The 72,089-nt window shown below is 32.7% G+C and overlaps 4 protein-coding genes across 8 annotated transcripts in view; 2 read left to right on the forward strand and 2 right to left on the reverse strand.

Moving 5' to 3' along the window:
• LOC127737722 (uncharacterized) overlaps positions 1-3,800 on the reverse strand; it is a 14,404-nt gene extending 10,604 nt beyond the window's left edge. The window contains exons 1-3 of one of the 2 annotated variants that reach the window (XM_052248582.1): positions 3,628-3,800; positions 3,114-3,235; positions 254-568 (exon numbers count right to left, since the gene is read on the reverse strand). In XM_052248582.1, coding sequence (XP_052104542.1) covers positions 254-568; positions 3,114-3,213 — 415 coding nt within the window. In that variant the 5' untranslated portion in view covers positions 3,214-3,235; positions 3,628-3,800. The remainder of the gene's footprint in view (positions 1-253; positions 569-3,113; positions 3,236-3,627) is intronic. The other variant, XM_052248583.1, reaches the window with a different exon arrangement.
• Positions 3,801-15,429: 11,629 nt separating this feature from the next.
• LOC127737727 (CAP-Gly domain-containing linker protein 2-like) lies at positions 15,430-30,739 on the forward strand. 2 transcript variants are annotated; one of them, XM_052248590.1, is made up of 7 exons: positions 15,430-15,471; positions 18,689-18,838; positions 20,874-20,894; positions 23,728-23,836; positions 24,801-24,871; positions 25,361-25,429; positions 26,249-30,739. In XM_052248590.1, the coding sequence occupies exons 2-7, from the start codon at positions 18,697-18,699 to the stop codon at positions 26,551-26,553; spliced, it is 717 nt and encodes a 238-aa protein (XP_052104550.1). In that variant the 5' UTR covers positions 15,430-15,471; positions 18,689-18,696; the 3' UTR covers positions 26,554-30,739. The 2 variants fall into 2 exon arrangements, with proteins under 2 accessions (XP_052104550.1, XP_052104551.1); XM_052248591.1 differs by lacking the exon at positions 20,874-20,894.
• Positions 30,740-40,615: 9,876 nt separating this feature from the next.
• On the forward strand, positions 40,616-53,012 carry LOC127737723 (hatching enzyme 1.2-like). The gene is made up of 12 exons (XM_052248584.1): positions 40,616-40,722; positions 41,143-41,161; positions 42,209-42,241; positions 42,660-42,694; positions 43,082-43,166; positions 45,925-46,063; positions 46,345-46,520; positions 47,095-47,319; positions 47,779-47,811; positions 48,744-48,896; positions 49,163-49,407; positions 52,734-53,012. Exons 1-12 carry the CDS (start codon positions 40,651-40,653, stop codon positions 52,818-52,820), a joined length of 1,302 nt encoding a protein of 433 aa, XP_052104544.1. The 5' UTR covers positions 40,616-40,650; the 3' UTR covers positions 52,821-53,012.
• Positions 53,013-68,148: 15,136 nt separating this feature from the next.
• Positions 68,149-72,089, reverse strand: part of LOC127737720 (uncharacterized) — an 18,246-nt gene continuing 14,305 nt past the window's right edge. For 2 of the 3 annotated variants that reach the window (XM_052248578.1, XM_052248579.1), the window contains exons 13-14: positions 72,086-72,089; positions 68,149-69,537 (exon numbers count right to left, since the gene is read on the reverse strand). The exon at positions 72,086-72,089 is cut by the window's right edge and continues 95 nt beyond it. In XM_052248578.1, coding sequence (XP_052104538.1) covers positions 69,316-69,537; positions 72,086-72,089 — 226 coding nt within the window. In that variant the 3' untranslated portion in view covers positions 68,149-69,315. Of the gene's footprint in view, positions 69,538-71,993 lie in introns of all 3 variants that reach the window. The other variant, XR_007999786.1, reaches the window with a different exon arrangement.

A 72,089-nucleotide genomic window follows, 5' to 3' on the forward strand; every position in this document is an offset into this window, starting at 1 on the left:
CGAGACCAAAGGACGAAGATGTGAACAACTAGAGGTCACAGTACGGCATTCAATAATGAGCGAAACCAACGGCTGGATTTATGGTAAAACAATAAACAGAATACAAATATGACAGACAGCAGCCAACGATAATCACTGAATTACAGACTCCTGACTTGGGACAGACTCTGTATAGATTTCGAAAAGATTGTGTTCTCTTTTCTGTTTTAAGATCTATTACATTTGATATAATATTCGCATACAAAACACTTACAAAATACTTCTATAGTTGTGTTGTGTTCCGCTATGCTATTGTTTTCAGACATTGCTATACATCTGTAAATTCCAGAATCTCCATTTCCGGTCTCCATTAGCACTAATGTCTGGTTGTTATCTTCTAATTTTGGTCGGTTATCACAAATACTGCAATATGGTTCCCATGGAAATAGCCGCCATTCTGGATATTGTTTGTTCCAGAAATACCACAATATTCTGCTGACGTTATGTGCACAGCAATCGATTGTCTTTGACTTACCAAATTGGGCATAATCAAAATCTGCTATTTGATTTTCGTCAAATATTTTTAAGTCTACAAAATAAAAATGAATTGGTAATGCTTGAAATATGTAAAAGACTAAAACAAAATGATTAAACACAAATTCCCTGTCTATAAAGCAATGCACTTGTAGCATAATTAGTCACTGACTCTGTATCGGAAACTATGACAACTTATGTTCATGTGTTAGTTTCCAAGTTATGGAAGTTGATTGAACAATATTTGGAATAAAGTTATTAGCATAGAATTAATATTTTTATGTTGTCCTTAACATGGGTACTAGCATATTTAGCATATCGTCATATATAGACGAACTAGCGACCAGCATACAACTTACTCTATGTAAATAAATAACAGTACAACGCTATTCAGTGATAAGCATAGTTGTTGGAGACTATATTCAAAATCAAAATGTTTGTATATTTTTTTTCGGTATAGTAAGGAACGACAATTTATCTTTAAGGGGGTTATGTTTTTTTTTTACATTCTTAAATATTTTTGTGTATCACACAAGCATCAAATTATTTTTTTTAAAGATTTTAACATCAAATTTAATGCCAAAAACTCTCAATCAGGAATTTGTTTTTTTCCTCTTTTCCTTTTCTTGATCAAAATATCTATTTCTTTATGGTTGGAAATCAGAATATTTCTTTTACAGAAAAACCACACCCCCGCTCCCTCTCCGTCCTCCTCCTCTAGAGTAAAATTCTCGTTTCCTAGGCTATAAAAGACCCCATGCAGCGTTGTAAATTGTGAAACAAATGAAAAGAGAAAAACCCATGGCCTGATTTAATCAAAATAAATTAATGTATATCTGAAGTCAATTTCAAATCAATGAAAATAGCAGTTTTCATAATTCTTAAGACATAAAAATATTTATGTTATAAATACATTATAATGTTCTTCACAAACCAGCGAAAAACAATAGTAAATATCGATTCGTTACTTAAAGATATACAAAGTGTCCCTTTTACATATGCAATAAACTCGAAGATGAATTGCGTTTATCATAACCTCGCAATAGAAACTCTCCTGCTCAGCAAGGAGGACCAGGCGAATAGTAGATACTTTTGATTTTCTTTGAACACTTTTTTTCTGGTTTTTTTTATTATTTTTATTTATACCCATCACTTTTTGTGTGGTCATGGTGATCTTTATGTCGATTTATACAATTTGCGCAGCCAAACAGATGCCACTTTAAAATGGTTCTTAAACCGAAAAACAAAAAAGACACACAAAAAACGCTTTCTACAGTTCTGTTAGAATATTGATATCAAATCATGAATATGTAATATCTCAGCACAATACTATGTACTGAGTGAAAAGTCGAGATTTTGAACTGTCACAATTGATTTCGGAAATCATAACAAAAATTTATAAAAATTACATATTCAAAGAAGGCAACAAACAAAAACACTAATAAGAAAGACCAATCTCAGTAGGAATAAATTTTTCACAGCACAGGCCAACTAATGGTTGTATCGCACTTCTCTCTTTTGTTTCCTATAACCATCGTTAGTGTAAGCATAGGTGTAACTACTTTGTGTTTTCTATCGGTTTGAAAGTAGGAAAGCTGTTTTTGGTTTAAAGTCGAAGGTTATGGTTGTGAAATATGGGGCTTCCATAAAGCTCCAAATATTGAAAAAATACAACTAGATTTTTTCAAAAATATTTTGGTATTAAACAGTGTACAACAAATGTTATGGTCTATTTTGAATTGGGTCGATATCCTTTGATATATTTTAGAATGTATAAAATAGTGAAGTGCTGGTTAAAATCATTATACTCAAGCAACTGTATTCTTAAATACTGCTATAGGGAACAGCTGTATAATTTTTGTAATAATAGAAGCAGTTGGATTTATCAACTTCAACAATTATTATTTAATTTAGGTTTAAATGAGATTTGGTATAACCAAGACAATTTGATTATTGATAGTAATTTATTATTGATTGTAAAAACAATATTATATGATCAAGCAAAATAGACTTTAAATGATCAAATAAACATTTCATCTAAGTGTTTTTTATATAAATATATTGTCAATAATGTAAGTTTACAGAATTATCTCACTGAACATATGAATTTTAGAGTGTATTTAACTCGTACGAGATTGTCCTCGCATAATTTGTTTGTTGAAGTAGGATGTTATTATGGAGTAAAATGGTTAGACAGAAAATGTGCTCTTTGTACTTTGAATACCATTGAAGATGAATTCCATTTTGTATTACAATGTGAATGTTATAGTGATTTAAGGAGACAGTTTATTAAACCTTATCATTATTAGGCTTCCATCGTCGTTCAAATTAGTTCAACTTCTCAGCACTGAAATGTCAAAGATTTGCGTAATTTGTGTAAATTCCTATTTAATACACTTAATCATAGGACTGAACTGTTAGTGGTCAATAATTGATGTTTATTTGCTTCTCTGATGTATTACGCCATTTTATGTTATAAATATGTAATTGTTTTTACTCTTGTACTGATGAGCATAATGTGCTTAAAGTAATAAAGAATTGAATTGAATTAAAATATTCATTATAAACATGTTACCCTTTATATTACGGTAATTCCATACCTTCCTGGACTGGGTAATTTCTGTTGATGCAGGTACCACCAATAAAGTCCGGTAAGATTTGTAAAATACCAGCCACTACTACAACAGCTAACAGTTCCATAATCAAACTGCATACAGATATTCTGTTAAAAAGAAGAAGATACATGTAAAAATTGGTCGTAAGAAGTGAACACGCAACAACATTTAGAAATCAATCAATCAACCAATCAATCAATCAAATCAATCAATCAATCAACCAATCAATCAATCAATCAATCAATCAATCGAACATTCAAGTAAATCATTTGTCTAAGAATATTTGTTAAGTTGCAACCTTACAACACGTGCATTTAGAAAATGTACATTGAAATGTTTTTTCAATAATTATTTAGCATTGTATAAATAAAAGTAATCGGAGTCTTTTTTTTTCTTAAAAACCCATGTCACTAGAAAATGAGAAAAAAAAATCTTAATTTTCCATGTAAATGAACACTATGAAATGATTACATTTGATTGAGTATAACTATTTACTTACATTAATAAATGCAGTGGTGAAATATTAAAAAAATCACATTTCAATTACAAGGAAGTTTTGAATGTAAAACACAACTTTAAGAGAACATTTATATCATAGTCATAATTGCAAATCAACTATTTTCCATTGTTACTCATGTAATATCCGTTTAGATTTGTGTTTTCCAAACAAAAAGAACTTCCTTGTTCATATTTATATACGTAACCTACAGGTCAATATACCAACAAATTATTGGAACGCATCCCAAATATATGATTTAATCCGGATTATCTTATTTTACAAAGGTGATATAGTTCTGTGGTTACAATTTTTTGTTGATGCAGTGTATAGTACAATTGGCTTTTCTGAATAGCGGGTCAGATTATATAAGTCAATTGAAACCTTGTGTGAACTCAAGCATATACTATAATATAATAAACTGATTATAAAATACAGAGGAGGGGATGACACACTTTTGGGATGTGGGATATAGGGGTGAAGAAAAGTGGGGATGTGGGATATAGGGGTGAAGAAAAATGGGGATGTGGGATATAGGGGTGAAGAAAAGTGAAGATGTGAGATATAGGGGTGAAGAAAAGTGGGGATGTGGGAGATAGGGCTGAAGAAAAGTGGGGATGTGGGATATAGGGGTGAAGAAAAGTGGGGATGTGGGATATAGGGGTGAAGAAAAGTGGGGATGTGAGATATAGGGGTGAAGAAAAGTGGGGATGTGGGATATAGGGGTGAAGAAAAGTGGGGATGTGGGATATAGGGGTGAAGAAAAGTGAGGATGTGAGATATAGGGGTGAAGAAAAGTGGGGATGTGAGATATAGGGGTGAAGAAAAGTGGGGATGTGGGATATAGGGGTGAAGAAAAGTGGGGATGTGGGATATAGGGGTAAAGAAAAGTGGGAATGTGGGATAGGGGTGAAGAAAAGTCGGGATGTGAGATTTAGGGATAAAAAGGGGTGATCTGGAGAAAAAAAGGCGGAAAATTAGAAAACAATTCAGGATTTGGGAAATAGCATCCCTGTGTCACCTACTCACAAAGCTAAAAAACTGATTTTTTTCAGTTTTTATTGATCTCATCACTACTTGTCGGCTGAAATAAAGTGCGTGTACTGATTTTGATTTCAACTTTAGTTAATTTATCCTGTTACGGTTCGCACCCACGGGAACTTATATCGTCCATTAATTTTGGAATATAAGAAAATTGAAATAAAAAAGACTATACTAGGTATGATCTGTTTAATTGAAAACTGGAGGCAATATTATATCTACCTTTACGATACAGACTGAAATTGTGTCTATAACTTTGGTTACTTTTTGTTTGTTTTCAAAACGTGATGGTCGTGTAACTTTTCTATTCCGTTTTATCATCTATTTTTATTTACACGTACATTCCTTTGATGTATGCCTCTTGTCATCACTGTTGTCACTTAAACGGTCAATACATATTGTTTTATTCAAAATTCAGAGGGTGCATGATTCATACATGAATTATCATCATGCGGACTACTTATAAAGTCTTTAAACTAAATCCGCGAAGTGTATTATTGATATTTTTGTCTTATAGGGGAACATATTATATTGCCTAGTTGAAATAAGGTTTTGAGCTATCTTTCGATAACTGCTTCTATTGTTATATCAGCACTGTGTGTCTTTATTTTTTACTAATTGTTTTTGTGCTTAGTGCAAATCTGATGAGTCAATCCCTTTCGAACTATTTTCTACATCGGTATTATGTAGTGTTTTTACGCCACTGTCCTTATATGTTAAGGTAGGGTTGTGCCGGCGCTTACAGATATGCTTAAACCGGTCTTATTCTGTATGCGCTTGTCCCAAGCCAGGAGCAAGTGGTTGTCGTTGGTTGTTGTCTGTCATAACTGCTTTGCGTTTATTGTTGTAATATATATCAAGTCGTCGGTTTTCTCTTTGAACTGTTTCAAATATTGTCATCCTGAGGACTTTTGTGGGCTGTACGGTGACCTGTGACCTGTTGACAACGTTGTCCTTTGGTCTTTGTCTTAATGAATAGTTGTTTCGTTGACAATTATTCCACATTTCTATCGTGATAGAGTAACTACATTTTCTTTTTATAACTATCATTGAATGCCTATAACAAAACATGCAGATATTTAGACGGAAGTAAAATTTTGTCAATTTTTTATATCTATTTCCATGCTGTAAAAGCTTTTAAGCAATGAAATTTTACGTTTATTGAATCTGCACTGTCACCGCAATCACTCAAATTTCCAAACCAACTGAGAAATGTGCACTCCGTATATAAAGTCAAAGGGAAAGTTAAGAATAGAAAAGGAAAAGAAGCCCATTTATCATAGATTTGGTATGTATATTACCATGAGGAATAGGTATATCAAGGAATAAATAGGACATGGTATGTATGACGTTTAATTGAGTGATTTGTCGATCTGCGTTGGATAAAGAGATAGAGAAAAGTCCCCCCATAATTTATTCACACTATCTAGAGCTATTTTCTAAATTTCTTTAATCTTTACTCAAATTCACAGTATCATAGATTCGTATGTGTTCTTTATGATTTTAACAACATTTTCATGTTTTTCCAAAAAATATTTCCAAATTATAAATGGCTAATTGATATAAAGATGTTCAAAAATTGCAATTTTGATAGATGCTGACAAAATTTGGGTACTTATCCAAAAATGTATAAGGACATTCCTAACCAAACCAAACTTATCTTGGAATAAATTCTTTATGTAAATGTTGTATTTCAGATTCAAATTCTTTCCTTCTGGTTAACGATATTGTTCAACTACAATTTCATAAATACATGTTAAATTTTATTGTCTTAAACAGCATTATGCAGAGGGGAATACAATTAAGATTTTATGGAAGTATGTAAATTATTGACATTAAAGGTAGACATTATACTCTTTTTGAATTCCAGTAATTTCTAATAACTTTCTGGTGACCTAGTGCACTTGAGTGACATAAAAACATATGAATCGAATTCATCTGGAAGATATATACTCCATAAACAGGCGCTTGGAATGTCTCTACACAGAAATGGAAAGGTCACAATGGAAAAATTTAAATCTTCTCTTTTGTCGTAAATTTTAGTTTTCAATCGACCAACCGTTGTTAATTTCTAGATGTCATGATATGGAGCAGACTAAACTGTATCTTTGGTATCTCATTGGGATCGATGCAGTCACCAAACATTGAATTATTAAATGAAATGACATCATCTATAAGCAGAATCTGAAGTCAAAGTGTATGACAGCTTCTTTTGGTTTTTCTTAAGAATCTCCTGTATGAAGTCTGTCTCTTAGGAATACAGGAACAAATCAGCAAGCAGAAGGGGCACAGTTGGTTCCTATAGGAATGCAGATTGATTTTTAAAATACACGTCCTCCAAACGTAGCAAATATACAGTCCCTAAAACAAATCAAAGCAATTTGATGATGTCAGTTTCAGTAATCTTTTTATTTAAATCAGAGTGTTTTTTTTTTACAAAGACCATTGGTGAACCTATATTTCAAAGTTCACTGCTTTTCCTGTACTGGTTTTTGTTTTATGTTCTTGTATGTGTGTTTTTTAATCCACTGATCGAGATTGAAAAACGGAAGATTAAGATTTCATAAAAATCTGGTTAAACCCAACCACATTTTCAAGTGCATGTCCCAAGTCAGTATCCTCTACAATAGTTGTCGCAGGCATTTCATACCAGGGACCAATAGATAAACAAATAAAAGTCCGAAGGACTTTTATGATATGTTTGTGAGTGACTTGGTCCAGTTTATACACCAATAAATTCCTTTAAAAAGGCGTTTAATCCTTATAATTCTTTAAAATTGGAGATAAGGAATATATTTTTCCACACTCGTAACCTTTATCACACGTAAATTGTATATTTGTGTCCTTGAATAGGCCTGGCGTATGAATATATTTGTTGGTTAACGCAAAAATATGTACTCCATGAAATTTGCTATCTGATAAAAAATAAACTACAAAAACTCTTATTATCATTCCAACGAATGATTTTGTGTTTATTATTTAATTCAACGATTAACGTGCAGTGAGAATAATTTTGTTAATGTCGGTGTTATTATCGCCGCCATCTTGTTTACATTGGTTACGAAAAGAAGTTCGGTCAACGTCGTCTATCGAAAAATAAACAACGTCAAGATCAACTACCGGTAGTCCTCTCGACCAATCATATCAACGTATTCCCTAATATGCAAATCATATAAGAATTATTCCAATGTAATATTAGTTTATTTTTTTTCAGATTATTGGAAGAGATCGGTGTTGATGGCATATCTTTGATCATTCATTCACATATTTAATGAGCTGGCTCGGGGCGATTTAGAGCTTGACACATTGTAAGATACCTGTCTATCGTTAAAGACTGTATGTTGCTCTCTCAGATGTCTTTTGGTTATTTTTGTCGTTGGGTAACTGTCTCCTACTGACGTAAACTCCACATCACATTTTATTTAGATTGAACATTAACGTATGTTTAGATAAAGTCTAAATCGCTCCACAAGTGGTCAACTTTGTCTGGGGAAGTTAAATCATAGAATTGTCCGTTTATAAATTTAAAAATTATCAAGAAACTAAGGTTTCAATTCCCTCAGGCAAAGTTGACCTTAGATGGATTTTGCTATTATTTTAGGTCTTTTTTGTTCATATAGCTCTTCAGCTGTTTCGGTTCATTGACTTTCAAATATTCGGCTTTGAGCGTTCCTGATCAAGGTTAATCCAGAAAAGCGCATGAAATTTATTAAGTGTTGTTTTCATTTTTACAGCACTGTGTCGATACCGCTGCTGGCGAACTATCAGTCCCCGAGGGTAACATCAGCTCAGAAGTCAGTACTTCGATACTGAAATGATTTATAACAAACCTTTGTTAAATTGTCCGTTTATAAATTTAAAAATTATCAAGAGACGAAAGTTTCAACTCCCTGAGGCAAAGTTGACCTTAGATGGATTTTGATATTTGAATTTTTTTACCATACCTGGGCGGATCATCGGATCCCTCGTGAACTAATCGCCTGCAGTTATGTCGAACGAAACGGGGACAAAATTAAGATTTATTATCACTGTTTTGTTTTTCTACTGTACAGTTTAAGATAACCTTCGTGTAGAAGGCTTGGGATCAAAGTTGATGCAAGCCAACGAGGAACACGCGAGTATACTTTAGAAAAGAAACAAGAGGCATACTTTAAATAAGTGTAATTTATAAACTATATTGCAACATATATAAAAATAAATAAATGTGGTATGATTTCCAATGAGACAACTCTCCACAACAGACCAAATGACACAGAAATTAACAACTATAGGTCATCGTACGGCCTTCAACCATGAGTAAAACCAATACCGCATAGTCAGCTATAATAGGACCCTAAATGACAAATGTAAAACAATTCAAACGAGAAAACTAACGGCCTGATTTATGTACAAAATAATGAACGAAAAACAAATATGATATAAAGCAACAAACGACAACCACTGAATTACAGGCTCCTGGCCTGGGACAGGCACATACAGAATGTGGCGGGGTCAAACAAGTTTAAAGGCGCGCCAACCCTCCCCCTAACCTGGGACAGTGTTGTAACAGTACAAAATAAGAACAAACTATATAAAGCCTACTATATATGACCCTACAATGCATCTTTAAATATTTTCTATAGAAAAACAAAGATGTACGATACTTATATTTCAATTATCACTATCTAAACGAAAGTCCCGTATCAAAATTATTGATTTAATGTGAATTCAAATTTCTACTTAATCATCTTAATTTTTTTTTCCAATAAAATCTGTATTAATCATAAAATTACCTATCATTAATGGAAACCTTATTATTCTTATTAAATGACCAAGAGTCATCACACGTGATCTCACTTGATTAAGTTCTTCTTCTCTTCTTTAAGTTTCTAGCGATCCTTCATTAATTGAAGATTATTCGCCAGGCGTCGACTTAAAAATTTTATTTCATGATAATTTACAAGGTAACCAGAAAAAGAAACAAAATCAAAAATTAAAATAATATATGTTTATTTAATAAAAAAAAAACATTTAGATAAAACTATATACATTTGATAAAAATAACATATAAGGGTAGAGAATAGGGATTAGAGCAGATTCTGTGATCATACTCTTGAAACCCTGTACTGTACTGCATGAAACTATTTGTTGTGACAATTGATTCCAATTTATGTTATTTATATTTATATACGAGCTGGTGAACCAGTACTTAACAACCATGTAACAACACTTATAAATAATTCTATAGAAACACGTGAATTTCCAAACAGACTTAAATAAGCTCAGATCGTACCACTACACAGAAAGAACGATCCTCTTGATAAAAAGAACTACACACTTGTGAGCATTTTACCTACAATTTCAAAAGTATATGAAATGGTTATGGCCATGGCGTTGTCAGTTTGTTTTCGATCTATGAGTTTGACTGTCCCTCTGGTATCTTCGTCCCTCTTTTATGTCTGATCAGTTAACTGAATTTTTTGAAAATATATTTCATGCTTTTTTATGTGCATTTAGAAAAGTTCATGGATGTCAAACAACTTTGTCGAGACTCCTTGAAGATTAGAAAACAGCTCTGGATAAAAATATATATGTGGCAGCAATGCTTATGGATCTTTCGAAAGCTTTTGACTGTCTACCACATGACATTCTTTTAAGTAAATTATCTGCCTATGGTCTTTCTTCAAAATCAGTGAAATTACTTCAAAATTGTCTTACAGATCGTAGGCAACAAATCAAACTTCAGGGAGTACTCAGCAGTTGGGCTGACATCAAGAAAGGGGTACCCCAAGGTTCAATCTTCGGACCTCTATTATTTAATATTTTTATAAATGACATATTCTATTTTATTGAACATGGAACCCTTTATAATTATGCTGACGATAATACTCTGCCATATGCTGACAACGATTTTGAAAATGTATTATGTATACTTGAAAGAGAAAGTGCTGTTTTAATTGATTGGTTTAGATTTAATTGTATGCAGGCAAATCCTGATAAATTTCAAGCCATTGCAGTTGGAAATAAAACATTTGCAAAGAAGCCTGTTTTTAATATACAGTTGGCTAAAATATCATGCGATGAGATTGTCAAACTTTTAGGTATTGATATTGATTATCAACTTAATATTAATCACCACATTAAAAGTATTTGTCGTAAAGTCTTTCAACAACTGGATGTTTTAAAGCGCATTGGTTGCTATATTACTAAATTAAATAAATTGACCATTTTGACACATTTATTTTAGCCAATTTTAATTTTTGTCTTTTGGCATGGCATTTTTGCAACAAAAATAATACCACTAAATTTGAAAAAAATCAGATGATGATGGGGATTTTTAACGACCTTGACTGGCTATACAGCCCTTGCACGGTCGGCTCGTGCCCGGAGGCGATTGTTGAGCATTGAATATTTTCTGTTGCAATTGGTCAGAAACAGGTGGAAGGCGCCATTTTGGTAGTCGGTCGAGTTGTTTTGGTTTTTTACTATTTTGATGTTTCTTTGCATAGACTCCACAACGGCTGTTTTCAGGACCAGGGTGATCAGCTGGGCAGCCCGCTAACCACGACGATGTGTTGCTGGTAGATGAATCATTGACTCCGTAGTAGATGACTGCAAATTGCACTAAAACTACGATACAGCTAGCCTTTCTTTCATCATTCTGGTCAATCATCCTCTCAAATCGACTACATTCTAATTAGAAATTTATCAATTTACAAACAGCACAAAATTTGGAACTGTTCAGTTACAAATAGCTCAGCTCATGTGCCAGTAGAAACAAATACCACTGTAAAAATCCCAAGTGGTGCAAATAGAAAACCATCGGAAGGAACTTCATACAAAAAAACTACTCTGGGATGAAATAGACACTGAAACATACAACTAAAAATTATCAGAAGGACTCCTTAAAATTCAATATGAAGAATCAACTTCAGACCAACTTCAAACCATTACAAATGAATTAATAAAAGCAACAAAATTGGCTGTTCCAGCAAAACCAATTAAGTTACAAGGGCCAAAATGGAAAGCAATGTCAACTGTTCGAAAACATCTGAAATCATATAAATTACTATATTCACATTGGAAAAATCAGTGACGGCCACAAAACCATCCATCACACACTGAACTGAGAACAGCAAAGAAACTTTTAAGAAATTCGCAAAGAATAGAGGAAGCCATTGCTAGAAAACAACTACCAACAGATCATGGAAAACCCACAACAAAACTTTTTTTATAGATTGATAAATAGAAACCGAAAATCAAGAAAATTACTACAACTTGTTTAGAAATAGATGGTGTAAAGTAATACTGTCATTCAAACCAAAGAAAAGTATTTGCTAAATACTATGAAGACTTAAGTATGCCAAAAGACTCTGAATATGACAACTCTTCTTTAGAACTTTGCAAAACACGTCAAAACCTGATTGAGAAATTTTATAAAGAAAATCCAGTTACATCTGTCCCATATACGGAAAAAGAAATTCAAAATTCAATAGAAAATTTAAATATAGGGAAAACACCAGATGAATGCGGGCTCACTGCCGAACATCTTAAGTATGCCAAAACAGTATTAACACCAGTATTAACAGCTTTATTTAATAAAATCAAAGGAATTCTTACTCCAGTTATAAAGAGTGGAAAAAACCCTCTAGATGTCAAGAGCTACAGAGGAATTATTGTTACTCCCCATCATTGGAAAAGTACATGAACTGTGTATACTAAAGAAGCTCCAACTACAACCGGGGCTCAGATCTACAATTTGGTTTCACAGAAGGATAATGTCCTCTCATGGCAAGCTTACTCATAACAGAAGCAAAATGTGAAAAACTTCCAAAGAATATACCATTATTCATAACAACAGTAGATGTACAATCAGCTTTTGATGTAGTCAAACATATCATACTAATGGACAACATACTAGACCAAAATATTCCTCCAGATCTTTTACAATTAATTAAGGGACTATATACAGATCTAGAATCGAAAGTGAAATGGATGGGGGACACTAGTCATACTTTTAATATCAAACAAGGTATTAGACAAGGAGGAATTACACTAGTGATACTTTTAATATCAAACAAGGTATTAGACAAGGAGGAATTCTTTCTACCACCTTTATAAACTGTATGTCCAAGACCTACTTGAAGAACTCAAAAACAACTCGATTGGCTTCCACCTAGGAAATATATACATAGGCGCACCTACTTGTGCAGATGACATTGCCCTATTGAGCTATGACACATCTGAAATGCAATTAATGCTTGACATTATAGGTAGATATGCCGAACAGCATCAATATAACATCCATCCAACAAAAACTAAAATCGTACAGTGCAATACGAAAGAAAAAGACAACAAATGGTTATTGAAAGGAAAAACTATTGAACCAACAAATGCCACAACACATATAGGTCTTCAAAGAACAAATAAAAGAGAAAATGAAATTAACATTGATGACCGTATTAAACTAGCAAGAAGAACAAAACACTCCTTAATGAGCTCAGGTATTCATGGAACAAACGGGGTTGACCCAATCACAGGATATAACATCTACAAGACATATACTCTCCCAAGGCTTCTATATGGCTTAGAAATACTACCTCTTACTAAAGGTCAAATTGAAACACTAGACACGTTTCATAAAAATACCTTGAGACATATCCAATCGCTGCCTCAAAGAACAGCTACATCAGCATTATATCTACTACTAGGAGCAATTCCAGTCGAAAGAGAACTTCACAAGCGGCAATTATCTATGCTCTACTCTACTATCGGCCAAAAATCAAACTATTCAAGATCTCTTACAACGTCAATCATCAATCAGTTTTGACAACCCAAAAAGCTTCTTCTTGGGTGCAATGGAAACACTTCAAATATACGATCTTCCAAACATATGGGAACTTCAAAGCAATTTGCCTATAAAATCTAAATGGAAAACATTAGTAAACCTTAAAATGTCAAACTACTGGAATAATGCTCTCCAAATTGATATAGTCCAAAAGACATCACTTAAATATCTAGCTGTAAATTATATTAAAACTAGAAAGCCGCACATCTCCTACACCACATTGCAACCTACAATTGTAGATGTTCGGAAAGGTATCATCAAAAGTAGGATGATGACACGAACATATACCCTACAAGCTGATCGACATAAATAATTTAGTATATATGAAATTTCTCCAACATGTCAATTATGTAATCAAGAACCAGAAGACCTTCCACATATGCTTACTACCTGCTCAGCATTAAGTGAGACAAGAAAAGAAACTTTTACGCCAATCAAAATTTATATAACCAAATTCATTGGAGAAAGGAAATGGAAAGAGACCTTTATAGATAGACATAAAATTGCAGTCCTTATTATAGACTGTACAAACTTCACACATATATTCAGAGGAAGCAAGCTCAAAATAGAAGAACTAGAAACGTTAACAAGAAATATGTGCTACAAGATGCATAATTCAAGACTAAAATTGATAAGTGTGTGATGGCTGTTGACAATTATCACTCACTCTCAGAAACTTAGCAACTGTATATATATTTACGGAGTGTGTACATAGTTAAAAAGACTTTTTAACCATATTACCCTCAAAAGAGGGGTGTTCTTATTAGAGGAAGCTCATACGAAGAAAAGAAGAAGCTAGCCCTCGGACGTTTAGGCAGCATATGACACTCACCCATCCACAATGGGTTTCAGAGTGTTGCTTACGCGGGTGTACTGTACGGGAGCCTCATAAACTAGTTTGTCGTTGAACCATTTGAACAGCGTAACATGTTGTAGCTAACGGATAATCAGCTATAAGGACTGAGACGTGACTTTAAAAAAAAATCAGGAAAGAGCTTTACGATTTATATATGAAGACTATGTTAGTTCGTATCATGAATTACTTGTACGAGCAAAGGTTCCGCACTGAAAATTAGACGTATGCGTAACATGGCTATTGAATGTTTTAAATTTTATATAAATTGTCACCACCATGTTTACATGATTTAGTTGTATTGAAAGATAGTAAATACAATTTTAGATATTCTAATATTGTAGATATACCTAGGGTTCAAACATCAACATATGGTAAGAACTCTTCAAGTTTAAATATACAGCTAGCCCACAGGCACTTGTCTAAATTGTTAATATAATTAAGGTATATAGGAAATTTTTTTTCTGAGACAAGTGCCTGTGAGCTAGCCTCAGTGCTGTTTTATGGAATGATCTACCTGATGATTTTAGAAAAATTGCAAATTTCAGTCAGTTTAAAAATATTTTAAGGTCATGGAATGGAAATGACTGTAAGTGCACAGTTTGTGCAGATTATTAATTTATATATTATGTTATATTTTTACCATTTAAATCATAGCTAGCCCATTTATTATATTTTATGCAATGCATTTTACCAGCTTTCTAATCATGCTTAGTTTACATTTTATGTTTTTAGCTTTAATACCTAGTATGCTTTTAGCTTTAAATCCTAGCTTATCATGCTTATAATTTCCTTATTACCACCATGCTTATAGTGCTATAACTTATTGCATGCGTATTATGTATTGTATTGTTATATCTTGTATGTCGGTTAAAAGCTCATTAGATCTTATGTTATGTCCTTATTAGCATACTATGCCGACTCTAAATAAAGCTTATTTATTATTTATGAAAGAAGTCCGAGTTGTCTTATTGACGTTCCGAGTAGTCTTCATAGACGACTGTGTTATATTTGGGCCGAGTAGTTATGTACCCAGTAGGGCACCTGCTCTTTAAAGCTTCCGAGTGATCGAGATCATGCGTAGCATTGATTCCGACTTTTCATAGAAACAACAAACACATTATAGGTGAAATTTTTTTTTATATGATTTTCGATTACATATTTGTTTATATTTAGGACTTAAAACGATTACATAATTTTGAAATTAGATCTAGGTTACACTTGTGTAAAATAGACAATGTAGTGTTAAGATTCATCACAAAACATTAACAAATACATGCATGGCCGTGTTTACCTGTTTACACCCAAAATTTACTCTTGAGTACAGACAAATTGAGCACCTGGAAAAGTTTAAAAGCATTGCAGAAACCAGATGATTAGATTTTAGATGCATTTGATGTTTCATGAAAATTCAAAACTTCGGGATTTTAAGAGGTTCAAATGGTTTTATCATTTACCATTTAGGATTTCATAAAGGATACAATGATTTCCTGAGAAATCCTGAAAACTTGACATGAACCCTGCACAAGGCACTGGCATACTTTACACAGTCCACTATCAAGTTTGAATAATTATGTATGCCAGAGTCCCGATGGGAACTTGCGTAAATAGTACACAAATCAAATTCATGAAGTTAAATTGTACTTTAATTGAGTAAAAATGACATATACTTCAAAATTATAGACTTTATAGTTTATCAAACAGATAATTACTCCCTACACAGTAATGTTTTCGGGTAATATGTATTAGTTCTCGGGTTCATATTGAGTTTTTGGGAGTTCTCGCTAAATCGGTATACCGATTTATAATACACGACTATCAATTCGTGCACTTTCTAGTAAATTTCCTATGTCACAATATTGTTATTACGTCACAGTAAGAACTGCTTGTTCAATGACGTCATTTCAGCCGATTGACCTCCGGTCAACTGGTGTAACTCATTCATAAAAAACAACTCAAGATTGCATGGTGTATACCTCAAATGCACAGGCACTTGTCTCTGAAAAAAAATTACCTACATGTATATACTTTAATATAACACAAGGTACCCTACTCATATTTTTAAGAAATGACATATTATCTTCAGCCATCATCCAATGATATCTGCATTGGTTGTTAAATAACTTGCACTATGATTGAAAGGGGTAATCATAATTTGTTTTAATTTTTGCTATCTGCCGCCATTTTTATCAGCAATTATAATCATATGCATGTAATTGCATAACCCCTATTGTATTATAAAAACCAAAGGGTCCTCTTAATTACTTTTTTTAAGCCCTGAAGGATATCCTGCTTATAATCAGTAATCACTAGTACAGGTAGATCGACACATCTGACAGGAGAAAACTTGATCTAGATAGACAATTAATTGCATTATTTAATTAGTTTTCAGCAAATGCTAATGAAAATTAAGATTAAAAAATAAAATTTTAATTCAATTACGAAGAATAAGGTTTATTAAGTCAAACATGTGCTTTTATTGACTTGCGCAATCTGCATCCCTCTTTTTAAATGAGTACAAGATTAAACTCTTTATTGGAAAATGGAACATAATTTCATGCCAAATAACACGAGTACAACAATTTATCGAAGTATTGAATCACTGTGAAAGTAAATACATGAGTATTAACTGCAACTTGATAATCTGAAGAAATTTTGTATCGTAATTCCAAATTCATTTAGTTGTTTACAATCAAATTAATACATCCGGTTTACAGATGCATGTTGCATTTTCTATTTCTATGGAATGTGAAATTTTAAGTCATTAAAACCATTTCAGTTTTAATAATTTCCACAAATCTTTATTCGTTGTTTTCCAAAAACAGATATAAAGCTTCTTGTTGTTGATGATGCAAATCGGAATTGTTACAAATGACAATTAATGAAACTATTGGTTATTTTATAATGAAATTATTATAATAAACAAGATATCAATCTATTCACTATTTCTTGCATTGAAATGGAGGGAGGAGAGTAAACTTTCGATCATGACCTGTGGGGTTTTATCTTGGTGAAAGTTCCTCCATGGTTAAATTTTCATCCATGGAGATCCCTGGCTTTCATGATTTTGCTATTTCATAAAGATATAAATAGGTTTTCGACAAATATTTGATGCATTTTCAACATATTATATATATACATGTATGGTTAAAATGGCATCTGTGAAAAAAATTGCCATCTGATTATTTTCAGATACTTATGATTTAAACTGCAGCCTTGTCATATATTTCATATCAATTTCTCAACCTTATTGATGTCATAATCATGAAGCTAGAAATAGTGACCTATTTCAGTGGCTCAACCTATCACACATTTTTGTCGAGCCTTCGACTTTTGTCGAAAAAGCGAGACATAGCGATCCTACATTCCGTCGTCGTCGGCGGCGTCCACAAATATTCACTCTGTGGTTAAAGTTTTTGAAATTTTAATAACTTTCTTAAACTATCCTGGATTTCTACCAAACTTGGACAGAAGCTTGTTTATGATCATAAGATAATATTCAAAAGTAAATTTTTTAAAAAAAAAATTCCATTTTTTCCGTATTTTACTTATAAATGAACTTAGTTTTTCTGCCAGGAAACATTACATTCACTCTGTGGTTAAAGTTTTTGAAATTTTAATAACTTTCTTAAACTATCCTGGATTTGTACCAAACTTGGAAAGAAGCTTGTTTGTGATCATAAGATAGTATCCAGAAGTAAATTTTGTAAAAAAAAAATTCCATTTTTTCCGTATTTTACTTATAAATGGACATAGTTTTTCTGCCAGTTAACATTACATTCACTCTGTTGTTAAAGTTTTTAAAATTTTAACAAATTTCTTAAACTATCCTGGATTTGTACCAAACTTGGACAGAAGCTTTTTTATGATTAAAAGCTAGTATCTAAAAGGAAATTTTGTTAAAATATTTTTCCATTTTTTCCGTATTTTACTTATAAATGGACTTAGTTTTTCTTCCAGTTAACATTACATAACAGTTTAAGTTTTTATTTAAAACATTTATTAGATTCATAAACTATCCTGGATTTTTACCAAACTTGGACAGAAGCTACTTACAATCAAAAGATAGTATAGAGAGGAATATTTTTATTAATTTATTTCATCATTTTTGTTGAGCCTGTGATAAACAGCAGAAGTAGGCAAGACACTAGGTTCCGCGGAACCCTTACGAATTTTATAGTACATGTACCGTAAGTGCTAAATATTTAACCTATGTGTGACATGAAAAGTGTTCATGTATTGAGGACTTGTAGTCATACTTGACTTGTAAATTTTGCTGTTATTTCTAAAAATTAGAAGTACTTCTTATAAAAATTCAAATTTAACAATTATTCCTTTTTAAGATTAAAAAATGGTGCTTCATCAAAATGTGAATGTTGGGCAAAGGGTAGAGGTGAAAGTTCACAACAGAATTTACAGAGGAACAGTCAAATATAAAGGTGCTATTATTCACAAACCAGGAGACTGGGTAGGAGTATCATTAGAAAAACCAGGTAAGTTAAAAGAAAAGATATAAAGTGGGTCTTATTGGGGTCTAAGCGTGACCCGGGATTGCCGATTTTTTAAAAGCATGACACGTGAAAGTCAAATTATTGTACCGTGAAAACGGGAAATGAAGTCTAGCGGGACACGGGAACTTACAAAAAAATGATAATTGCTTACGTACATTTGTACATAGTGTAAGCGGGATACGGGAATCTGGCAAAACAGTAAGCGTGATCCGGGATCAGAACCCCTCAATGAGACCCCCTATAAATGGGGCAATCCAAAACCATAAATGGTTTTTGCATTCGATGATGTTACAATAGAGTCATAAATGTGTCAAAAACATCACAATTAAATAAAGGGTATTTTAAAAACCAAAATGACCTTCTTTTGGGATTTCTTCAGTTTTTGACTACTTGTTCAAATGTTGGTTTTTTAAATGATTATAATCCTGATGGAATTATGACCCAGTATTTTTTTTCAATGTTCAAACATCAGAATGATGAACTTGAAGATGAAAATATCTTTAGCGATCAATTTGTCAAAGTTAGTGCATGTACATGTACATTAAAACATGGTCTTGAAGATGGTAGTAATAAAAACCTTTACTGAATCAATACATATAAATTTTTTTGTAGTGTTAAATTATGAAATTCTTTATTTAAATGTCTTAATTTGAATGACAGAAAAAGACCTGATTACAGCTGTAAAAAAACTACCATAATGAAATAAATTTTACTTTAAGGGAGATGTTACGGTTTATTAATACATTAGGGTATACATTAAAAGATAAACATAATTTTGTTTGTTTATGTAATATACAACTAAGTATGACACGATAAACACATTTTTAGATTTAACTATCATTTCCTTTTATCATGCAATGTCATAGAGGTCCCTTTTCAACGAAGATCAAACACAGTTTATTAAGCCAGATATGGTCCAGTAGACAAGAGCTAGTTAAATACATTTGTACACAAATAGTTAAACGTGTCATTTTTTCATTTAAACATTTAATATATACTGTTATTATTTTTAAATGCATAGTCTTGACAGCTATATTTAATTTAATAGACTTTACAATGAGTTAACAATGACTGAATTATTAACAAACAATTTTAATCATGGTAATCATATGTCTTTCAATATATAAATTAGGAACTACTACACCTTGAAATAAAGTAATGTTCAACTCAAGTGATATCACTAATTTTGAGAGTAACTTGCAGAAAAAATGTGATTTTGATAGAAGAATACATGTAATCTTATCCAAACTAAATACAGTGAATACAGTATTTCTCAAATAACCTACAAAGCAAATACCACTTCATTAATTGTTCTTTTGTATAAAGCATGATTTAAACTATATAAAAGTTGTCGTTTTAAACAATGTTTGAATTTTTAGATATATTCAATAAACCTTTTATTGCCTTTTTCGTCAAGGTGAATGACCAAAGTCTCTGTTTTATTTAATTTATTGCAATTTTTAGCATTTTGTTTGTACAACAAAATGTTCTATTTTCCATTCAAAAAGTGTTCATATTTCTTATGTTTGTAAAAAGTAAATAAAATTGTTTGAATTACATATATAATCACAGTACATATATACATGTATATTATCCACTATTGATGGTTTAGTTTTAGGATATAAAAAACAGACCAGTTTCAGTCAAGATGTGAACCTTTATGGTCTTAAACTGAACTCAGTGGGAAGCTATGAGCTTTATTTGACGTGTCCTTAACATATGTTTTATATTTTTAATATATCTCAGTAGAACATTGATATCGCAAACAGAAACAGTTTGATGAAAATCTGTTCTCATTTTGATAGTGTTCTAGTTTTTTTTAGAAATTTCAAAATAGGGACTAGAAATGAATTCCACAAATCAACAAAGTTCCATAAATCAAGAGTCTACTGTATAAATTTAATTTTATTAATAATAAAAATTAACATCAATTGTAGTATGCCCAATGAGTCAAAATATTCTACATCCAATATGTTTTTCAAAGATTTAATATGACATTGTCCTATATATTTGACAGTTGAAGATTATTTGTTGACAGGTTTGTATACCCAGTTTTCTGAATATTAACAGACTATAAACACCTCAATGCTTATCAAATATGTATTTCCTTCCAAATCCTAGCTTTATATATGAACCTCATGTTTTCTGTCATGTCAGCTACCAGTAGAATCTCTGCTAACCATCAAATAACAAGAAGTATGGTGTAAGGCACTTATCCTTCATTACAAAACAATAAACAAACTTTTCGTGTATTAACTGACATGACTGGTACAGGATATTTCCAGTGAAACATTTTTTTATAACTAAAAAAAGCTTAGTTTTTGTCATGTCTGTGATTATGATTAATGTGGTACATGTAGTTGAGACATAAGATTACTTCTTCATCTTTCCAGTAACTGATGTTCAGGTGCTGATTCATTGACTTTTACTTTAAAATCACCCTTTTTTATTTAATAATATAGTGTTTCCTGCAGCTTTTTAAAAGGGCAGGGTATTTTTTTCTCAGAGGGCACTCCTGCTGCAATTTGCTACACTTTAAGGGCATCATTTTGGTGGTGGACTTTACTTTTAGGGCACCCATAATATAGATTTAAAAGCACTTTTATGGATAGGGAACAAGAAGATATACAATTCTATTTATTACTCTAGTAGATCGATGGCTGACCAGACTCTCAGCCATGTTTAGTGACTTTGGAATTGTAAATTTCAAATGATAAGTTTCAGGTCAATGCATTTAGGAAGAAGTACTAATACTTATAATTGATCTTTCATAGTCAACATGCTGTTGCATAACTAGATACCGTAAATTTCAGTTGCAAGCAGGAATTCTTTTCCTGAGTAATGCTACACTGTTTACTTTCCAACTCTTTAGTTTTCTGATAAGGTTTTTACATTTTTAATGAAGGAGTACTTATAATGACTGATGATATGTTTAATACTGTTCAAGTTTATGTAAAGTATTTGGATATTTCAAAAAGATGGTAATACATGATTTTCAGCAGAGCTGTGACTAGGTTGTACTCTGCTTACAATATGATGAAACTGATGTCCTTGCTCTGACTCACTAAAAAATAAGTTTTCATAATTGATCATATTTTGATAGATTTTTAAAAAGAATATTTACATTCAAACATGCTACCTGAAGAATAAATATCCTTTCCTTTTCTTATGCAGTGCATTGCATAAAAATTGAAACTCGCCTTTAATCTGCATGTTTAAACAGTTCTTACATTTTTGTCGAGCCTTCGACTTTAGTCGAAAAAGCGAGGCATAGCGATCCTACATTCCGTCGGCGGCGGCGGCATCCACAAATATTCACTCTGTGATTAAAGTTTTTGAAATTTTAATAACTTTCTTAAACTATCCTGGATTTCTACCAAACTTGGACAGAAGCTTGTTTATGATCATAAGATAGTATCCAGAAGTAAATTTTGTAAAAATAAAATTCCTGTTTTTCCGTATTTTACTTGTTAATGGACTTAGTTTTTCCGCCAGGAAACATTACATTCACTCTGTGGTTAAAGTTTTTAAAATTTTAATAACTTTCTTAAACTATCCTGGATTTGTACCAAACTTGGACAGAAGCTTGTTTATGATCATAAGATAGTATCCAGAAGTAAATTTGTTCAAAACAAAATTTCATTTTTTCCGTATTTTACTTATAAATGGACTTAGTTTTTCCGCCAGGAAACAATACATTCACTCTGTGGTTAAAGTTTTTAAAATTTTAATAACTTTCTTAAACTATCCTGGATTTGTACCAAACTTGGACAGAAGCTTGTTTATGATCATAAGATAGTATCCAGAAGTAAATTTGTTCAAAAAAAGATTTCATTTTTTCCGTATTTTACTTATAAATGGACTTAGTTTTTCCGCCAGGAAACAATACATTCACTCTGTGGTTAAAGTTTTTAAAATTTTAATAACTTTCTTAAACTATCCTGGATTTGTACCAAACTTGGACAGAAGCTTGTTTATGATCATAAGATAGTATCCAGAAGTAAATTTGTTCAAAAAAAGATTTCATTTTTTCCGTATTTTACTTATAAATGGACTTAGTTTTTCCGCCAGGAAACAATACATTCACTCTGTGGTTAAAGTTTTTAAAATTTTAATAACTTTCTTAAACTATCCTGGATTTGTACCAAACTTGGACAGAAGCTTGTTTATGATCATAAGATAGTATCCAGAAGTAAATTTGTTCAAAAAAAGATTTCATTTTTTCCGTATTTTACTTATAAATGGACTTAGTTTTTCCGCCAGGAAACAATACATTCACTCTGTGGTTAAACAGAAGCTTGTTTATGATCAAAAGCTAGTATCTAGACGGAAATTTTGTTAAAATTTTGTACCTGTTTATCCATATTTTACTTATGAATGGACTTAGTTTTTCTACCAGTTAACATTAAATACAGTCTACAGTTAAAGTTTTTAAAACATTTATTAGATTCATAAACTAACCCTGGATTTATACCAAACTTTGACAGAAGCTTCTTACAATCAGAAGATAGTATCTATAGGAATATTTTTATTGATTTTTTTCCTCATTTTTGTTGAGCCTGCGATTAACAGCAAAAGTAGGCGAGACACTGGGTTCCGCGGAACCCTTACAAATTTTTGTCTTGTCAATTCTTTTATACTGATCATTTTCTATGAATAACTTATGAGCACTTATTCTAAATTAGGTCTAATTTTTATACTAAAATTTCTTAACTTCACATATAAAATATATATGATCCTCTTTTGTAGATATTTTTGAATTTGAAATAAGTACATAATTTCCCTTTTTTTAACATTTGAATTATCAATTAAATTATTTTACTCTTGATCAACACTTAGTTACATTGTACATTCTGCTTTCATTATTTCAGTTGGAGATAATGATGGAATGTTAATGGGAAGAAGATATTTTCAGTGTAGCAATGGACATGGAGTTTTTGTCAGAGCCAATTGTATCAGATTTATTCCTCTGACTAGATGGTATGTAAAGTAATCACAGTACATTTAATTCCTCTATTTTTAAATTAAAAAAGGACAAATTATTTCTTACTCATTTACATTCATTTGGCATACACAGAATATACTAACCATGCAAATGGAAAAATCCAGATAACAATCAGAAATATGAATACTTAAAATGCCCCAAAAAGGATTTCTATGCATGGTATTATTTTTTTGTGATTCAGCTTTTAATAGACATTTAAGAGAGCTAAGTTTTATCTAACATTGTCATATATACTTCATTTTCAACTAACAATATATATACACTAGAATATGAATTATTTATTTTAACTTGATAGCTGCATCTATCAAATTTGAATTTTTATGCCCCACCTACAATAAAAGAGGGGCATTATATATCTGGTCTGTGCATCCGTCCGTTATTCTGTCTGTCTGTTCTTCCGTTCCATATAAAGTTTTTGGTCAAGGTAGTTTATAGTGAAGTTGAAGTCACATCAACTTGAAACCTAGTACATACATGTATTTTCATTTAAACTTCATTATGATGTGAACATTCTAAATTGTATGCCAAATTATGGTTTTGACCCCAATTTAATGTTTCACTGGACATGGAAATATGATTGTGTGGAACAAGTTCATTTTTAGGTTAAAGCTTTCAGTTAGGTAGTTTACAATGTAATTGTGGTCAGATCAAATTTAAGTTGAAAATTTGTACACATGATATGTTCATTATGTTGTGATATTTTTTAAATTATATACCAAATTACATTCCCCCCCATTTCACGGAACAAAGAAAAGGATTGTGCCAGCAGGGCTTGGTGTCATGTGGACGCATATTCGTATTAAGTACTAGGTTCTCAGATTTTTTTCAGTTCAACAGTAAAACAGTTGCAATACTTCGGTATGGTGATATTGTTTGTTACTTTAGTGATGTCTTCCATATGACTTGTTCAATGTCTTGCTTCATTTACTATAATTCTAGGACCTACAACAAATACCACAAAGTAGCAGACACAGCAGAGGTAGATGAGCCATTATTTTATTCATCTCCAAGTAAGTTTCTTTTTACTTTTTTTCCTCAATATATCACATACATATATGTCCCTAACATGTTTGGGGTTTTGTCTCACCTGCGATGAAAGTAGCAGAGTACAAGACTTATGGATGCTAATCCAGGGGGGCAGGTGATTGTGTAAAATATTTCTGTATAAAGCTTTGTATTTCAGAAGGTATCAGACCTTCTATACTGATTCCTCATGTTACAAAGTTATGTCTGTCATATGTCCATTGTCCTTGACCTCATTTTCATTGTTCAACAACCGTTTAAAAAAATGAATATTTGTTTTGTCATGTGAATTTTTCACTTATTCTGAGTAATAAGATACCTTATAATTGGTAAATGGAATCCTTGCAAGGACATTTTCCCTGAATCCATCAAAGTCTGGTCATTGTAAACAAACAAAATATAGGTATACATTAACCTTAACTAAAAACAAAACTTGTATTTTATGGTCTTCAGTCTTGTTACTATAATTATTTCAGAAGCAGCTGATCCAACAATGATATCAGAGGACATGGAAAGGAGGATGAAAACAGGTGCTTCATTTGGTGGTTAGTATTTAATTTTGTACATACCAGGGATGGAGTAATCATAATCTGTAACCATAATTGTCATGTCAGTGAAATTGATTACATATTCCAAGTAATCTACAGTAATCTGTAATCATCACAATTTTGGATTACACATATAATGCCACTTATTGAACAGGAAAACAACTATTTTTTTATATTTCTGGATGATAACTTGAGTAAGCATGTACTAAATCATTTGAAAATTGGGAAAGTTTTTAGAGTTCTCTGAACACAATCAGATTTCAAATTTGACTGACTTCATATTTCTTTTTTCTGGAGTTATTCCCCTTGATAATGTAAGAAATATCTCATCTGCTGGTTTCTAGGTGACATATTGAATTGCAATATCATCCAAAGCATCATACAGAAGATAGTTTATGTACAGTTTATTTTATGCATTATCTGTGCAAAACCAGGATACAGAATTTTCGTTAAATGTAAAAGTCCCACCCTTTCCTTCAGAAAAAGTTGGTATTACTCTTGCTTTAATATATTATAGAAGCATGGAGATCTCTTTCCGATGGACACATTAACTTTTTGGTTGTTTTTTTTTAGAGCGAAACCAGTTCTGTTAATTTTGTAATATTTTAAATGTATTCTTTTATTCTTAAATCTGTAAGAAAATAAATTTATAAAAGAACTTGGATGGTCTACTCTAAAGTAAAAGTACATCAGTTGATTCTGTAGTTATGAATATCAGTACCATAGGTATGGTATCAAAAAATGCGAAAATATACAAGTATTTAATTCAATTCATTTAGGAGAAAAGTAGTATTTTAATAACATGTTACATTTCAGATAATCCTTTCAGTAGAGCAAAGCGATACCCTTTAACACATTCAGTAGGGAATCGTATTCCAGCAGCAACAATGACCAGATCCATGACTTCCTTGAGTTACACAACACGTCCAATACATGCTGAATATGACATTGAAGATGATTTTATATCATACCCCTCAATACCCAGAACTCACATGCCTTACTCTGCACTACGGAATCAAGTAAAACGAGGCTGGGAAGGAGCACACTATGTAAGAGAAATGTCTGTAGGAACTGGAAGAGACTCAATGAAATTTAGTCAATGGAATGATGTTTCACCATAACTTTGTTTTAGTTTATATTCTATTATGGTGCACAGTATTATTTAATTGAAAATGATAAAATTTTATTCAGCTCACTAATGTTATGCTGCATGTATTTGATAGTAGACCTAGTCAGGAAAAATTTATTAAAACACGATTGTTAAAAAAACCCATTGATTTTGCACATTTTTTTTTTAAGAAAAATATTACTGATAACAAAAATGGGTTATATAAATCAAAATTGTGAGCATAAGCTTCTTTTATTTTTATCAATTTTAACTTTTTAAAATTTGCTTGCATTATTTGAATACTTTTATGGATAGTTTAGATCATGACTCTAATTGAATGGTCACGATAAATAAAATTTAATGGATTCATGGATTTGTGTAGGTGTATTCCAGGCAAAAAGGTTACCTGGATATAGTAAATGTGACGAGATTGCTCTTTTTCTAAATCCTACCAGGCATGCAAAAAAATAACAAATTTGAGAAACTGTTTTATAGAAATACTTTAAAAACTTATGAATTTTTCATTTACAGAACCTCTTTTCCCCCAACTCATTTTTTCTTATATTCACCTTAGTCAATTGAGTATTTCAATTATGAAAAAGAAACTATATAATTGAGTTATTGGAGTTCAAAGTACTTGAAAAGAACACATACCAATAAAATAACAATTTTGTCAACATTGTTTTGAATACTGGAGTCAACATATCTTAAAGAATATTAGGTTGTTGAGGCAGTTTTTAAATTTTCACTGGGAGGTTGTGTGAATTTTTCTTGTTACAATAATTGCACCTAAATGATTGCTGAAATTCGGTTGGATTTAAAAGAGGTTAGGAACAAAATTCACCTAAAACCTTTTGTTTACAAAAAGACCATATGTATTTGGCAAATTATAGATAAAGGAAAGAACTTGCTTTGAATGCAGATTTCATCCCAAAATCTGTACATTTAAACATTTCATTTTTTTTTTATTGCTATCCATAAAACAGTCACCAGAGACTGGTGGAAATCATTCATATCCTTAGTTTTAACTGGTGATTTTATTTTTTTTAAATTCACGAAATTAAGAAACTGGTCATATTTTCATATGTAACTTAAAATCAAACCACTTGTCTATTTATCTGAATCATAAATAAAACATCATTTATTTTAAACAAAAGTTTGCACCAAAAAAAATCTCCAGGGGCAATATTTTTCTCGCAACGTGAGGTAACAAATTGAAAATTTCAACATTGGCACCAACAGTGCAATTCACTACTATTACACTAAATAAATATGCATCAACGACATTAATAAAACTTGATAATTAAAATCATGATTATAATTAGCGTGACAAAGTATAGACCTGAGGGTTATGAAATAATTCTTGAGAAATCCCAAAATTAAGTGCAATTTTGAATTTATTTGGGTTTTGCATACTGCAGATGAAGAATTAAATGAGTTAGTATATTCGTGTAGCATTTTACTCATCAATTTAGCACAAGATATTTATGAAATAAAATAATAGTTTTATATTAGTTATCTTTGCTACTAAATTTAGAGACTAGTATTGATAAGCAAAAACTCGTGTATTTTTTTATGAATAGTATGAGGTCACATTATTCAAGGCTCACATTTTTATATGATGAACTGGTTAATGTCAAATGATTCAAGGCTCACATTTTTATTTGAACTGTTTATGGTGACATTATTCAAGGCTCGCATATCTACATGAACAGTTTCAGGTCACATCATTCAAAGCTCACGTTTTTATATGAACAGTTAGGTAACATTTTTATTAGCTCACCTGGCCCATAGGGCCAAGTGAGCTTTTCTCATCACTTGTCGTCCATCGTCTGTTGTCCATTGTCTTCTGTTAACTTTTACAAAAATCTTCTTCTCTGAAACTACTGGGCCAAATTTAACCAAACTAAGCCACAATCATCATTGGGGTATCTAGTTTCATAAATGTTTCAAGATTATAGGAGTTATTGCCCCTAAATGACAAATTTTACCATTTTTTTTTTCATTTTTGCCTATTATCTTGAAAACTATAATAGATAGAGAGAAACTTTCAAGTGCAAAAATGATCAGCAAGACAAGTTCTAAAAAAAAAAGTCTAATGTTTTAAATCGTCAGTCGACTCTTTATTAAGAGTTATTGCCCTTTGATATTTTTACCAATTTTTTTTAAGTTTTTGCCTTATATCTTAAAAATTATAATAGATAGGTAGAAACTTAAATAAGCAAAAATGATCAGCAAGACAAGATCTACTAACAAGTCAATTTTTGCCGATATAGTAAGTAGCAATCACTCTTTATTTGAGTGATTGCTCTTAAATTAGGATTTTTTTTACCCTGTTTTGTGTTTTGAGCAAAAACTAAAGAAGATAGAAAGTAACTAAGCAGTCTAAATGATCAGCAATACGAGACCAATAAAACAGAGATATTTGTCATGAATTCTGTTCTAGTCTACAATGTTGGAGAATGTCCTTTGTGGAATATGCTAATAGACCAATGTGAGCGACACAGACTCTTTAGAGCCTCTAGTTTTTAATCCTGTTGTATTTCAGTACAATATTTCTCTCATTTAGTATTCCTGACAATTTTGTTATGATTTATGTATGAAATACACACTCTACTTTAAATTTCTGTGATATAAACCTTTAATATTAAGGTTGGATACATTATGAATGTCATTATTTCATTATTACTTATGCTTAAAAATAAATAAATAAATACCCTTCAATACAAAAGTTTGAAATATATTGCATGCTTGGTATTGATTATATACAGACGAACATATCCAATTATCCATTTTAATTTAAATCTCAATTTACATACATTTGTGACATACAAACCTTGAAAATGTGGAACTTTGTTATTGTAATCATGTTATTCTTTCATATGGCATTTTCATCACTGTATATTTTTTATGGAGGAAGAGGGCGTGTACGTCTTTCAGTTTTGAAAATAACTGAGTTTGCAATATTTGTTTTTTGTACTAAGGTGGCAGAAATAAGATAAATAACATTGCTGTGATAATTTGTTTTTGATTTTTATTGTTCGGTTTACTTTTCTATCACTGTCAAGTACTGTTTTTAATTGTTGAAGTTTTCTGTATTTTTTTCTCTTTTTGACTAAGAATTTAAATTTGTAAATTTTTGCCGAAGTTTTATATTTATATCAACTACTGTAAATGATTTTTGGATGAATTGCACGTTTTGTATAAGATCTGTTTATGTGAGTTTTACATGTTATCTTGTTAATCTTATACCCTGATTTGAATAAGATTAGTGTTTACCAGCACAAGCTCCACAAGTAATTTTTTTGTTCTACCTCAATCAGCAGTGGTGTATCCAGAAATTTTCATAAGGGGAGCCCACTGACTGCCTAAGAGGGGACCTGCTCCAGTCATGCTTCAGTGATTCCCTAAATAATCAACCAATTTTTCCCACAAAAGGGGGGCCTGGGCCCCCTTAAATCTGCCTCTGATCAGATCAAAGCTTATCTCCTTGAATCAACTGATGGAATGCCTTTGTGTCAACATCATTCAAGAAGGACACTTTGACATAAAGAGACAGAATCAAAAAGAAACAAGAAAGGCTATTATCAGTTGCTGGAAAATTTTAAACAAGATTAAAATGGCAAAGGAGATAATTTATTCAAAAGCTTGGGTATATGACTTATAAAAGCATGTTGTTATAACCCCACTTGCCAAGTGTGTTGTATACTGGAATTACCTGGTCAGTATGTCTGTTTGTCCGTCAGTAATAATCGTAACAATTTTTTCAGCTTCTGTATTAAGGAATGATTCAACAATAAGTCTCGAACTTCTTGTTCAATGATACTTTTAACTTTATATTATACCCATTGAGAATGGAGTTTTTGTCCATGCCTAAATAAGAGTTTGGATGTAATATGCATGGCATAATCATGGTTATGTACAAGTTGTTTTTTTTTTTTTTTACTTTTATCAATGTTAACAGAATTTGAAGAACATTTTACTAAATATTTATGATCGTTAGAACTTTTTATAGAAATGTTTATTTTATACTTATCTTGTATTTTAGAACACTTGCTTCAATTATCACTTATTTATGATTAGGAAATAGTATACATTGATACTGTAGTCATTGTTATATATTCTACTGATGTTATTTATTTGTTTATAATATTGCATGTTTAAATGTTCAGAAAAAATAAACAGTGTTTATGTTTAAATTTTTATTTTTCAGTTTTAATGCAACATTGAAAATGACACAGCTTTGGGGGATCATATTTGATACCATAGCTTGTAGAGCTTCACTTTTTTAGGCCTTATACATCCTTGGCTTACTGGTAAACTTGTGGCTTTCTCTGTAGCTGCTTGTAACTTAGATCGATAGCTTCCTTGTGGGCAGTAACCCTCTTACATTGAAATCTTGACATGAGATACAGTTTATGAGATATTCCATGAAGTGATATATTTATTTCTCTAATTCTTCGTCAATTTATCCCTTTCTGCACCCATTGTATAAAAAAATTTAACCAACGTGTGGTTCGTTTGATCTCAGTTCTTCATTGGTTAAAATCCGATTATGACGTCGAATTTACTTGCTTTCCTCTGAATTTCCTATTGTGACGGCATGAAAAAAGGCGACAATGCCTGATGACGTCACATAGAAAGAACACATCTTTTTACAGATCATTCGAAAAGACGGAATACCTTTGCCTGCATATTGTTTGAAAATCATTAGAGAAACAGATTCCACCACCAAATCTCGTGTAATACGATATTTATCCACTCTCGACAGTTAAATTTTAAATATATAAAACGCTCGGCAAGCCTCCTGTTTTAAATTTGAAAATTTAACTGTCTCGAGTGGATAAATGTCGTATCACACTCGATGCACTGGTAGAATCTATATATATACTCCGCATGCAGATGCTACTGGAATTTTGATCCATTGAAATAAAAGTTTACAAGTGAAGGCAAATAATGTATTAATTGTTTTTTACCAAGAATATGAGTATGTATGGCCTTGATGTTACATATTTTTCAGCCATGATGGCCAACACCTTTGGACTAACTTACATGTGAAAAATCCTTTTTCGAGTTTCAAATGGGTTTCCAGAAAGATTTTACATTAAATTTACACCTCAAATAGTTGAAAATTCTGATAATACTTATTCTGTTTCAGTGGTTTTGTCCAGTTACCAATCCAATTTACGAAAAACAAATATGACAGACATAAACCAATGACAACCACTGAACTATAGGCTCCTGACTTGGGACAGGCACATAAAGAATGTGGCGGGGTTAAACATGTTTGAAGGTGCCAAACCTCCCCTAACCAGTGACAGTGGTGTAATGGCACAATTTAAAAACAAACTATAAAAATCAGCCTTCAACAAACGAGAAAGCAAACAGCCTAATTTATAACAAAATAATTTACGAAAAACATATATGACAGACTTGAACCAACGACTGAAGCACTGAACTACAGGCTCCTGACTTGGGACATATAGAATGTGGCGCATTTAACATGTTTGTGAGCGCTCAGCCCTTACCTTCCTTAACCTGGGACAGTTGTGTAACAGGACAACATAAGAACAAACTGTAAAAATCAGTTGCAATTGACTACCCCCAAAAGAACGGTAAAAGGCACAAAAGCAACCAACATAAAAAAATGACACAAAGCACCGAAATAAGTGTACTCGCTGTTACTTGTACTGAAAGAAGAAAGGGCACATCTAGTATTTTTTACTAGTAAGTGCAGCGATTCCGAACCCTTGAAATTGAGACAACTCTCCACCAGAGACCAAATGACATAGAAGTTAACAACTATAGGTAATCGTACGGCCTTCAACAGTGAGCAAAATCCATATCGCATAGGCAGCTATAAAAGGCCCCGAAATGACAATTGTAAAACAATTCAAACCAGAAAACTAACGACCTGATTTATGTATAAAACAATAAACGAAAAACAAATATGATATGCAGCAACAAACGACAACCACTGAATTACAGGCTCCTGACTTGGGACAGGCACATACATAATGTGGCGCGGTTAAACTAGTTTGCTGGGGCAAAACACTCCCCTAACCTGGGACAGTGGTGTAGCAGTACAACATTAGAACAAACTATAAAAATAAGTTGAAAAGGGCTTAACTCATCACATCGATACAAAGCAGAAAACATCTAACAAAAACACAGACCGGACGTGGCAGGGTATTTATACATCCCCACAACAAAAAAAGACACCAACTAAGAACAGATCTGAGAGTACTCTTAAGTTACTGACAGCTAGTTCAAAGTAAATAACAATTTATAAAAAAATCATGCACCTAAGACTAAAATATCAATCGGTACACATCAAATATCCAATGGATTTAGTGTAAAGACGTCATTAACAGTCAAGAGAAAAACATGACCTGATTTGCCGATTTACGAATTTACCTGAATTCGATTCATTTTTACTTGCACCGGCAGTTTGAGCGTGACACATACAATATTCATAAAGTGTAGGAGCTTTAATTTAAATCAGAAACAACAAATGTTTCGTAGCGAGTACAAATAAGTTTGTTTTTGAATAAAATCGATATGACTTAAACGCGGACTACGATGAGTACCCAAAATTAAACTGTGATGTTAACAGTAATTTGGACAAAACCTTTCGCCTGCAACAGAAACAGGAGACTATAAACGTATAGTTTACATACCCAAGAATGAAGGACACTAATGGCCGATTACCCTTATCAGCGACACCCGGGGTGCAATGTTTTTAATGATGTTCGATTAACATAGAAAGTAATGGGAAAATAAATGGGTACCCTTCATTAATTCTTCATATTATTTTTATTGATCATCTGAATTCTTATTAACACATACGACCGAATTCTACATAGATTTACCTTTCTGGTGGTATTAAAAAATCCAATTTATCTCATCTCATTGTTAGGTCTCCGATTTTTTGAAATTTCATTATCTAAATTCCCTTACTCACATCAGTAAATATCGATGAATTACCTCAAAAGAAACGAGACAGCAGTAACTAAAAAAATTGAAGCACACTTAATATGCGGAGGAAATACTATTAACACATACTGTTGAATACTCCTGTTAATAAGCTATATTTTGATGTCAGAAAAGTCCGTTTACATTAAGAAATTCTTAGGTCTCCGGCGTTTTGAAAAGTTGTCTTTGAAAAAAAATAACCAACACAAATGTAATATACGAAAACAACTTACATTAGCGAGATCATACTGTTAAATTTCGGTTATTCTTAAATAAATGAAATAATACATAATAATTTCAAATTCAAAGTGTTTACTGCGGCTATTTTTTATTGTTCAAATAGAAACGAATACAAAATAAAATTATATTTAATTATATTAAATTGTATTCGTCGGGATAACTCATCTGTTCAAAGGACATAATGGAGTTTTACTATAAGGATTCTTGTTCATGATAGTTCATAGTTCGTATAATTTCATATAATAGAGACTATAAAGATATTTTTTATTCATATTTGGTGAAACGTATTTAATGATAAATGATAAAGTATACATTTACATTTAAATAATAATAAACGATTCGCTGTTTCCAAATTTTTTTTTCACCCGTAAAACATTTTTCCATCATTTGTATTTCGATAATATTTAAAGAAAATGAAAAGGTGGTATATTAAAAAAGTTCGAAATTGATATATTGTCAAATGAATTTTATTATCAGCAGGCACCCTGTCGCTTGATTGTCTTTCCTATCTCCAATTACGATGTCTTATATATGCTCAACAGGATGCCACTGTTTGTTTTATTAGATTGAATCTGATACAATACAACTTGTGTTAATTGGTGACATATGTACACGTAATGAATGTATGCACGGTTTGTTGTGGAAGTATCATCCTGTAATGACATTACATCAATGTGGTGGAACTATTAAAACAAATTTGAGAACTCGAAAACTAATGCAAAAAATCTTTCAAATCACTCTTTTTTAGGGAATCGTGTTCCTCGCTCTTTAGTTTGACCATGGAAGTAAATTGATTAGTGTTATCTATATATGTATAGATAGTTTAATTTGCTGCTTTTATTTTTTTATTTCTTCTTTTAATTTGTCATTTTCTATATATATGTTTTTTTAATTACTTAATGGTACAATACAAAACACATGTAAGTTGTCTCTCGGTCATTTTAGAAATACACTGTTCAAAATGTTCTTGTGTGAAAAAATGTAACGCTTACAACACATTGAATGTTGGTTTCTGTTATAATGATGAATGTGTTGTCATTGTAAATGAATATTAAAAAGCCGATTGCTGAAGACCTGGTGACAAGTTTTAATCTTATGCACAGCACAAGAAGCCCTTCTTCGTTGATATTTTGGGGTTTCCTTGTATTTCAAAACACCTTTTGTCTGGTGCATATGCCACGACTCATAAAAACTAACTTATATTTATTAATTTAGTTTTGTCCGACGAATTTGTGTCCCTGATTTTTTTTAATTTAAATTTTCGATCTTTCTTGCTTTGTGGAAAAAAAATCTCAAACAAGAAAAATGTTTCCCAAGTTTTTATAATCAATTGTTCATGAACAATGTAAATTGCTTTTTTTAAAGGCGATTTATTTATTAAAGACAAACTATGAATCGCATAAATGAGCTTTGATTTAGAAACGACATCAAAAGATCAATGTAGGATAAAAAGCTTAATTCAAATAGTTGGGGGGGGGGGGGGGGTAAAAATTGCTGCAAGTTTTGTTTATTTGCCATCGATTTTACATTTATCCATATTGGTCAATCAATTTTTCCAAAATTAAGTTAAGAGGGGGTGGGGGTCAGTGAAAAAACTATGTTAATTAAGTTTGTTTATCCTACATTGAACTTTTGATGTCGTCCCTTATTGTGGTGAATTTTTATCCGAGACTTAATTCAGGCAAATTTTCTACCTTTCTTGCACTGTTGAAAATAAGGACAGAGGGACATCAGATATAAATACTGTTAGTATTAAATTGCACTGATAGCAGTTAAGAAAATTTTAGATAAGTGAAAATAAGTTGAAATATGAAAGAAAACGTTCAAATAAGAATTACACCTAAACACACATAAAAAGAGAGACCCACTATAAAAGCGCTTGCGACCTAACTCACTTCATGATGATGTCTTTAGTTACTACAATTGATAAATCTTCACTTATCAATCAGAGAGAGAGCTCTACTTAACAATATCAATTAAAATATATTTTAACTGTTGAATGACTTATTCTTCAATTATTTAGTCTTAGAATTTATATCTTTAATTTTCACCAATTGTCTAAATTTGATTTATTGAACCTTTTGTCTGCTTACGCCTTACCTAACTAAAGATGGTTGAGATATGTTAAGCCGTTTTTACATAAAACATTTAAAAAATGAAAAACATCTAGCTTGTAAGTTATTTCTTCAAAGACATATATATAGCATTATATTTTAAAGCAAACTTATTTGTCCAAGGCATAAATGAATGATTGTACTGAAATGAATGAATATATATAGCATATTGTCAGAAAGCTGGACAAACTTGTATTTGCTAGTATTAATATGTTTATAAAAACACGGCTGATATTATGTCATATAATTTCATTACTAATGGTGATTAAACTGCAATAAGCTACGGTTCGGTACCAATTTCGTCGTCAGCTCTGTTGCATAAGGACAAATGAAAATATTAAATTTCTTGGTAACAAGGATGTCATATAACCTCCTAGATGGTATTTTTTAAGATACATGAACATCAAAACTCATGAGATACGTTTTATAACTGTTTGTTAAAAAATGTCATTCAAGATCAATTAACAAAAATTATGGATTTTTTCCCTAATTTTTCAAAATAATTTCCCCTTCGCACATTGATTTATAATCTCGACGCGGTTTTGATCTCAATATCATAGTCCTTTTAAAGACCACTAACTCAAGTATCGTAATTTATAACTCCCGTGAAGACGCTAATTAATTTATAATCAGAGACATGTCTCTGTTGTATTAACAAGATTAGTAAATGCAACGACATCTATTGGAAGGAGTTAAGAGTTATCGTTAATTATCTACTGTCCAATATAAACAGATTGAGTTATCTCGCTTGGAAATGTGACATATTCTTGCACATGATCGCTTCGTGCTAATTGTACACCTGTATTTGTAAAGTAGAAAGGTTGATTGCCGGATAAAAAGATATAATCAACTGGAATAATTAGTAAAGAATTATAATGAAGAAAGAATGTAACATATTAGCGCTGTACACAAGACCTTTTACCTTCTCTTTCATTTTTTTTTGTTCATGTGAATAATCTCAACAGCATCCGAAAACATACTCCAAAACTTAAATATTAAGTGAAAACCCGTTTTCTTTAATGATTGAATGAGAGGTTCAACTTGCGCTGGAAAGATATCTGCAGGTTTCAAGGCTCCGTGTTGAAGACCATACTTTGACCTATAATGGTTTACTTTTATAAATTTTGACTTGGATGGAGAGTTGTCTCATTGGCACTCATACCACACCTTCTTATATCTACCTACCTGACGACTTTAAATACGTTGTAAAGATTGTCATAAATCTTGAGGAATACCTTCGAACTGATCAGTGCTACACCATTGAAAAGGGAGTTTACAAAGAGGACGGATAATCGGAGCCAAAGTACACAAGTGTAAATTTATGCTCTAACTTGCACGATTAAAAACAATCCAGTTAATGTTTGCCTTAAGATCAGCCGGTATAAATACCAGTTTTTAAGTTAGCCTCTATATATGATCTTGACCACCTAACTTGATGTTCAGTTATACAATTGCTGATCAAAAGTCAGTGTATATTATACCTTTGACTATCTGATTTGAAATGTCGAATTATTTCTTTTTGTCAAAAAAGACTTTGGTCATGTCAGTAGAATTTGAACAACCACTGCTGGATGAGATACAATAAATATACATTGAACATATTTCCGACGCTGGTTGATAATTAGCCGTATGAAAGCATTTCAAAATTGGAAAACCTGCTATTCTGCATCAACATGCTGGATAAACACTTGAAGGACTATCATGTTTCTATAATGAATCCTATAGTACTCAAATAGTATAAGTCCTGAATCCTTCAATAACAAAACAATCCATTATGATTTCATATTGTTTTGTATGTAGAGGAAGATATAATCTTATCCTTTTGTTTGTGAAAAGCAGATAAATCTATATGAAAACCAGCATTTTAATACATACTATAATCAATATTTCTTGAAGCCGTTTAATTTCAACATCTGTATGAGCACTCCAACCCAATGCTGAACATGAAAAACTGCACTAGCCATCAACAATTTTCCCAATTAAAAGTTTCAGTATAATATTGATATTTTCTGCACCCTCCTCTATAAAATTACCTCCATTCTTCTTTCTACAAAGTCCATTAAATCAAACCAAAACGCCTTTTTTCATCATCCCATCAAAAGAGAGGCGAAAGATACCAAAGGGACATTCAAACTCATAAGTCGAAAATAAACCGACAACGCAACCAAAGAAAAAAAATTTGGGAAAAAATCAACTGCAATAATTTGCCCCCTCTTGCGACCTATCATTTGTGCCACAAAAAAAAACCATAATGATATGATTTCAAAACACCCACACATATTCATTGAATTTGCTCGAGATCCAAAGTTCGGAAAAACCAAAAAAATATAAAATGTTTGTGAACTTAAAAGCCAAAATGGGCATGAACAAAGCAGCAAAAACAAATGTGGTGCAATAAAGATTAAGTGACTACATATAGAAGCATGTATTGTAATCACTCTAATGAGTGAAGATTTGAATGTGCGGATTCCACCAATAACCAATTGATAACCTGTGACTTAATAATAATGCTTTTTAAAATGTTATCTCCATCTGAGAAGTCCGTGATTCGGAACTAACATTTTTTTTAACATATTATTCTTAAATTCTCCGTGTATACATATAGAAATTGTTATGAAATTCAGGTTCCAGCCTCCTGGTAAAGTTTACCTTGAGTGGATGTAACTACTAGTATTCCTTTTGGGTGCCTTTTGATCATATTACCTCTAGAATATTCAAGTATTTATACATCTTTGGTTTTCCAATTTTGGGGTTTGAGCGTTCCTGTTGAAGGTAAATCAAGAAAAACGCTTCTGACTCAACAATTTATTATTTGTTATGTTCATTTATAACTAATTAATGTACAGTATGCGAGGCTCCATGTATGTAAAGGGGTTCTTACAACAACTTTTCAGTATGAGAGGCGTCCGTTCGGATATGCAGAATATATATATAGATAACTACGTCCGGTTGGCGACGTCATAAAACACCCCTTAACTGGTAGTATGGTTTGAGATGTATGAAATTGTTTGCGGCTGTCTGCATACCAGAGCCCTTACAAAAACTCTTACTGAGTGCCCAGGTACATGGGATATATATATATATATATATCTATATATATATAAATTGCGGTTTTTATCCAACGCAATCATAGGTTTGAACGTTGTTTTCAATTTAGACTTGTTTATATTTTTTCGTTTGGGCTTGTAATATATTTGCCTTCGGGTTTATATGATCCGTTCATCCTATTTCGACTCTTTCAAAATTCAAGAGTCGATCCTAAATTGAGGTAAATTATATGGCCTTCCAAATACCGTTTCGATTCCTAATATCACTGAAGAGACATTAATTGTCGAAATCCGGATATGGTGTACAAATTTTTGCACCTCATGTTTGCGGTATACCATCTTTTCCGCAAGTTTATTGTTTTCTAGTTGGTAATAAATTATTATAAGATCCATTTTATTACATCTGGTGATCCGTTTATTTGGCAATCGCCAAAGGCAGTCAGCAGGGTTTAAGAACATCAGTTGTTCGACCTGCTAGTCAAATGCGTTTTGTTAAAATATACTTTTTCACTTTTTTGGTCTTTTGGAAAATTTTGTTTGTGCTGTTTTAAGACCCCTCTACCGAGAAATTTGTTTTGCATGCACACGTATAAAAATAGCGGTTTTTATCCAACGCAATCATAGGTTTGAACGTTGTTTTCAATTTAGACTTGTATATAAAAACCGCAATTTTTATACGTGTGCATGCAAAACAAATTTCTTGGTAGAGGGGTCTAAATACAGCACAAACAACATTTATATATACACGATCACACGTGTATGGTTAGATCCCCCTAGAGTAGCCATGTTTCGGATTTTAATGTAGCGTTCATTTCTCTGAACTAGTATGTATACATTATTGTTTAGGGGCTAGCTGTGGAATTTTCCGCTGCGTTGAACACCCATTGGTAGCCTTGATCGGGTTCATTCATTTTTTTAATTTTATAATTATTCCTCAGTTATTCGTACACTGATAATTCTCTGCTTCAAACGAAAGATTAACTTCTCTGATTTAATTAAAAATCAAACGATTTGAATATTTCATAGCAGTTGAACCATTCTTTGCTTACATTTATTTTTCATATTTTGTCATTTTTATATTGACGTGTCTTGATATCAATATCCGTCTGGCAATATTTCTACATTTTACGTTCTTTGCAAATCATTGGAAATCTTGTAAGCATTTTAGTTACCAAAATTTCACAAAGGAATGCGGCTAAGTCCAACATTGTTAATATTAGAAGCATAAAAAATCTTGACCTTCAAAAAGGGTTACCCTTAATCTATCTTAAAATTTTCATACTTAAATCAACGAGGTGAGAAAAAGGATTTGAAAATGGTATCTAGCGAAAACATGTTATTTTCGTTGTTTTGTCAAATACTATACTTATTATTGAAATATAACATAAAACAAATCAGAGGTCATGCACTGTGGTGTTCAGTACTCTCAATTTGCCCTTGTTATTGAAATACAACATATATAAACGAATAAAAGGTCATGCACTGTACTATCTAGGAGGAAGCCATGACATAAATACCAACAACAACCATACTGATAACATATTGACGTCTATGAATCAAAGGAATCCGGATTTATACACCTTAGTTCTATAGACATTCATATTTCACGAATGAATGATACTTTTATCTATAAATAGTATAAATAGTAACCCCGACCAAGGGAAAAGCCATATGTTTCTTTGATAAGACACACTGAACTTTCAACAATCTCACTTCACGAAAGAGACTATCGAGATGAAGTCAATAATTTCCGTTGCTCTTGGACTGACCCTATTGGGTCTACTTAAGGCCACACCACTACCAGAGGTATTTTAGATATTTTCAAATAACGTTCTTTTTCACTGTTTTGGTCTTTTGCGTTGTGAAATAAAAAAAGATTATACAAAGACGGGACATTTATTTTTAACTTGACTGAATAAATGCTTCACATTTTCAGGCACTAAGATAACGCGTGGGAAAATGTTCGTAAAACGGTTGTAAAAGTTAGGTAATTCGAAAATACTAATGAAAAGACACAAAGAAAATGCGGAATAGTCAAAGAATCTACAGACTTGATAAAAAGACATGTTTAAGATAGGGTTAGAGAACAGAATACATAAATATATAAAACAAAAGATTATATCTGACCCCAAATTGAACAATACTCATGGTGTATAATTGAATATCAGATTCCTAATTATGCTTATATAAAACATTCACTGTAATTATTGTTTGTTCGTATTTCAGGTCCAAGTGGAACTTCTTGGTAACGTAGTTTTTACTCTTTTAACACGGAGAAAAAAACAATATAGATACACTCGTACTGATTTGTAAAATATCTTTTCCTTGGAATTTCGAAAAGTGAGACCATGTACGGGGCGCCGAACGGGACTCTTGTGGTTTTGTACTCGAAATTCAATTTTGTACGGACGAAAGTGAAATTTGTTCAACAAAAATCAGTTCAGTTTAACAAAATTTGTAGCATACTACAAATTTAAATTTTGTCATACAAAATTATCTTTCAGTGGACAAAAGTTACTTTTGTCATGACAAAATTTATTTTTGTATCATAGACTCTACTTTTGTTACCTAATTTAAAAATTGGGCGACAAAAGTCAATTTTGTATGCAAATTAGTTCAGTTTGGATTCTGTGAACTAATTTGCATACAAAACTGAGATTATGTCACAAAATTCAATTTTGTGTTTATTTTTGTGTAGACAAAATTCAGTTTTGTTAAACAGAAGTGAATATTTAACAAAAGTCAATTTTGTGTCACAAAAGTCATAAAAAAAATCACAGGATGCTAATTTAATCAACATGTTAATTGCGCACAAATTCAATTTTGTCTCACAAAATTGACTTTTGTGTTTTAATTTCCATATCAGGTAACAAAAGTCAATTTTGTATGCAAATAAGTTTATATTTGCATACCTATTTTGTCATGACAAAAATGAATTTTGTCTACAAAAAAAAATGTTGTCATTACAAAATTGAAGTTCTCATAAAACAAGTCTCTATCACATAGTTTTGTAAGACAAAAATGATTTTGATATGACAGAATTGAATTTTGTGTACACAAAATTGATTTTGATTACAAAAAGTTCAAGTCCCATTCGGCGCCCCGTACCATGTCCCAAAATGATTATTTACTTTTAATTGATAAGCATTCTAGAAATATAAAATATATGTTTTGATTGTTTACACAACTTAAGTCTCTTAGATTTTCGTAATTACCACAGTATTGTATATATTTTTTTTCATTTTGGCATACATGTATTTCATTCAACAATTCATTGTTATCTTTTTTCCAGAAAGCCCTGTAGACAATCCAGAAGAAACTGAAGGTAATGTTAATGTACGGTTTAAGTTCTAAAACTAGCAAAAGACCAATAAAACACTGACTAATTCAGTACTATACCTGGTTTTGTACGATTTGCCATGCTGAAAGTAAATATAAAGAAAATGTGGTATAATTGCCAATGAGACAACTCTCCACCAGAGACTAAATGACATACAATTTAACAACTATAGACCACCGTACGGCCTTCAACAATGAGCAAAATCCATCTTAAAAAGCTATATTAGGATAGCAATGCAAAATTCAACACATACTTCTGAAATCTAAAAATAAGGAATCTTGAAATTACTTTTATTTCATATACTATATTTTTGTAAAAAAAAAAGGCAAGCTAAAATATAGTTACTATTAGAATTACATCATTTAGTAATACATTTACAATCTGCCTTTATTTTATATTTTAGGTTTCTTTGAAGGTGATATAGAACTAGATGGAGAGGTTTGTTACTCAAATGTTAAAGGAATTCTTTATCTTTTACCTCCAGGAATGAGACAGTTGAAAAAAAACGTCAATGAGACAATGTATATTTAACAGGAGAGAAATTAATTTAACATTATTGTTTAATCACCGGAAAAATCATCATTCCATATAGTTAGGGTACAAATATATGTGTTCATAGATTAATTTCTTTTTAAATTAAATTGATTTAACAAATGTAACGATGCAGAATTTTGACTTACCCACTTCGCTATTCCGTGTGTTTATTAGAGGTTATTTTTTTTATTGACAAACACGAATAAAAAAGTACCAATGTTTCAAAAAACTATCTTTAACTGTTCATTTTTTTTCACAATTCGTAATTATGCTACTGTTTGACGTTTTCAGACTAGAAATGCAGTAAATACTCATTATTACCGAAGTGCTACATGGCCTAATGGTATTGTTCCATACCAAATTGACTCACACTATTGTAAGTTGCTGGTTTGTTTTAGTCTATTTTTACATCTTAAAACTGGTGTGAAGTGTAAAGGTGCCCAAAAGGTACAGTTTAAGGACATTGGTGCGTGATTGTGTGTATGAATAAAAGGAGACAGTAACCAAACAACACAAAATATTAACAGACATCTATAATACGGTCATCAACAATAAACAAGTGTTTATGAATGCTATATGTCAAGCTATAAATCGCATCTAGTAGGAAAAGTTATGAATACTTGTAAATCAAACTAAACAATATCTGCATTAATCACCAAATTCCCTAAATGATGAAAATATTTTTGAATACTGACGAGATTTGGTCACGAGTTAGCCAGATCAGAGTTGTTCTAGAAATGGGTGTTGTATCCAAGAGCAGGAATTGTGTATTACAATTAGACGATAATGCCTATCTAACCCTATCTATGCTAAATGAGGCATATACAAGAAACCTTTCGTCGGCTCGGGGTATCGACAACTTATAAACATAAGCGTATCTATGTTATTTACAATGATATAATGTGTACAAATGAGGCCTATTCTAGAGACCTTTCGTCGGTTCGGGGTTATCGACAACGTATAAACATAAGCGTGTCTATGATAATTACAATGATATAGTGTGTACAAATGCGGCCTATTCTACCGGCTCGGGGTATCGACAAATTATACACATAAGCGTATTTATGCTATTTATAATGCTATTGTGTTTACAAATGAGACATATACTAGAGACCTTTCGTCAGCTCGGGAGTATCGACAACGTGACGGCGTGCACAATGCTGAGTCCACAAACGTTAAAATGTTTAATACACGGCTTAATTCGGAGCATGAATACATTTTTAATCATAGTCACAAAGAAGTGAAATTGGACCTTAACTAAATAAATACAGATATATTTAAAGTATTTCAAACTTTATTGTCTCATTTTTTAAACTTTTATTTGACTGTTCACTCATCAAGGCAGCGCAGTATACTTCTGTGGAGGGAATTGTCAATATGAATTGTTCCATAGTCACCAAGTTCAAGTTCCGCCAACATATATACACTACAGAAAGCGCAGGAACTATAGCGGGAATACGTTTTATGAGTTTTTGTTCAAGTGGATTGTCGTTTACCATGCCAAAATAATATCCATGCATTACTTTTGTTCCGGGTAGATAGGCAATCCCCCATTTGTCCGTTGACTGTTTGCGTAGAACAGTCGTCTGTTTGTTGGCTTTTCCTAAATAATAAGGCTGATTAACATCGTCTGCTTTAACAGCAAAAACTGTGCCGATAGAAATAAGGTCGTAGAGTTGTTCAATTTCATCCGCGATTTCTTCATCTTCTGATTCCTGATCAGCGTTTTCTTTAATCATTTTTAAAATTGAGAAGTTACCAATTTGATCAACATTCAAGCAATCGTTGTAATCTGTGTTTAACCAATTTTCACACGTGTAGCAGGACAGCTTTCTAATTTCTACTGTTGCTGATTTCGAAGAACATACCTGGTGAATTTTTCTGTTCTCTTTTACGGGTTTGAAATATCGATCACGGTTTCGATTAATCGTATCTATGTATCGAAAAATCCTACGTGAACATTTCGAATCCTCAGCAGTTTTGCAAAGATTTTCTGATGCAAAGTCATATAAATCTCGTGCACTTTGTATCACACGCTGCCCACGGATGATAGACAAGTCGGCTTGCTTTTTGATAAAACCACCGGCTGCATCTTGAGGTCCACGAGCATGTGAAGTTTCAAAAAAATTCCTAACAATTTTGTCATATCCTAAATCGGAACATCCATAATTGATATCTCCTATGCAGTGACGACTTTTATACTGGGCACTACACCCGTCGGTAAACACGTGCATGACAGACACATCGCATGATATCGATATTAAGTAATCACGAATTAACTTCTGAACCTCATGTGTAAAATGGTGATCATGCTTCTGGTCCGGACTGATTACAAGAAAATGTTCTGTAATAATGTTTGGGTAATTTTCATTACTATCTATTCCGTCATGTAATCCAAAATCGCGTGTCTATGTAAAATTGCCACATGAATAGAAACTTCTTGTTTTTGGAAAAGACTGGATTTCACACTGTTCTGTGCATTTATAGTTTTCGGAGAAATCATGGATTGCAACACAATGCGTGACTAGTAAATTGTTAATCAAAGTTTTCATTTGTTTTGACTGCCAGTAAGCTCTAAATTAGTGGGAATAAAAATTCGCAAGTAATAGTTTCATATAATCAAACATGCCACATGACTAAGAGCTTTTCTTTACAAGAACAAGCTTTCTAACAACTTTGTCTCCTTTTATTTTTACATTTTGATATTCATACCGTTCCCATGAGGCCTCGACCGCTCCTTTTTTGTCCAATTCCTCTGGTAAAAAGTCAAGTTTGTCAACACCACACTCCGTACATTCCCGATTTAAACTAGACATTTTATGTTGGTGGGTATTGGCAGATCGGGGACATAATGTTGCATCAACAAGTTCATGTAAGGAGCCATAAACAGAAAACGAACAATTTTCTTTCGATATTGCTTGCATGACTTAAACAGACTTTTCATCTCAACATGTTGCCGACAACAACATGTAAGTTTATCTTTGTGAGTAGCCGGACGAACGTAATAAGGCTTACATTTTTCAAAAGCACGCTAAAAATAGTTGGTTCTTAATGTGTTTTTGCATATATACGTTTAACATTGTATTAAATGGCATCAATTAGTATGGCGAATATTTCTCTCTTTATTTGTATAGCATCATCAGTAAGAAACACATACTTACAAGCCATGAAGGAAATTGAAGAAGATACAAAAGTACATGGAAAAACATGTGTAAAATTTGTGCCCAAAACAAGTCATCACCACGATTACATATATATTTTACCACAGACTGGGTGAGTGATAGCACATCAATCCATTTCAGAAAATAGAAAATACCTCATGAAAGTAGTATTTTAAAACGTCATTAGACATGATATTGGAATGTTAAGAGTAGCCGTTCATTTTGTTATTATTTGAACCGTAACTATTCACGGAATACGACATGAAAGCAGGTATCATTTTCTCAATCTCTACAAATCACCAGGCTGATTTGCATTCGCATGAAAATTCTTTAATGTTAATGACTACTTTTAATTTGTAAAGATAATTTGTTATTCAAATTCGTATATTTTAGGTGTCACTCTCCGGTCGGTCATCACACTGGCAGAGGTCTGGTATCTTTAGGACATGGGTGTGAAAGGCAAGGAACTGCTATGCACGAATTTTTACATGTTCTAGGATTCTGGCATGAACAAAACCGATATGACAGAGATAAATATGTAACAATCAATTTAAGTAATGTTGTATCAGGTAATTATCTGAATATATTGTCTGGCATCGTAACATTAAAATGACAAAGTAAACATCATGTTTTACAATGATGCTTCTATGTTAATATTGCTTTAATTTATTGGTTTTCTAACATCACAGCCACTTTGTGTGAGATTGATAAAAAAAATGATTATCTCGTAATTACGAGATAGTTTTCTCGTTATTACGCGATAATTATCTCGTAATGACGCGATAATTATCTCGTTATTACGAATTAAAAAATGATTATCTCGTAATTACGAGTAAAAAAATGATTATCTCGTAACTACGCGATAGTTTTCTCGTAATTACGCGATAATTATCTCGTAATTACGCGATAGTTTTCTCGTAATTACGAGATAAATATTTTTTTTTTTGTGACCCTAATTGGCTTTCGTACTTTCGTATGATTGTAATAATAATAATAATAATAATAATAATTAACATATATGATTTTTTTTTCTGATGTTTGCTTACACATGTAGAAGTTTCATAAATGTAGGCTAAGGGGGCTTTTAAGAATGATAATCATTGTTTAATATATAAAATAAGAAAATAATGTTTATATTTTCAGCACAACATAAAGACTTCAAAATCCACACAACACATGATATGACAACTTTTGGTGAACCGTACGATTTTGGATCTATCATGCACTACGGACCATACTCATTCGCTATCGACAAATCAAAACCAACAATCATACCAAAACATTCACCAGGTGCAATTATGGGTCAGAGGTTAGCTCTTTCAAGAGAAGATGTAGACAAAATACAAAAACTTTACAATTGTGGTCAAGGTAAACATGTATTTAATATATATATATAGGTCACTAGCCTATCCATTATTGTATAAAGAACGGAATTTCAGTGAACTATAACGACCACTGAGTACTATCCAGAACTGCGATATGATACCATAAATGTTCGAAATACTAAGTATTTTCTACCTCAGGAATATATTACCTTAGCTGTAGTTGGCAAAACCTTTCGGAATGTTAGGTTATCAATGCTCTTCAACTTCGTACTTTATTTGACCTTTTTAATTTTTTTATTCGAGCGTCACTGATGAGTCGTTTGTAGGCGAAACACAGGTATAGCCTACAAAATCATAAACCTGGTATATTTGATGAGTTTTTTTTCCGTAATACAAAAAAAAAGGAAGAGTTCTCGTACTTGCAACAATTGGAATTATTATTATAACCAAAATCACCAAACGATATAGAGTTATTTCATTAACATTTATTATTCTGTTTCAGATCTTACTCATATTGCTACTCCAGTAGAACCAAGTAAGGCAAACATTTAATGCATTTATTTATTTGTATACGTTCATACATCAACGAATGTCTATTTTATTTTTTTTGTATCTACTTGGTAATAATTGCCAGTGATTATTTGGCGACTTGAACACTTTCATAAAAAGGCGAGACAAGATCACAGTCAAAGAAAAAATGTCAATGACAAACAGTCCACTGAAAGACAGCACAGAAAAAACCTAGTGGAATACTGTAAATTTAGAAATTATTGCGTACATTTATTATTCGCTTCGCATTAATAAAAACCTCACTATAATTTGTAAACTTACAGTAACCATACTTAATAGCCAACACATATAACACCACGAATGGTCCATCAGCTCCAGTTAAATAATTGGCACTAGTGATATAATATTAAATTCTGAAACTAGAAGAACTGAAAATACGATTAAGCTGAATAGGGTCGTATGTGATTTATACATTTAACATTATCATATCTGAGACGGTTGTTTCATTATAAGCATCAATCATTTTTCGTGAAAATACTGCTGCTGCAGGTTTTTTGCTTTTTTTGCAGTGAAAACATCTAGTAAATTCGGGTCGCAGCCGGTCTTACACTGATATATACTATTTTTTTTTTGCAACTGGTCAGTACTATAATTTAAAATATAGTAAAACTATTGAAACAGATTTCTACAGATGAGCTTAACTTATGCTATCTCAGTTCTACATGAACACTTTTGGTTCCAACGCCAGATGTATTTTTTAATAGCTAGCACTTCATAAAATCAAAACAGTGTTTGTAAGAAAATAATTTAACACTTTTATTACTTTGAGTATAAAAACATTACACAGCAATAGAATGGTAAAATATTATCCACATGCTTATTTAGTTATCTGGTTACTGTTTTCAGTCTCGTTTTTTCCTTTCTATATATGTTAATAGTTGTTGATTTGCGTTACAGCTCATCTCGTTGAATGTGACTTTGAACATGGTATTACAAGTGGTAAATGTAATCTCGAACAGTTACATGATGACCAATTCGACTGGACATTGAAAACTGGTCCATCTGGAGTCAGTGGATCTGGTCCTTTGGCTGACCATACAAACGGCGCAGGTAGGATCAAACGATAAGCTTATCTTGTTTACAATTTTCAATATAAATTTTCACATTTTGACCAGCTGTTGAGAACTTAAAAATGTTCACAAGGTAAATCGCGGTTAACTTTGATAAGAATATAGCAGGGCATTGACTCTCTTTTGTATACCTTTTTGCTCGGGTTTTATTTACATTTGTACATGAGTTACCCTCTTTTAGATAAGCATGTAAAAAGTGTACTCGATTTGACATAAGATATTTTTAATTCTATATTTTTTGGACAGGACACTACCTTTTGGCCGATGCTCGCCATCACCATAACAAGAAAACAAGGATTCAAACTACAACACTACCGTCCGGTGTAAACTGTATTGAATTCAGTTATTTTGTTCATGGTAGCCAGGTGAAAACTTTTTTGATTCGCGCAGAAGCTCCCAGAATTCACCACACTATTAAGCAATGGAGTGGAAGCCAGACAAATGGCTGGATGACACAAAGAATCAATATGAATGTACCTTTATCTTGGAAGGTGAGTCGTCAGTTTTGACGTTTGTACAGTTCTTCAAATAGGTAGGAATTTTACTCATACATTTGCGTGCGTAATATTTTTCTCAAGTAAAAACGAACATTTTTATTAAAAACATTTTTATTTTGAAAATTTGCCAAATTTGATAAACTTGTTTATGTTATTTTTGAATAACCAATATATCTCCTCACTTTCAACATAGTACTTTAAACGTAAAAATGATATAAACACATTAAATGGTGAGAGAAGCATTGCGTTAAGTGGAAATGTTAACATTTTATCATGTCGTGGCCTTTTATAGCTGACTATACGGTAAAGGGTTTTGTCATGGTTATGTCTGTTAAGTCTTTTACGATACAAAAAAGTTTGATGAAATTAGGTCCCATAAATTTTCTCTTTACATTTAAAAGTGGAATAAATCTAAATTTGCCATTTCTACAATTTTCTTCTGATCTATTTTAACTCGCTTACTCGTCGAAGTTTGAGTATAGCCAAATCACAGATTAATATTTTAATTAGATATTACATTTATATATATATATATAATCTATCTACGCCCTGATGAAACCTGTACAGCCGGTCGTTTTTGCTTGCTCCGAAAACTTCATAAAGAAGGAATTCCGGGAAGACCGATAGTATCTGCCAATGGCCACCCAACCGAAAAAATATCTGAATTCGTTGATTAGCATCTTAGACCACATGTTAGAACAATGCCATGCTACATTCAAGATACAGCAGATTATTTGAAGAAAATTGATTCATAAAATCCCTTACCAAACAACACAATTTTGGTATCGATGGATGTGTGTTCTTCATACACTAATATTCCGAAGAATGAAGGAGAAGCCGCTTGTGAAAAGAAATGGAATAATCGTAAGGATTAACATCACCCAACCGACTGTCTGGTTCAGTTGCTGAAACTAGTGCTCAAAAACAACAATTTTGTATTCAAAAACCAGCACTACTTGCAGATTGACGGTACCAGTATGGGAACCAAAATGACACCTTCTTTTCATAGGGAATCTCAAAGAACGCATCGATCCTTTCGAGTGTGCCATACAAACCCTGTCTTGGCTCCGTTATATTGATGACATCGACATCAAATATAATGAAACCGTAGAACATCTACAAGATTTTCTAGATCTTTGTAATAACTTTCATCAATCTATAAAGTTCACATCTGAAGTTTCAAATGAGAAAATTGCGTTTCTCGACACCACCATAAATTTAGAAAACGGAGTCATGACAACCGACCTTCACACAAGGAAAACTGACAAACACCAATTTCTCTCTCCGAAGAGTTGTCACCCAAAACACTGTTCCCGAAGCATTCCGTATAGTCAAGCTATCAGGTTAAAGCGGATTTGCTCATCGGAATCAAAATTAAACCACCGTTTGGGACAACTCAGACAGCAACTTAAATCAAGAGGTTATAAGAACAAAAACATTTCAGAAGCTTTCGACAAAGCAAAAGAAAAAGACCGAACAAACCTACTTGAATACAAAGAAAAGACGGCCCAAACAAATAAAATTCCGTTTGTTGTCAGCTTTCATCCTGACTTGACAAATCTTTCATCTATTGTCCACAAACACTGGGGTCTTATTGAAAATGATTCTTTCTTAAAAGAGTTTTTTCCATCACCTCCCGTCATGGCTTACCGCAGACCCAAAAACCTCAAAGATATTCTAGCTACATCTAAAGTATCTAAACAAGAGACATCGAAAATAGGAGGTTATAAATCATGTGGAAGAGGCAACTGTAAGTGCTGCAAAGTCGCCAACATCGAAACCCAATTCGTCAGCACAGTCACAACAAATAAATACAACATATTTATAACATCCAATTGCAAAAGGCAAAATTGTATTTATATTCTAACGTGTGGAACTTGCAAGGTGCAATATGTTTGTGAAACAGAAACACCATTCAATATCCGACTGAATAACCATCGGTCATTTTATACAAAAGAAAGAAACTGCCCAATCACAAGACATCTTTTAAGAGAAGGGCATGATTTTGAAAACGTCACATTTCAAATCATTGAGAAAAACCAAGGGAGACTTAAGAGAGAGAGAGAGAGAGAGAGTTTGGATGCACCAGTTACGGACTCTTGAACCTGATGGACTCAATGAGAGAGACGAGAGAAGATTAAAAAATAAATCAAAACAATAATCTTGAAATTCGTACAATTTATACATCAATAAATATGTTAAACTTTTATTCCAACTGCGTGTTGTTTAAGCTAAAAAATATTTTTGTCATGTATCCGATATCACCTTGATAGATGCACACGCTGATGAAGCTAGTTTGTCTAGCGAAATATTGCGTATTTCTATTTAAAATCTAATAGAACTTTTCAATTTATCAATTAGCGTGTGTAAGTTATATTCTTAGACATTTATATTATAATTTTAATTTAGTAACTGTATCAGTTTATTTTCACAAGCTGGTCCACGCCTAAATAGATTGAATGTTGAATGTTGCTATTTTAAGACATTATATATATATAAAGGTGTGAGTTCAAATCCCGTTGAGGGACAAACATTTGTCAGCATAAAAATCTAATTCTAACACCGTTGGGTTTAATTTTCAGAATTATATCACTTTTTTGGTCTTTTGGAAAATGTTGTTTGTGCCATTTTTAGACCCCTCTACCAAGAAATTTGTTTTGCATGCACACGTATAAAAATTGCGGTTTTTACCCAACACAATCATAGGTTTGAACACTGTTTAGACTTGTTTATATTTTTTCGTTTGGGCTTGTATTATATTTGCCTTCGGGTTTATTTAATCCGTTCATCCTATTTCGACTCTTCAAAATTCAAGAGTCTATCCTAAATTGAGGTAAAGTATATGGCCTTCCAAATACCGTTTCGATTCCTAACATCACTGAAGAGATATTAATTGTCGAAATCCGGATATGGTGTACCAATTTTTGCACCTCATGTTTGCGGTATACCATCTTTTCCGCAAGTTTATTGTTTTCTGTTTGGTATTATATTAATAATTAAGATCCATTTTGTTACATCTGGTGATCCGTTTATTTGGCAATCGCCATGGCAGTCAGCAGGGTTTAAGAACATCCGTTGTTCGACTTGTTAGTCAAATACGTTTTGTTAAAATATACTTTTTCACTATTTTGGTCTTTTGGAAAATGTTGTTTGTGCTGTATTTAGACCACTCTACCAACAACTTAGTTTTGCATGAACACGTATAAAAATTTCGGTTTTTTATCCAACGCAATCATAGGTTTGAACGTTGTTTTCAAGTTAGACTTGTATATATATATATAATTTTTTTAAAAAATTAAATTTGCACATTTCCATTTTAGCTTGTATTTGAGGCAGATATTGGCAGTGGAGATAGAAGTATGATGGCCATTGACGATTTAAAAGTTTACCATGGTCACTGTGTTTAATATTATGTTAATATTTATGTGTCAAAACTTAGTTTGTTTTATAATTTATGTTATGAAACATATTTACATGGACATGTTTTGTGGTTGTTTATCAATATTTGAACAAAAGCGCACACTCTGAAATGTGTCACCTGTTTACTAACCTTGATTAATTTAATGACAGTCTTAAAATTAAAGGTTTTACTACAAGTATTACATGAACTTAACATTATCATTGATCGATGACAATAAGGTCAAGGTCAGATAAACCGTTGCAGACAGACATGTACACCTTAAATCATTCCACACACCAAATATAGTTGACCTTTTGCTTGTATTATCAAAGAAACAAACCAAACCATGCAAACTTAACATTGACCAGTGAACCATGAAAATGAGGTCAAGGTCAAATGAATCATGCCATACAGACCTGTACACCTTACAATCATTCCATTTACCAAATATAGTTGATACTACAGAAACCTAACATTGAGTCCAATAAAACATGATGATGAGGTCAAGGACAAATGATAGCTGCCAGATAAACATGCACACCTTACAATCATTTCATACACCAAATATAGTTGACCTATTGCTTATAGTATTGGAAAAACAGACCAAAACACAAAAACTTAACATTGACCAATGAACCATGAAAATGAAGTCTAGCTCAGATGAAACCTGCCAGACTGACGTGTACCTCTTACAATCATTCCATACACCAAATATAGTTGATCTATTACTTATAGTATCTGAGAAGAGGACCAAACTGTAGAAACTTTACATTGACGTATGAACCATGACAATGAGGTCAAGGACAAATGATAGCTGCCAGATAAACATGCACACCTTACAATCATTTCATACACCAAATATAGTTGACCTATTGCTTATAGTATAGGAAAACAGACCAAAACACAAAAACTTAACATTGACCAATGAACCATGAAAATGAAGTCTAGCTCAGATGAAACCTGCCAGACTGACGTGTACCTCTTACAATCATTCCATACACCAAATATAGTTGATCTATTACTTATAGTATCTGAGAAGAGGACCAAACTGTAGAAACTTTACATTGACGTATGAACCATGACAATGAGGTCAAGGACAAATGATAGCTGCCAGATAAACATGCACACCTTACAATCATTTCATACACCAAATATAGTTGACCTATTGCTTATAGTATAGGAAAACAGACCAAAACACAAAAACTTAACATTGACCAATAAACCATGAAAATGAAATCTAGCTCAGATGAAACCTGCCAGACTGACGTGTACCTCTTGCAATCATTCCATACACCAAGTATAGGTGATCTATTACTTATAGTATCTGAGAAGAGGACCAAACTGCAGAAACTTAACACTGACCAACGAACCATGAAAATGAGGTTAAGGACAAATTATACCTGCCAGACAGACATGCACACCTTACAATCATTTCATACGTCAAATATAGTTGACCTATTGCTTATAGCATTTGAAAAACAGACCAAAACACAAAAACTTAATTAACATTGACCAATGAACCATGAAAATAAGGTCAAGGTCAGATGAAACCTGCCAGACTGACACGTAACCCTTATAATCGTGCCATACACCACATATAGTTGACCTACTGCGTGTAGTATCTGAAAAACAGACCTAATCACGTAACTTGACATTGATCACTGATTCATGAAATGAGGTCGAGGTCAGGTGAAACCTGTCTGACGGACATGTAGACATTGCAAGAAACCCATATACTAAATATAGGTATCCTATTACACATAAAAAGTGATAAATTCACATGAAAAAATAAAAAAAAATTCAAGCAGTCGCTAAACCGTGAAAATGAGGTCAAGGACAATGGACATATGACACACAGAAACTTCGTAACATAAGGTATCTACATACAAGGTATAAAGCATCCAGGTCTTCTACCTTCTGTAATATAAAGCTTTATACAAATGGTTTGCACCGCCACCGGATAGTAATGCCTATTTCTCAATCTGTCGACTTTCGTCGCAGGCGAGACAAAAATCTAAATATGAAAAAATGTCTCATTCTTATATGTTTTTTAATATTAATCAAAAACAAACATTCTAAGAAGCCTGTATCGGTCAATCAGTTCATAATGCATTACTGTATAAACATAGATTAGTAATGTAAAGAGCTAGAATTAGACCACAAAAGATATATAAAGACAGAGAGAGCTACAAAAATAAATGAGCCACAATAGGATATCCAAAAGTTCAAAGAGACATCTTGGATTGTTGACATTTCAATATTTTTTGGTTCACCATTGTGACTTGATTGACCGTAACAGAATTTCAAATGACTACTGATACAAGGCCCATTGTGACTTGATTGACCGTTACAGAATATCAAATGACTACTGATACAAGGACTATTGTGACTTGATTGACCGTTACAGAATATCAAACGACTACTGATACAAGGACCATTGTGACTTGATTGACCGTTACAGAATATCATATAACTACTGATACAAGGACCATTGTGACTTGATTGACCGTTACAGAATATCATATAACTACTGATACAAGGACCATTGTGACTTGATTGACAGTTACAGAATATCATATAACTACTGATACAGGGACCATTGTAACTTGATTGACCGTTACAGAATATCAATTGACTACTCATACAAGGACCATTGTGACTTGATTGACCGTTACAGAATATCAAATGACTACTGATACAAGGACCATTGTGACTTGATTGACCGTTACAGAATATCAAACGACTACTGATACAAGGACCATTGTGACTTGATTGACCGTTACAGAATATCATATAACTGAAACAAGGACCATTGTGACTTGATTGACCGTTACAGAATATCAAACGACTACTGATACAAGGACCATTGTGAGTTGATTGACCGTTACAGAATATCAAACGACTACTGATACAAGGACCATTGTGACTTGATTGACCGTTACAGAATATCAAATGACTACCTGATTTTATTTTTCTAATTTTTTTGCTTAATATAACTATTAATTTGAATTTTATGAGTGACACTGGGATCACTTTGTGTGGAGTACAAACTATTCACCCTTCTCTTACACCTCATTTCATTCAAATCTATTATATATTTGTGTGTTGTCTTTTTAGTTTTCTTGTGAAATGTTTTATGAACTTTTGATATACAACTACTAGGTCCATACCTCGGCTGGAGGACTGTTAATCCCCGGAGGTATCACTAGACTAGTACTCCAGTACCGGCATGAATATACGGATACTGTATTATCAAAATTTGCTGCTACAAACTTTTGGAAACTATTCTAAAATAAGGAATATATCTCCCTCGTGCAAAGCTCTGATTCCTTTAAAGGCCCCGACATGAAAAATATGCAACAATTCAATTGAGAACACTAACGGCCTAATTAATAACAAAACAACTATATAAATAACCAATTAGCCTTTGTTATCCATAAAAAGGAATAATTTAGTAATTAAGTCCAATCTACCTATAGAATCACATGAGTGAACAGATGATCACATGATACAAATCAGAACGAGGTTGATCCTTTGTTATGCAAAGTTAGACTTTTTATTCAGGAGACAAAATTAATTTCTTTTTATATATGTTAGTGTTTGGATAGTCAGGAATTGTTCGTAGTTTGAAAGTTTTACTATAGTGATGTTATTTATAATCTTTATTTGACATGAAATTACGTTTGTAAACATTTTTCTTTGTTTGGGTGTTTTTGTGTTGATAGAGAGGGCACGTGAGTTTAGGAAGTTCCGAAAATGGCAGAGGAATTTATTATTGTGGACCCGGTGGTGGAAAATTGCAATGTTTTCCAAGACCAGGCAATAGTGGTGAAGGATGATATGGTTCTCTTCATTTGATTCATACTGGAGCTCCATCATCAATACAGTCCATCCGTTTAAATTCTGTTCCGAAACGAGCGACAGTTGAGAAAAACAATAAGGAGGCGGAGCTTAATAATGTACCTTTTACAAGTGTGGAAGTTAATCAACAACGACCGGACTTGTTAGCTCAATACAAGGAGCAATTAATAAACAACCAAAAACTTTATTTGGAACAACAAAAAGCTATTATGAGCTAACCAAATCGGTAAATGAAATTAAAAAACGCTGTTTTTCATAAAACAGCTGATCCGATTGCGCCGACGCAGTTGATAACAACAAACAATAAACGGGGCAAATCTCCAAATACATTTTATGATAGTGTTTTTGAGGAAGAATCGAATCAGAACTGGATTATGAATCCTCTCAGGAGGATGAGGAAATGACAGTGGAACCACCGGAAAAGAGGATAAAAGTTCCTATGAAATGTCAATAAACAGCTGCACCATGAGCACATGATACGCCCGTCGCATTTTCAAAGAATAAAGTTCAATAACTTCTCAATGTCATATCAGAAATTCATGAAAAACTAAAGGGAGGTTATCTTAATAGATATAAACAAGTCACCAAAGTTTCATGATAACTGCTCAAAGCATTGACCGAAAACTGAAAAATACTTCCTTTTTTATGAATACAATCACAAACGTACAATATAAAAATTATAAAAATCGAAAGTGAGCTTACGTCAATAGATATAAACAATTCACCAAAGTTTCACGAAAACTGCTAAAAGCATTTTTGAGTTATTATCCGTGAACTGGAAAAAAAAAACTTTTTTTAATGAATAAAACCCCACAACTCGGAAACGTAAAATATAAAATTTATTAAAATCGAAAGGGAGCTCATGGCAATAGATATAAACAATTCACCAAAGGTTCTTGCAAATTGGTGAAAGTGTTTTTGAGTTATTGTCCGAAAACTGGAAAATCCCCCTTTTTTTAATGAAAAAAACCCAAAACTCGTAAACATAAAATCTAAATTTTTTAAAAAAACGAAAGGGAGCTTACGACAGTAGATATAAACAATTCACCAAAGTTCATGCGAATTGGTTCAAGCGTTTTTGAGTTATTGTTGACGACGACGGACGGACAGGCGGACAACGGTATACCATAATACGGCCCGTAAACGGGCGTATAAAAACGGAAAAAATGAAAAAAAGTTGAGAACATTTTGTCAAAGAAGCAAAAGTTAGGATCGCCGGTGCATGACGAGATTGCAAAAATTGAAAATCAAGGGGCGGAGTCTGGCGTTGATCATAAAAACAAAGAGGTACACAAATTAGTTGACAAATATGTACGACCAGAGAATTGTGAATTTTTATAGGTTCCTAAGGTGAACAAAGTGTTGTGGACCTCGAAGGAAACATCCAAACGTCTCAAAGATGCTGACAGATCCCTGCAAAGTATCTAGTAAAAGGGATGATACCTGTTGTCCAGCTAATGGAAAGGTCTTTGAAAAGCTCGTCGGAAGAATCAGAAGAAACGTTTGGACTGTCCCTGGACTCCTTAAATTTGCTGTTGTATGCGCATAGAGATTTGTCCAGCCAAAGGAGAAAGTTGCTAACGCCGGCTTTAGACAAAAAATATTTAGCTCTTGGACACGAAGAAGAGAAAATTTCACCAACTATAAACTATTTATTAGGGGATAGAGAAAACTTAGAACAACGAATGAAAGAAATTGATGACAGTACTAAATTAGGGAACAAAATGAAAGTAAAAAGTTCATGGAACAGGGACAAAGTACACGAAGTTTCGGCATGATACATGATACAAGTCCGATAAAGATGGAGGTTTCAAAGGAAAAAGTGGCTTCAAAAATAATTTTTTAGCCAAAAAGGCCCAGATACGCCGAGACCAGAAGAAAACTTTCAACAAGAAAGGGAAGGGGAATCTTGGCCATTAGAAAGAAATACACATAGTAATAGTAATGTAAGTACAATTATAAATCTTAATTGAATTCAAAATACAACTGATAACTTTGTGGCTGGGAAAAATAGCTTATTATAGTGAAACTTGGAATTCAAAGCAATTACAAGTGATAGAAACCTCTTGAATATTGTATGTCAAGGTTATCACTTGGAATTTGAATGTGAACCATGGTGTATATATTCACGCAAAGACATTAAGTTTAATGAAAGTGAAAAAATTGTGATTGACAGTTTGTTAACAAAATTTTTACACAAAAAGTGTTGAACCAGTTTTTCATCAGTGTGGGGAAGTCCTATTTAGTATCTTTATTAGGCCCAAAGCTGATGGTTCATATAGATTAATCTTAATTTTAAGTAATCTGAATGAGCATTTGGAATATAGACATTTCAAGATGGAAACTTTTAAGTCAGCATTAGAATTGGTGAAAAATAATTTTTTTTCGCAAAGTCGGATATTAAAGATGCATATTATAGTTTAGGAATAAAACAGCAAGATAGAAATTTTTTGAGATTTACATGGAAAGGTAAATTGTATCAGTTTACAGTTATGTCTAATGGGTTATCACCAGCTCCTCGTATTTTCACAAAGTTGTTAAAACCTGTGTTATCTTCTTTAAGGAAAGAAGGATAGGTTAATTGTGTTTATATTGATGACATATTATAGGTAGGTGATTCTTATGAAGAATGCCTGCCTAAGTAATGTTTATTTACTATACGTGAACTTGCAGAGTTAATTGGAAAGTTGGTTGCGAGTGAACATGGTGTTTTATATGCACAAGTTTTTTACAAAACTTTAGAAATACAAAAGGATGCTGAATTGAAATTGAATAAAGGAAATGTTGATGCTAGGATTAGATTATCAAATGATAGTAAAGAACGTATAAACTGGTGGATTGAAAGCATTCATAGTACTTATAAACCTATTGTTTTAAAGCACCAGATAGAAAAATTGAATCTGACTGTAGTATGTTAGGATATGGAGCACTTGAGTTTAAGTGAACGCAATAAACACATTATTTTTTTGGAACTTAAAGCAGCTTTTTTGGCATTAAAAGTTTTTTGTGACAAAACTCGTAATGAACATGTACAATTATTTTTTGATAATACAACTGCCATGGGAGGAAGAAAAAAGGCATTAAATAATTTAGCTAAAGAGATATGGTTGTGGTGTAGACACAGACAAATTTGGCTTAGTGTTTTTCATATACCAGGAAAGTTAAATATAAAAGCAGACGCGTTAAGCAGACACAAGTCAAATTCAGATATGGAATGGTTGATTATTGATAATATTTTTGAATGTATTATGAATAAACTTGGTCCATGTGACATTGATTTATTTGCATCAAAACATAACAACAGATTAGAACAATATGTATCTATTCTTTTGGTCCGGATGTGAATGCTTTGGCTATAAATGCATTCTCTTTAACTTGGAATATATTTTATGCTTATATATTCCCTCATTTCAGTGTGATCAGCGCAGTGTTACAGAAAATTTGTCAGGAAAAAGCAACCGCATTAGTAATAACACCTTTATTTTCGACACAACCTTGGTTTCCTCAGCTACTACAAATGATTTGCGATCAACCATATATTTTGCCGATAGTGGAAACGATTCAAACGAATCCCAAAACAAATCAAACTCATCCTTTGAAAAACATGAGATTGGCGGCTTTCAAGATCTCCGGAATAAAATAAAATAAGGGAGGAGTATCAGCAGAGGCTGCCGACATCATCATCAATTCATGGAGAGATTCTACCAAAAAACAGTATGGGACATATATAAAAAATGGCTGCTTTTTTGTGACAAAGAAAAAAACTGATCAATTTGATCCATCTGTAAACACTGTGTTAAAATTTTTGTTAGAGTTGCATATGAATGCTTTCGGATATAGTGCTGTTAATACTGCTAAATCAGCAGTATCTAGTTTTGTTTACTTAATTACTAATGTGCAAATTGTAAAACATTTTCATAAGACAAATAATAAACTGTTGACACAGAGATATGTCTCGCCTGTCTGCAGAAAATTCAGAAAAAGACAATCTGATGGACAACATTGCTAATAAATGAAAGTCACTGGACCATGACCTACAGGGACAAGGCCTCGAAATACTCGTCAAACTGATATGTACTGATAGTATTGCAACTTTATAAAAAATATCATTGATCTATCACAAGCAGTTCCTATTAAACTGACTTAAGCAGAAAACTTAATAATTGTTGACGACATCGTCCTCATCATTGTCGCCATCGGAAAAGCAACACCTATGTATCACCTTATGAGACTTTCATTGCAGGTGAGACAAAAACAATAGCAAACTTTTGATTTTTAAACTAATTTTATAAAAATGTAAAATTTAATAAATTTATAATAATTGCTGCATGAATGGATTTCATGACTTGGTCAAATAATCACTTGTAAATACACCAGCTGTTCCATCATGGATAACAAAAAAAAGCTTCCTGTAGTTTGGTCCACGGACAGAAATGTGAATGATGATAATATCAAAATCCTATAATGGTCTAGTAACAGTTAAAGTTACTATGCACAGCTTCTCTTTCAAATTATTATACAGAAAATACACTTGAAATACTCAGCATCTATTTCTTATTCTAATCAAACAGAACATATTTTTCACAAATAAAAAAACTTGTATGTCTGAAGGTGACCAATGTGATAGAAATACAGATCACATGACCACTCTTCACATACTGGGATCTGAAAATGCTTCGTTTTACTTTCTGCTTTAAAGACCTTTCAGGACCCTATGGTTATGTCAGAATGATATACACCTTCAATAATTTGAAGACAGAAATTTATGTTTTAAGGATGTACTCAGCTCAGGTTTATGAATGTTTGTCAGATATTTTGCCCCATATCAACCACTTTTCTTATCATAAAAGACTTCAATAGCTCATAAAAAGGTCATTACCAAAATTTAAGCAGATTCTAGATTTTTTTCTTATGATTTGAGACCCAAATAATGCCAATGCTAAATATAAGGTAAAAGTCAGAGTCAGCCTTTTCCCGCCATTTTTAAACAAGACGATGTCAGAGAGACAGCAAACCGGATTTTCCTGCAGAGGTCGAACCCTGAACAAGTATGGACACTACATTTAAACTTAAAACAGCTCTGAATTTGGATTGTGATTGAATATTTGACACATCATAGGTTTGTGACACAAAATGAATGTAGTCAAAGAACTAATATATTTGAAATTGGACATTTTTAAAAATACCTATTATGGTCCAATATCCAAAATCTAAGTACATATTAGAATTAGCATATCAAAGAACCCCAAGAATTCAATTTTTGATGAAATCAGACAAAAGTTTAATCTCGGACCTTTTGGACCTCAATGTGGACCAATTTGATAAAGGAGCCCACAATCCAAAATCTCTCATTACATGGTAAGATTCAGCATTTCAAAGAACCCCATAAATTCAATTTTTGTTGAATCAAACAAAGTTTAATTTTGGACCCTGATTTGGACCAACTTGAAAACTGGGCCTAAAAATCTAATATTTAAATAGAGTTTAGATTCAGCATTTGAAAGAAACCTATATATATATTTAATTTATGTTGAAATGAAACACAGGTTAATTTTATCCATAATATTTTCTGTGCAAATGGAAATAACTCAAACTGGATAAATAGTTCTCTAAAATAAGATATGATGCAATTTTTCAAATTATAATCAATAATATAATAACAACAACCAGTGATGACTAAGTTCTCAAAAATTAGATATGATTTAACACTCAAACATTGTTAGAATCAGCATATCAAAGAACCAAAGAATTCAATATTTGATGAAATTATACAAAAGTTTAATTTAGGACCCTTTGGACCTCAATGTGGTATTATCTTATTAATAATGAAAAGCTCAACTGTTTACAAGTTCTTAAACAGGAGGGGGGTGGGGTGACCCAAGGGGACTCACCTTATATTTCATTTGATTTGTTTTATTGTCCCATACAAGAATATATATGGTTTCGGGGTGGGGATCTTGACCATTTACAAGTTTTCAAAAAGAAGGGGGATGGGGGTTACCCCAGGGGACTTTCCCTCAATTTCATTTGATTTGTTTTATTGTCCCATTCAAGAATATATATGGTTTAGGGGTGCGGATCTCAACCATTTACAAGTTCTCAAATAGGAGTGGGTGGGGTGACCCCAGGGGACTCGCCTTTTATTTCATTTGATTTGTTTTATTGTCCCATACAAGAATATATGTGGTTTCGGGGTGGGGATCTTGACCGTTTACAAGTTTTCAAAAAAAAAGGGGGGTGGGGGGTTACCCCCCTGGACTTCCCCTATATTTCATTTGATTTGTTTCATTGTCCCATACAAGAATATATATGGTTTAGGGGTAAGGATCTCGACCGTTTACAAGTTCTCAAACAGGAGGGGGTGGGGGTGACCCAAGGGGACTCGCCTTATATTTCATTTGATTTGTTTTATTGTCCCATACAAGAAAATATATGGTTTCGGGGTGGGGATCTTGACCGTTAACAAGTATTAAAAAAAAAGGGGTGGGGGTTTCCCCAGGGGACTTCCCCTTAATTTCATTTGATTTGTTTTATTGTCCCATTCAAGAATATATATGGTTTAGGGGTGGGGATCTCGACCATTTACAAGATATCAAAAAGAAGGGGAGGGGGGTTACCCCCATGGACTTCTTCTATATTTCATTTGATTTGATTTATTGTCCCATACAAGAATATATATGGTTTAGGGGTGGGGATCTTGACTGTTTACAAGTTCTCAAAAAGAAGGGGGTGGGGGTGACCCCCATGGACTTCCCCTATATTTTCATTTGATTTGTGTTACTGTCCCATACAAGAATATATATGGTTTAGGGGTGGGAATCTCAACCGTTTACAAGTTCTCAAACAGGAGGGGGTTGGGGTGACCCCAGGGGACTCGCCTTTTACTTCATTTGATTAGTTTTATTGTTCCATACAAGAATATATATGGTTTCAGGGTGGGGATCTTGACCATTTACAAGTTTTCAAAAAGAAGGGGGGTGGGGGTTACCCCAGGGGACTTCCCCTCAATTTCATTTGATTTGTTTTAATGTCCCATTCAAGAATATATATATGGTTCAGGGGTGGGGATCTCGACCGTTTACAAGTTATCAAAAAGAAGGGGGTGGGGGTTACCCCCATGGACTTCCCCAATATTTCATTTGATTTGTTTTATTGACCCATACAAGAATATATATGGTTCAGGGGTGGGGATCTCGACCGTTTACAAGTTATCAAAAAGAAGGGGGGTGGGGTTGACCCCCTGGACTTCCTATATATTTCATTTGATTTATTGTCCCATACAAGAATATATATGGTTTAGGGGTGGGAATCTCAACCGTTTACAAGTTTTCAAAAAGAAGGGGGTGGGGTTTACCACCGTGGACTTCCGTTAAATTTCATTTGATTTGTTTTATTGTCCCATACAAGAATATATATGGTTTAGGGGTGGGGATCTCAACCGTTTACAAGTTTTCAAAAAGAAGGGGTAGGGATTTACCCCGCGTGGACTTCATCTATATTTCATTTGATTTGATATATTGTCCCATACAAGAATATATATGGTTTCTGGGTGGGAATCTTGAACGTTGAAAAGAAGGGGATGGGGGTTACCCCAATGGACTTTCCCCTATATTACATTTGATTTGTTTTATTGTCCCATACAAGAATATATATGGTTTAGGGGTGAGGGATCTTAACCGTTTACAAGTTCTTAAACAGGAAAAAGGTGGGGTGACCCCAGGGGACTCGACTTTTATTTCATTTAATTTGTTTTATTGAAATATACAAGAAGAAAAATGGTTTCAGGGTGGGGATCTTGACCGTTTACAAGTTTTCAAAAAGAAGGGGGTGGGGTTTACCCTCGTGGACTTCCCCTAAATTTTATTTGATTTGTTTTATTGTCAAATACAAGAATAAATATGGTTTAGGGGTGGGGATCTCAACCGTTTACAATTTCTCAAACAGAAGGGGGTGGGGGGTTACCACAATGGACTTCCCCTATATTTCATTTGATTTCTTTTATTGTCCCATACAAAACTATATATGGTTTAGGGGTGGGGATCCCGACTGTTTACAAGTTCTCAAACAGACACGCTGGGGGTGACCCCAGGGGACTCACCTTTTATTTCATTTGATTTGTAACATACAAGAATATATATGGTTTCAGGGTGGGGAGCTTGCACATTTACAAGTTTTCAAAAAAAAGGAGGGTAGCTGTGAACCCGAGGACTATCCCAATATTTCATTTGATTTGTTTTATTGTCCCATACAAGAATATATATGGTTTAGGAGTAGGGATCTCAACCGTTTACAAGATAAAAGCACATTATCAAATTGAAGGGGGGTAGGGGTAAGAATATATATGATTAACGGACATTTAATTATCTACAAAATGTCTAATAATGAACAGTAAATTCCAAACTTCATTTATACAGTAATACTAGTAAGTTTCAAACTGTATATATACAGTCCTACAGATCTTATCAGAAAACAGAAAATTTTCAAATAAATCTGTCACTCCAATGATTATCATATGCTAAAATATTTCCAAGATCTAATTAATAATGAAAATAAATCATTATCATATGCTGAAATATTTACAATATCTAATTGAACAGAACTATGGTTGTTTAACATAGTACTCTAACATAATTAATAATGTAATAATCTTCAAAATGACTAATGATATAGCTTATAATCATTACCACTTAGGAAATAGATAATTTTCAAATAAATCTGTCACTCCAATTTTTATTCTGAGATAAAACAAATCATAACATAATAACAACAGTAAAATATTTAAAAATTCTTCTTTTGGATATTAAAAATGGCGATAACTCACAAAGGAGATATACTAAAATCTTGAAAATTAATAGAGACCTTCAACATATTTAAATTTGAAAAAAATTTGTTAAAGCGTTTTCATGTTATTGTGCGGACACTGTTTGGCAGCCGCCAAACCGCCCAGCCGCCCGTCGTATATCACCATTTTAATAACCGATATTTCCTTCGAAAATCCGTTTAAAAATCAAATATCACAAAAAGTACTTCCATAACCTATCAATAATTTTAGCTTATTCTCTTCCTTTACTAATGCTCTTCTGACTTACAGTATCAATTTTAAATTCTACACTTTTTTAATTTCACCTAGCTACATCCTTAATTACAAGAAAAGAAAGTAGAATAGGGTGTTGTCAGATCCTTGTAAAACTAGAGGCTCTCAAGAGCCTGTGTCGCTCACCTGATTCTACTTTGGTTTTGGAAATCATAATAACAACAGTTAAATATTTAAAAATTCTTCTTTTGGATATTAAAAATGGCGATAACTCACAAAGGAGATATACTAAAATCTTGAAAATTAATAGAGACCTTCAACATATTTAAATTTGAAAAAAATTTGTTAAAGCGTTTTCATGTTATTGTGCGGACACTGTTTGGCAGCCGCCAAACCGCCCAGCCGCCCGTCGTATATCACCATTTTAATAACCGATATTTCCTTCGAAAATCCGTTTAAAAATCAAATATCACAAAAAGTACTTCCATAACCTATCAATAATTTTAGCTTATTCTCTTCCTTTACTAATGCTCTTCTGACTTACAGTATCAATTTTAAATTCTACACTTTTTTAATTTCACCTAGCTACATCCTTAATTACAAGAAAAGAAAGTAGAATAGGGTGTTGTCAGATCCTTGTAAAACTAGAGGCTCTCAAGAGCCTGTGTCGCTCACCTGATTCTACTTTGGTTTTGGAAATCATGTAAAAATAGATTAAAATCATAACAGATACCCTAATTATGAGTGAGGCCAAATTTGGTTTAATATTGGTCCTGTAATTTAATAAAAAATCCTGGTGGCCATCTTGAACAGTAAATCGGCAACAAAGTAGCAACACTTAATCAGCACCTCATAAGAAACATTTATGCCATGTTTTGGTTTCATTCCATTCAGTGCACCTCTAGAAGAAGCATTTGTATGTATTTCCCATAGGGTCTTATGTTAAAGGAAGTCCCCCCATTGGCGGCCATCATGGATGAAGGATCAGCTTCAAAGTAACAAAACTTAGTCAGCACCTCATAAGGAACATTCATGCCATGTTTGTTTTCAATCCATTCAGTATGTGGTTCTCTAAAAGAAGTCATTTGTATGTATTGTCCATAGGGTCCTTTGTTAAACATTGCCCCCATCTGGCAGCCATCATGGATGAAGGATCAGCTTCAAAGTAACAACACTTGGTCAGCACCTCAAAAGGAACATGCATGCCATGTTTGGTTTCATTCCATTCAATGGTTCTCTAAAAGAAAACATTTGTACGTATTTCTCATAGGGTCCTATGTTTAACTAAGTCCTCCGCTGGCGGCCATCTTAGATTATGGATCTGCTTCATAGTAACAACATTTGGTCAGCACCTCATAAGGAACATTCATGCCATGTTTGGTTTCATTGCATTTAGTGGTTCTCTAAAAGAAGACATTTTTATGTATTTCCCATAGGGTCCTATGTTAAACTAAGTCCCCCGCTGGCTGCCATCTTGGATGATGGATCAGCTTCAAAGTAACAACACTTGGTCAGCACCTCATAAGGAACATTCTTGCCATGTTTGGTTTCATTCCATTCAGTGGTTCTCTAAAAGAAGACGTTTGTATGTATTTCCCATAGGGTCCTATGTTAAACTTAGTCCCCCGCTGGAGGCCATCTTGGATTATGGATCGGCTTCAAAGTAACAACACTCGGTTAGCACCTCATAAGGAACATTCATGCCATGTTTGGTTTCATTCCATTCAGTGGTTCTCTAAAAGAAGACATTTGTATGTATTTCTCATAGGGTCCCATGTTAAACTAAGTCCCCTGCAGGCGGCCATCTTGGATTATGGATCGGCTTCAAAGTAACAACACTCGGTCAGCACCTCATAAGGAACATTCATGCCATGTTGGTGTCATTCCATTCAGTGGTTCTCTAAAAGAAGACATTTGTATGTATTTCCCATAGGGTCCCATGTTAAACTAAGTCCCCCGCTGGCGGCCATCTTGGATTAAGGATCGGCTTCAAAGTAACAACACTCGGTCAGCACCTCATAAGGAACATTCATACTATGTTTGGTTTCATTCCATTCAGTAGTTCTCTAAAAGAAGACATTTGTATGTATTTCCCATAGGGTCCCATGTTAAACTAAGTCCCCCGCTGGCGGCCATCTTGGATTATGGATCGGCTTCAAAGTAACAACACTCGGTCAGCACGTCATAAGGAACATTCATGCCATGTTTGGTTTCATTCCATTCAGTGGTTCTCTAGAAGAAGTTCAAAATGTAAAAAGTTAACGCCGACGACGGACGACGCCGGACGATGACGGACGACGGACGCCAAGTGATGAGAAAAGCTCACTTGGCCCTCAGGTGAGCTAAAAAGGGTGGACACATATAATCTATATTTAAATCAGATTGGTCCTGAATCTCTCCTGATTGGACACTGACATCAGTATGCCATATTTACAGGGGGGGGGGGGGGGGGGGGGGGGTTATTTCATATATCATCAGATGACAGTCAGTAAAATACAACCTGTTGTAAAAAATAAATTTAAACAGAAATGTTTTGACAAAATAAACAAATAGTATATTATGAATAAAATGTAAACGTTTAATAAATATATAAGTTTCATTTATGGAATGCAATGTTAGTAAACAAAACCAGTAAAAATATACATGATATATAAACAGACAAATATAACAATTAACTCATTACAATGTATATAAACATATAATGTCATATCTGGATGGTGCAACTAAAACAAATAATTTAACAAGATCAGAATCATTTTGTAGCAAGAAAATATTATAACATTAAAATTAAATTTGTAAATGATTATAACATATAGATAAATATGAAACAGGTCATTTATTTATTGACTGTAAAAAACGTTTATAAAAAGGAATCCAGTTTCAACAGTCATAAGTAGCAACACAGTGGTTTTGATTTGATTTGATGCTAACCTTTGATTGTCAATTATTACATTCATTATTATGATGGCTGTAAAGTTATATATTTATAAATTTATATTAAACAACAAACATTATTTCAATAATTCCCATACTACATAAATATGAAAGAATTAAGGTTTTAGAGAACCAACATTTGAAATATGAACAAAGTCACTATCCTAGAAGTGGATACCTTGTGGGATGCAGGGTTATTTTTATTAAATAAGATAAAAAAATATTAACACTTTGTAGGATTCTAAGGTACTCTTGTTTGATCCACATGTTCCCTGTGTGGACAAGCTTTCATCAATATAAAAATAAGGAGATGCGGTATGATTGCCAATGAGACAACTATCCATCCACGTTCAAATAAAGTGGATATAAGCAATTATAGGCAACTGTATGGCCTTCAACAATGAGAAAAACCCATACCCTATAATTGGCTATAAAAAGCCCCAACATGAAAAATATGAAACAATTCAATTGAGAAAACTAACGGCCTAATTTTTAACAAAACAATTAACGTAAAACAAAGACATTTTGCGAGCCTAAACATGTTGATCAAATAAAAGTATCTTAGAATCCTACATTGTCTTTTTTTTTAAAAAGTTTTCCAATATAAAAGATTAAATCATAGAAACTGAATTAATACAAATAGTTTATACTGTATGGATACTAATAATAATTCCTACAACTTAACAATATCCTGTAAAGTGACTGTCTTCAGTTCTTCTAGTGTTTGATCAAGTGTTTGTTTTGTCTGTGGGAAACTTCTATTGGCTGACTTCATCATAAGCTGAACTTTGACCTGGTGCAAAATGTCTGTTGACCTTGTTATCAACATATCTGCAGCATGGTGTGACCCTGAACATTTTAAAGTTCTTTTTGAAAGCTTAATGAGACGATGATCCTGAAAAATAATTTAGTTTATAAAAACATTTCTGGCACAAATATTTCTTTTAGAAGACCTTGATGATCGATAGAACTATGCTTGTCTGATGTCATGTCTTATAAAGTTTTTGTTAACAAATTCAGGCATGTTTAATATGCATTTTTTTTTACTAAAAAAATCAAATTGCCAGGAAGGGATGGGAATTAAACAGTACTGCAAGGAAGAAATAAGCGAGAATTACATTTCTACCATTTTTTTCATGAATTAGTATGTTCCTAATTTCCTAATCAAATTCTTAATCATTTTAATCAATTTCCTTCGTATGTGATAATATTATGAAATTTTAATAAAATCAAATTGAATATTTACTGATAGATAACAAAATATCATGCTTCATAATAAATTTCTTCTTTCTTCTTGTACCATCACATAATGATGCATAAAGTAAAAAAAAATAACGAGTTATTCGTTCAGATTTGGTGTTTCAAACAGCTGTTGGTGTTGTCTTTAAGCTTATCGGTAAGATCTTTCAAATATTAAAGTGCTGAATAAATCAAACAGTATTTTACCTAATTACAGCACTATTTGACTTTCAAAGTCATATTTTTTTCATAATATCAATTAAATATCAGATTTTGGCACACTCTCATAGAATTTGTTTGCAATTTACACATACTTTTTCTATTCCCAGTTAAACGCAAACAGAACTATTGCGTTTGTCTTTTGTATTTTAAGCTAGGCTTATCTTTACAATCATGAAGTGTTCTATAATACTTAATAAGGGACAACAGGATTTGCCTAGAATATTGCACAACAGTACAACAGACCACATCAACCCCAAAACCCTGAATCCTCCAAAAATATAAACTACAATGAACAACATTGGTCCAGATAGCCTGGTCTGGTACAGGCACAAAATACAGGGTTTACACTCCATAATTAACAATTAAACCTCTTTTTTTGAAGGAAACCAGACCTTTCCATGGAAATACTATAAACAACCTCATAGAACTTGAAACTTACTGCAGTTTTACTAGCAATTCCAGGTAGTGAAAAAAAACAACATTTTTCTCCCCCTGAATTCCCATGGCAAAAAATAGACTGTACAAATTATACAAAAAGCCAGATAATACACGATTGCTGACAATACTTGGAGAATTTGGTCTTTTGATAGTCCCTGTTAATATTTTTCCCAAGTTTTTATTTAGACTTTGATAATGTATTAATTGAATACTACATAATTGTATCATCAAACCACAAATACACATGGCCTTTCAACTTTGATTCCAATACTTAAAATTTTATAATATTATTCTTATTAAGATAATGGCTTTGTATCCTATGAATTTTTAAACACCATGCTGTTTAACATATTTCCAATTCCTGTGTAATTAAGTAACCAGCAAATAAATCTGTAACTACAGAGATATATTGAACATACAACAGTTTAATATTATTTTAGTCCTCTGGCATCCCTCAATCTGATATCCAGGTCACAACCACTTTAGTTGACCAAATGCACAGTTAAATTCTTTGTGTGGAAAATATCTTAAAAAAATGGCAAGAAAAAGGTCTTACACAAGAACTAGACAAAGTGATGCCCCTGCACTCCACTCGTAGTAACTGTATTATAACAAAGTCAATGTAGGACTTTCTTTGAGATATTATTGTGTCTGGGAGACACAAATGATGCCCCCCAGATGCAAAAAGTGTTATTTTAAAATGCACAAAGTTGAGCATGGGAGCACATAGGTCTATAGTTCACTGTAGGAGGAGTTATCTGGAAACGCTATGCACCTCTTATGCAAGTATATACTCCAAAAATGACAAAGTTCAACTATCTCCCTAAAGAGTAAATATTAATAAAAATCAAAACCCTGACCACATGCACACCTTCAATATATGTACAAACAGCCAGCAAAGTGAAACTTCATAGCATTCAAATTGTAGGACGAGTTATCCGGAAACGCTATGCACCTCTTATGCAAGTAAATACTCCAAAAAATGACAAAGTTCAACTATCTCCCTAAAGAGCAAATATCAATAAAAATCAAAACCCTGACCAAATGCACACCTTCAATATATGTACAAACAACCAGCAAAGTGAAAACTTCCTAGCATTCCAACTGTAGGAGAAGTTATCTGGAATAACTATATACCCATTATGGACGGACGGATGGAAGGACGTATGGAAGGACGGAATGACAGACGGACGGACTGACAGTGGTAAAACAATATGCCCCCCAACTTTCAGTTGCTGGGGCATAAAAAATATTGCAAGGGCTTTTACAGAGAAAGTCGAAATTTAACAAAACTAAAAGATAAATCATCATTTTCTTAACAAACTGAGAAAATAGCCTAGGCAAGCAAATCATAGAATATGAGATCAGTTATCTATTCTGATATGAACCTTACCAGAAAACTGAACATTGGTGTTGAAAAACTATGCCTATATCTTGATTGAGAAAACTCACCGTAGGCAAGGACAAAAACTGTCTAATTCCTTTTCTATTTATCTAAGTGAATCTTAAACACATTAGCATGTCCAATGATTTTAAGAACAAACCTTT

Source organism: Mytilus californianus, unplaced genomic scaffold, assembly GCF_021869535.1.
Source record: "Mytilus californianus isolate M0D057914Y unplaced genomic scaffold, xbMytCali1.0.p SCAF_4, whole genome shotgun sequence".
Classification (NCBI taxonomy): Eukaryota; Metazoa; Mollusca; class Bivalvia; order Mytilida; family Mytilidae; genus Mytilus; species Mytilus californianus.

Bases quoted from the DNA above. Each gene is read 5' to 3' on its own strand.
- LOC127737727 (XM_052248590.1), top strand. From the start codon at position 18,697: ATGGTGCTTCATCAAAATGTGAATGTTGGGCAAAGGGTAGAGGTGAAA. The intron at 20,895-23,727 runs GTTTGTATACCC...TCATTATTTCAG, and splicing joins TGAAGATTATTTGTTGACAG to TTGGAGATAATGATGGAATG. The intron at 24,872-25,360 runs GTAAGTTTCTTT...TAATTATTTCAG, and splicing joins ATTATTTTATTCATCTCCAA to AAGCAGCTGATCCAACAATG.
- LOC127737723 (XM_052248584.1), top strand. From the start codon at position 40,651: ATGAAGTCAATAATTTCCGTTGCTCTTGGACTGACCCTATTGGGTCTA. The intron at 42,695-43,081 runs GTTTGTTACTCA...TGACGTTTTCAG, and splicing joins ATATAGAACTAGATGGAGAG to ACTAGAAATGCAGTAAATAC. The intron at 47,812-48,743 runs GTAAGGCAAACA...TTTGCGTTACAG, and splicing joins TGCTACTCCAGTAGAACCAA to CTCATCTCGTTGAATGTGAC.